This window comes from Lissotriton vulgaris, chromosome 6 (genome assembly GCF_964263255.1).
Source record: "Lissotriton vulgaris chromosome 6, aLisVul1.2, whole genome shotgun sequence".
NCBI lineage: Eukaryota > Metazoa > Chordata > Amphibia > Caudata > Salamandridae > Lissotriton > Lissotriton vulgaris.
Window position 1 is genome coordinate 249,674,149 of NC_141694.1, and position 72,089 is coordinate 249,746,237.

Sequence of the window (72,089 nt, forward strand, 5' to 3'; positions counted from 1 at the left end):
TCTGAATAGGTGTATCATTCAAAAAAGGGGGGAGGGAAGTTAGCAGAGCCTCACGGGAGCAACACCCGGAGAGGAATTCACAGGCTTGTACTCGCCTGTGTACTCACGTTCTCATCATCAGCATCTGCCAATCTTAATATTGAAGCTTTTGATGAGTGTAATCAGAGGTCTGAGATAAAGGTTAAAAAGGATTGGGCTAATTGCTGAGCCCTGGGGAACCCCATCCGAAATCAGAGTAAAAGCTGACTGAAAAGGGGGGATAGACACCGCCTGCTGCCTATCCTGCAGGAATGAGTGGAACCACTGCACCGCCGACCCTCTTACTCCCTCCTCAAACAGCCGCTTTAGCAGAATCTTATGGTTCACCGTATCAAAGGCGGCAGACATGTCAAGCAGGATCAGAAACGCTGCCTGCCTTCTGTCTGCACGTCTCTGAAGCTCGTCCATAGCGGTGATTAGGGCGGTTTCGGTTCCGTGGGCAGGCCGGAAGTCAAATTGATCAACATCTAGTAGTTGATGACATTCCAGATGGTTGGAGAGGGTGTTACTAACCAACCGTTCAACAATCTTGGCTGGGAACGGTAGCAGGGAGATGGGTCGATAGCTTTTAGAACAATCCGGGTCGAGAGAGGGCTTTTTTAGCAAAGGAGATACTAACGCCTGCTTCCATTGAGCTGGGACAGTACCAGTCACAAGAGATTGATTACAAATTAGATGGAGTGAAGGGAAAAGTTCCTTCTCAAATTCCTTCCAAATTTTATGAGGAACAGGGTCTAGGGGAGACCCCGAGGAAATCCCTCTGGCTAGTTTACTGAAGGCCTCGTACGTAAGAGGTGGGAACTCGAGTAGAAGTTCATTCGGAACTGAGGCTGGCCCCGCCAACTGGTCCACTGAGGATCCCAATCTCAGGTCGGAGAGAGGGACAGAATCCGGAGAGATTTCCAGGTCCCTAATGATGTGTTCAATTTTTTCTTTAAAGAATACAGCAAGGTTCTCGCAGAGTTCTTGGGACGGGATGATGACGTTTTTGGCGCATTCAGGGTTAGTAACACTATTCAGTATATTAAAAATGATTCTAGAATTGTTGGTGGAGTTACAAATCATGGAGGAATAATATTCTGCTTTTGATTTCTTAATCAGGTTCTTATATTCACGAACCTTATTTTTCCACAACTCCTTAAAGGTTTCTGTGTAGTCACGTCTCCACCTTCTCTCGGCTTGTTTGCAACCCTGCTTCCGATTTTTTAAGGTATCGTTGAACCAAGGAGCGGAGTCATTACCCTTACAGCTGCGAGTTTTTAGAGGAGCATGTGCATCAAGGATAGCTGTGATACCGGTGCATAGTGAGGTGTAGTTTTCCTCTACTTGCTTTTCCTCATCAAAGAGTTGTTCCACCTGGAACACTTCACCAAGGGAGTGCAAACGTGTAAGGGCTCTCCAGTCTCTGCAACTAAATTTCCTAGTCAACACAGGAGCCTTGTGATGGCCACCGTCCATGTGTATAAAAAATGTGACAAGTGAGTGGTCTGTCCACTCCATAGGTAAGGTTTCCCCTATCGCCACCAAATGAGGAGCCGCGAACAGCAGATCTAAAAGGTGTCCTGCCTTATGGGTTGCCCCAGTAACCAACTGGGAGAGGCCGAAGCTTTCGCAGGATTGAAGTAAATTGCAAAGACCTGAGTCAAGGGCGCCAATTCAACTTTATAATGTAGATTTTCCTAATCAGTTATGAATGAAAGACTTAATTTCATTAAAAACACGGAGGCGAGTAGTATGCTTTGCTGATCTTGCTTTATTTAAATAGCAGCAGTCAAGAAACACATGAAGAACTGCCATTCTCATGAGGCCTGGAGACAACCAGCCTATGTGTCTTGCTTTGCCTTTCAGATAATACAGAATCTGTCACACAGTGGCTCAAACACAACAAAGCAGGAGACATAACAAAGTAACACCTTTAGCAAAGGGTTTTATTTTACAAAATGCAAAGACTATCTTTTTAGAAAAAGGCTTGGGGTTTTATTTTACACAATGCTCTCTAACAGAAAGGCTTTCCCAGATGCCAAATGCACAACATTCAAATACACAAAGTGATATATATGTTTATATGCAAGCAATAATAACACACTTGGTAAATGCAACAGTTAAATGCATGAATAATATGATGAATAAACAAGCAGCAAATAATATGAGATAAGACTCAAGCAAATATTATGGGATGTCCTGCAAGAGATCAGCAAGATATATACACACTAGATACATCAAATTCTTACTTTGGATGTGCACCTCACTCAGTCACACATCACAAAGAAAACACCGAAAATGATCCAAGCCTCTGGCCAAACATCACAATGGCAATAATCAAAACTCACCATTGACCTCAAATGGTCAAAGCCACTGGCCAAAAATCACAATGTAATCAAAACTCAACACTTCACCTGTTGCAAACACTGCATCTTAGCCCACTCCTGACCCGGGGATTAAACATCCGTGGATAAGAGCCTCAGCAACCAGGGTTCTGCTGTACCGAAGTAGACGTGTCCATCCCAATTCGGATTCCAAAATCTCGGTTTCTAGGTCAACAACCCTCAGCTTTATAATCTCAAAACACACTAGAACGTTCGAGAATCTCCTCCCCGCACCAAAGACATTTTACCAAGACTGGCCAGCTTCCAAGCAAGCCTTCCATGGCAGGAAGGAGTTCCCACGTCCCCTCTCCAATCTCGCATGTTCCAGCCTTTATCTTGACGAGGCTCACAAAAGCGTTCCAGGGTACATTAAACAATTTCTCACAAAAACAATCCTTGAACGTGATTAACCCAAACAACTTGAAAGGGTGGCTGTGCACACAGATAAAGCTCAAGCCAAGCAGAGTCAGAATTCAGGATGACATAAGGCCATGTGAAAGCCAATAGTAAGAACTTAGTAATAATTGCAACGTGCAACACAATGCACATTTGTGCACCACTGCTTATATCATCACATGCTTCATCTCTCAATGTACAACACAGAGCACATTTGTGCAGCAGGGCTTATAGCATCGCATACTTCATCTCTCAATGGACAACACAATGCACATTTGTGGACCACTGCTCACAACACTGCACTTCGAGACCAAAAAGTACACCCCACACCTCACTCTCTCTCTCATGCTTTCAAATGCGCATCCCACACGTTCTGTTCTTGGAAAAGCTGTTCTACTCCGTGACAGCTCCCACTGAAAGACAGCAAGATTGCAAGAAATGAACCTTTAAAAGAAGCAAGGCATATGCGGGACGTTGTAGATTCAGGCTAGGATACAATAACACACTTAAGTCAATTAAAATAATGGTAGTCAAAGGTCATCACAGGGTGTCAGACCACAAGAGTGCCTCTAGCACTACACTATGGGAAAACAAGACACAGCAGAACACTCACCAATGGCAGTACAGTCCCACTATAATACTCAGCTTGCCTTCGGACAGTCCTATCTTCTTGTGTGAGAAGTTAATAATGAACATTAAAAAAAAGGAAAAACGGATAACACAATTGAAAAAGACAATACAAATGTAAACAGATCTTGGCAAAAGTCTATAACACTGGGTCCCAGGAAGCGAGTGAATAAGGTGAGGAACCAGGAACATCAGGAAAATCCATAGAAGAGGAAGTCTGAATGGAAGAACCAGCATCAGTTGCAAAGTCCTTAGGTAGCAGAAGATGGAGGTGTCGGAGCTATCAGTGGGAAAAGTAACATGAAAATAAATCAGGTTGCGGTGGGATAATATTCGCCCTCGTGTCTTTCATAACTTACTAGGCAAATCTACATTTTATTGCAAGAGTGGAGGCTAATTTTTTAAAGCATAGTAATTACAACAGAAGATGCAGTATGTTCAGGTTTACAAATAAATGGATGGAAAACATTATGATTAGGCCAATTAACTGATCTCAGAATATCTTCGAGACAAGAGCCTGCCCAGAAAGCTTCAGAGGCCATAGCTCCTCTGCTAGAATGGGCACCGAAAATGGAAGTATCAATACACGGTAGAGACATAACCCACATAGCCCTGTGAATAAGGGTAGGTGGGAGACACAAGTTTGTGGGGTTTTCTGAAGGAAATGAGAAGCTGAGTGTCTGAGGATGTTCTGAGATCAAATGTGTTCTGTTTATATTTTTTGAGACGTTGCCCAGTGCAAAGTTTGGGATGATGAGGAATGTAGGGATAAAAACAGAGATTACATTTGTTTTAGTATGTTCACGAACAGTATAGAGTACACCTGTAGGAGTAAACTGTTGAGAGGAGATATCCAGGGTTCTAACATCAGATGAATGCTTGATGGATATCAGACATAATAACATGGTAAGCTTTGCACACAACAACTTTAGGGAGAGGTTAGCTTCATCGGGCCATGAAATAAACAAATTTAAGACAAATTTTCATCCTATAATGTACTGTACTTAGGAACAAACGGATTGCAAAATTGTACTCCCTTTAACAGTTCACAGATGAGTGGGTGCTCTCCCACTGGTTTTCCTTCGATGTAAGGATGATGAATAGAAATAGCATATCTGTAAAGATTTAGTATACAAAACGTTTTCCCCCCAGAAGCTTCAGGTGTCAGGAAATTAACGAGGTGGGTTATATCAGCTAAAATGGGATTGACACATTTTCCCACATACCAGTTTGTCCATAACACCAAACTGACTGGTAAGTCTAGGTGGTACCTTGAGCCCAGGATTTAATAATGTACTTTGAAGCTTCTGGTGAAATGAGAAGAAAAGACCGGGAACTCCTGATATTTTCCATGCCAACAGAACAGAAAGAGGGAGTTGTCTAACACCAGACAGTGAAGAGGCCACATAGGTCTAGGGGAAGGTCGAGGAACAAAGGTAGAAGAACTGGAAAATCCATTGTTAGCTTCAAGAGAGGAGGGAACCAAACCTGTGATTGCCAGAAGGGAGCTACCAAAACTAAGGTTGCTTTTTGGCCTCTGACCTGAGCCAAGGCCCTGTTGATCATGAGACAAGGTGAAAAAGGTACTTGGTTGGCAGGGATTAAACCTGAAGAAAAGCATCTGAGGCTAAAGCTAAAGGGCCTCATTTATGATGCCCTTGCGCCATCGGAACATCACTTTTTGTGACGTTTTCATGGCGCAGAAGCCTGCGTGATATTTATCAGGCAGCACTAAGCCACTTTTTGTGGCTTAATGCTGCCTGATAAATATCAGCCCCTTTGACACAGTGTTCTGCGTTAAAGGGGCGTGCAATGGGGGTTTCTGGGGACATTCCCAGCAACATCCATGGCCTTTTGACACTGCCCCAGATTTATGAGAAATCGTGAATCTGAGGCAGTGCCAAAAGCTTACGCCTCCCCAGGGGAGGCGTAAGGGAGGCGCAACGGGGTGAAATATCTTTATTCTGCAGCACACGTAGAAAGAGGAAAAGCCTCTTGTGATTATTTTTGTACAGAAAGGTTTCGCTTCCTGTACAAAAATAATCATCCCCGCAACGCAGGCACCCTTGCACCTTTGCAAAGGTGTCTGTGTTGGCGTAAGCAGCCCACTGTGCGCCAGCGCAGGGGAGAATGACAGGAATGTGCTGTATCTTATAGATACGACACATTCCTTTTCTTTTGCCGTGGGAAAGTGCAGCAGGAAGGCCTGCTGCGCTTCCCTATGGCAAAACCTCATAAATGAGGCCCAAAGGATCTGGATGCCAGCTGTAGAAGTGAGGAAGTTGGCAATTCAGTCTGGAAGCGAAAAGATCTATCTGGAAAGGACCCCATTTGTGAAGCAAAGACCTGAATACCGAAATATGAAGCTTCCAAATGGTTAAATCTCGAAGGTGGCGGGAATGCAGTCTGCTACCGAGTTTCGATCTCTTGTCAAGTATTCTGTGCATATAGAAATTTTGTTTATTAGACAGAATTCTCAAAAACATTTTGCTAGTTCCACTAATAGCTTTGATCGGGTTCCGCCAAGGTGATTGATGTAACAACTGATGTATTGTTTAACCCTTCAAAGAAGAATGGAGCAATGAACCCTGTTTTTTGCTAGGCTTTTTCTTGCAAAGAAGCCTGCAAGCATCTCTAAACAGTTGATGTGCAATCTAGACTCCTCATGAGCCTAAGTACCACCATTCGAGATTGGTCCACATCGGGCACCCTACCTCTTCTGACTTCCATCTGATACTAACACAGGATTGGGGCCTGATGCGAAGATGGTTCTGCCATTCCAGGTGTCTAAATCGTCTATCCACCAATACAGTACTAAATGGGATTCTGGATCCAGCGTGAAGGGGTCGGAGTAAGCAAGGCCTCTGTGTAAGTGGTGAATTTTTATTCTTTGGAGAGCCCGTAAATAGTGAGGGCTTGCAAATGGCCTTTATGCAAGACAAGAGAATACCTTCAATTCTTGGTAGAGTCCTGAAAGAGATTACTGAACTCCGAAGGGTCTGGAGGATTTCGGATTTGATGGTTTTGACCTTTGCCGAGGGAATTTGAAGTGTTGCGCTGGAAGAGTTTATTAGGAAACCCAAGAACTCTATTTGTTTGGAAGGGTTGATCATTGATTTTTCTGTGTTGATGAGAAAACCCAAATCTGAAAGGAAAGAACATGTAAGATGAATTTTTGACCTTGCCACTGAAATTGGAGACATTTCCTATGATCTGGAAGAATGCTAATGGTAATATATGTATCCTGAAGTTCTAAACAAACCATCCAGTCATGTTGTAGCAGAGAATCCTTGAGATGGATGACTGGTTGAACTGCCTGAGATTTATTACAGGTCTAATTTTTTGGTTTCTTTAGCACTAGAAAGGGAGCTGAAGAAACATGAAGGATCAGGAAAGGTGATTTGGATGGCCTGTTTGCGTAAGAGACTGTATCTCTAGACACATGAGGCCAGACATCTCAGAAGAGAATTTTGGAGTGGAAGAAAGCACTGTTTGAAAAGGTCTAGGATACAGTTCTACAGCATAACCTTGGACGGTGTTTTACACCCAGGATCTGACGTTATAAATTGCCATTTCAATAGGAAATTCAGAGCTGGACCCCTATGGGAAGGCCAGAAGAGAGACTTACCTGTTCAAGGATTGTATCTGAAACCTTTATGTCCACGCCCTTGAAAGCCTCTGCCTCCCAGAAGATGGAATTGATGCGTGTAGTCTTGAGAAGTTGAGTTGAAGCAGCCTCTGAATCCTTAGTTGTGGTAGCCACAGCTTGTAAAGCAGCTGCCTCTACCAGCCCTCATGAAAACCCGCTCAGAGAAGACCTTCATAGGAGACTGTTGGGCATATCAAGGAATACAAAAGTCTGCACATATTTACTGCGCTCTTTTATGAAAGAATCTCCAAACAAGAGATCTTCTGCTTTTCTTCCAGGATCCAAGGACGTAAGATTTACAAGCTCAATAAATCAATCAATCAGTGGGTTTAAAGCACGCTACTCACCCATGAGGGTCTCAAGTCACTGGGGGTTGGGAGGTACAGCTCCGGATCAGATGAAGAGCCAGGTCTGGAGGCCCTCCCTGAAGGCGTGCAGAGTAGGGGATAGTTTGATGCTGACTGCAAGCTCGTTCCAAGCTTTGGCTGCAGTGTATGAGAAGGCTCTTTCAACCATTCTGGTTCTGCGGATGCGCGGGGTTTCTGCCAGGGTGAGGTTGGCGAAGCAGAGGTTCCTTTTGGGTACGTTGATGGAGACTCTTTCATTGAGGTATTTGGGTTTGATACTGTAGAGGGATCTGTGGGTGTGGGTGAGTAGTTTGAAGGTTACTCTTTTTTGACTGGGAGCCATTGGAGTTCTCGCAGGTGGTGGGTGATGTGCTCTTGCCGTGGGATGTCGAGGGCGAGTCTGATCATGGTGTTCTGGATGGTCTGGAGTTTGCGTAGCAGGGATTTGTTGATTCCAGCATAGAGGGCGTTGCCATATCCCAGTCTGCTAGTTATGAGTACTTGGTTGGCGGTCTTCAGGCTTCTGGGGGGATCCATTTGAAGTTCTTGCGGAGGGTGTTGAAACAGGTGGGTGTGACGGCTTTGATCTGTCAGGTCATGGTGAGGGAGGAGTTGAGTATGATGCTGAGGTTCCGAGCGTGGTATGTGGGGGTAGTGCCGATGGTGAAGGGCCACCAGGAGTTGTCCAAAGCAGAGGGGGAGGGTCCGAGGACTCAGACTTCTGTCTTCTCTGAGTTGATTTTCAAACACCTGCTACTCATCCAGGATGCAACGTCGTTCATTCCTTCTTGGAAGCTGAGTCTGGTGGTTTCAGGGTCCTTCATGAGGGAGGGGATGAGCTGGGTGTTGTCAGCATAGGATACAATGCTGAATCTCTGCTGTCGGACGACGGGGGCCATGTAGACGTTGAATAGCATGGGACTGAGCAAAGATCCTTGTGGCACTCTGCAGTTGAGCTCTGTGGGTTGGGAGAGGAATGATGGGAGTCTTATCCTTTGGGTTCTGCCAGTGAGGAAGGAGTGGAGCCTGTTGTGGGCGGTTCTCTGTTTTCCGGGGTTTGAACGCTGCTGAGAGGTCGATATGGATGAGGGTTGCGGTGTGGCCTTGGCCAAGGAGCGTGCGGATATCGTCTGTGACAGTGGTGGTCTGTCCAGAGGGGCTAAGGTGTGGCTGAAGTGGATGTTGTTCCTCTTTTGAAGATGGGGTCGAGGGTGTATACTGCCTTGTGGGTGGGAGTGGTGACGAGCTTCTTCAGTCCGATGTTGGCAAGGTTGTCTTGGAGGGCGATGGAGTTGAGGTCACTGAGGTTGTCGGGGTGGAAGTTCAGGTCACCGATGAGTATGTAGTCCATGGAGGCGATGGTGTGGGGTACAATGAGGTCAGCAATAGTAGTGTGAACACCATGCAGGGCCCTGGGGTCTGTGGGAAAGGGTGCCACGAAGAGTGATTCTAGGGCTGGTCTATATCTGAAAGTGAAGGTGTTCGCTGGTGGCGGGCGAATCGCTTGTTGTGGAGGTGGACAGTCGAAATGGGCTCTTGTGTTCGATGGCGAGTCCTCCTCCTGGGCGGTCGGGGTGGTCCTTCCTCTGTACCTTTTAGCCATCAGGAATGGCAGTGGCGATGTCGGGCGGAGAAGACGTTGGTCCAGGTTTCGGTGAAGAAGGCGATGTCTGGCAAGAAGGTGTCAAGAAGGTCCCAGATGTCTATGGCATGTCTGTGCAGGGGGCACACGTTGAGGAGGATGCACTTCAGGGCTTCAGAGGTGTTGGCATCCGGTGTGGGGGTGGCGTCTGTGGCAGTGCAGGGGATAGTGAAGGTTTGCAGCAGTGGCAGTAAGAGAACTGGCTGTGGGTGGTGTTCAGTGTGGACAGATGGCAGTAGTTGCTGCTTCCAGGGTTGAGTGTGAGGCAGGCAGCTAAACCGTAGTGGAGGGTGATGGGAGAACCAGGGTTCCTGGCAATTGTCACGGTCAGGTCGTGGAAGAGCGTAGACGGGCTTTCCTTTGGTGCGCTTTTGGTGCGCTACCGGCGTGGCCGCACAGCGGCCGGCATTAAATAGGGAAGGCTGGGAGGTGGGAGCTGGAATGGCAGAGGGAAGGGACGCAAGGAAGCAGCAGCGGGATAAAAGGGCGGCGAGTAAACAGGGACGGAAACAGGCACAGAAATTAAAGTGAATATAGGCACAGAAAGGACAAAGAATACAGGCACAGTATATTAAAGTAAATTGAAGTAAATACAGGCACAGAAAGGACAAACAATACAGGCACAGTGCAATAAATACAGTGAAGACTGGGAGAAGACAACAAGTCAGAGTGGACACAACAAGGCCGGCAGGCAACAGAGGACACGGCAAGGCAGGCTCAAACACCTATAGACCCCTGTCAGTGCACAACAGCTGAGCTGCTGGGGGAGAGGGCAGGTCCCTGACCAGCTGGCGGTCCAATGTTAATAATATTTCTTTCCGACGTGCATGAGTAATGGCAGAGTTAGTATTGCCTAGTAAACAGAAGGCTCCGTGAACCCGGAAAGAGAGATCTCCAGGGTCAGTGGAGGAGTTATCATGTCTTGCAGCTCCCACCAGGTCAAAAATACATGCCTGGCGACCAAATTGTATAAAATGAAGGAGGAAGATAAGCAAGGCTGAACCCCACCTGATTGGTATGGCAACCCTGATGAAGCTGAGGAAAGTTTTAGAGGAAACAAGGGGAAGCTGTCGAGGAACTTAGGCCACACCTCTTGAAGGGGCAAGAGTCCGAGCTGGAGAGAGACACTGACTGGAGCGAAGCAGAAGCCAGGAGGAGAATATTGAAGCAAAAGTGCTACTAATATTACCAACACTAAGTCAGTAAGGCTAAGGAGATATGAGCATCTTGTACTGCAGACAAAATGGCGGACACAATGTGAGACGCGTAGGAGCGTGAGGAACAGGCGCTCGGGGAAAAATGCAACAACATGCTGACAGGGACTTGAAAAACAACAAATCAGTATGTATATGGTCAGAAATATCAGTAGAATACCATAAACCCATTTATAATTGCAATGCATGAAAATAAAATAAATAATAATTAACTTGACTGCAAGGAGCAAGAAAAGAGGACTGTTCGCAGTCAAGCTGATTATTATAGATGTTACTGTACTGCCATTGGTTACTGTTCTGCTGTGTTTGGTTTTCCCCTTGGCCAGTTGTCTCATGGGATTTGTAGGTCTTTATGTGTTTCTTGACTGCTGCTATTTAAATAAAGCAATATCAGAGAAGCATAATGGAACCCCGGTCTTGCAGTAAATTTGTGCTTTCCTAAAAGAGGATCCAGACTCCTAGAGAGGAGCAGTTAACCACCCAATATTTAAAGGGAGAGCATAAAATATACATTGAATTATGAGCTGATAACCCTTTTAGATATTGAAGCCAAATATTATGCACGCCTCCTACTACAAAATCTCTCCTGGTCATCAGGATATAAAATAATCATGGGGCACCAAGCTGACTTTCGGCAAGGCATGGGCACGATCTCAAATTTTATGGCCCTATCTTCAATTATGGACAGACCTTTTTGAAGTGATCTTTATTATACCTTAGTTTTTTGGGGGATTTTAAGGCCACGTTCAATTGAGTATCTAGAAACAATTGATGGCTAAAACTCTCTCACTGGGGGATCCAACCAAATATATTGAACGGTATTCTAATACACGGGTGTGAATAAAAATCTGTGATGGCAAGTGGCTCTTACAGAGAGAATCCAAATATAAGTATCTAGGAGTGATTGTTGATAACAGAACTCCATGTAATCCTCTTCTGTCCTGCATACCATAGGTCTAGATCGAAGTGGGTTCTCCAGCTGTGCAGAAATTTAGGCCTTAGAAATTATCTCGAGGTTTTTAGGCTACTTAAATACAAAACGCTACCATTATTTGTAGTCGCCACCTCGAAATTCCTTTTTGCAATGTGGTGTACTCGTAGAGGTATTTTAAAGGGGAAAGAGACGGGAAACAGTTGATGTAGCCCTTTATATTACCTCTCCATTGCTTGCCCTTTGCTGCTATATAGTATTGTTCAGAAAATATGATAACAATAATTGTTTTTACTTTGTTTGTATAGGAATGTCAATTTTTTATCTTATTACTTTTAACTTATTTTTTTTAACAAACAGTTTAATTATTTTTGTATGTGACTTGATATTGCCTTCTAATAGTTTTAAAACTTTTTAACTATGAGATCTGGGACTTCTTGACATCCTTCTCGCCACTAATTAGGGGCCTGGGTAGTTAATCGTAGTTTGTTAAGGCTGTGGTATAGACTTAATTTATTTTTGTCTACAAACAAATGGCTGTTTTTGATCATCCACTTTTAATTGTCCTTTTTCGTCTAATGCTTTGTTTTATTCTATTCAATGTAAAATGTGTTGTGCTTTTATGGCTGTATAGCCAAAATAAAGTATTTTTTACTTGACTTGACTTGATTGTTGATAACTGTGGAACTCTGCAAACTCAAAAGCAGGCTAATGAATTCAAAGCAAACAATCTCTGGATGGCCTTTCTCTCTATTAGTAGGAGCTTGAGGGAAATGACAATGGAGACATTTTGTCAAAACAATAACTACAAATCCGTTGCTAAACATCACCTACAGTTTCAAAGCTTTCTGCGGCAAAGTTTCCAATTTATTGGATACCATCATCTCAAATACATAGAGACAATTATTTTGCCCCCCAATAAATCCTTCTTTGCTTGAAATGTGGCTTCTACGGCCTATCCAAGTGCATTAATAAAGATGTGCTTTAAATTAAGAGCTGCTAATCCAGAGCAGATGAGATAACGCAATCTGGAGGGAAGTAACCAGCGTGAACAATACTACGGGGCTCATCTATGAAAAGTGGCGCATCTCTGCGAGAAAACAGCGATGCATCACTTCTCATTGCGCCCTCCATGCGACACTAATGATGCGTCATATTTACAGTATGACGCATTATGTCAGAAGGAGTGACAGATATGTCAGTATTTCTGACATATCTGTAGGCGCAAAAATGACACATTGCTGAAGTGTGTCACAAAAGTGACGCAACTCTAGCAATGGGTAAATACCCATGGCAAGTCCCATGTGAAATGTGCCTGCGTCAGTCTTACACCTGCCATGAAGCAGGCGTAAGATATGGACGCATTTGCGTCCTAGAAGTGGCGCAGTGAAGTCTTATACATTTCACTGCGTCACTTCTATGACCCTTACTTGCGTCGGACCATCCCCCCTGCATACATTACACCTGGCGCAGGTATAATGTAGCGCAGGGGTTTACAAAGTGACGCATCTACATAGATGTGTCACGTTATAAATATGGTGCAACAAGGCACATTTTTACGCAGCTGGTGCGTCACAAAAAGTGACGCACTGGCGGCGCAAAAGTGATGCAAGGGCTCATAAATAAGCCCCTACAAATTTTGGTAAATACTCCGAAACTACCTTAGACACTTTAAAAATGAGGAGCCTGGGGGCTCCGCTCTACCTGTTTCCTTCCCGAAATTTAAAAGACATGTAAATAAAGTTAAGCAACGGTTATTAAGGATGTATTATCAAAGGGCCCACCTGCATGGATGATTTTAAATAAATATGCAGCTCCACACAGACAACCTTATTTGGGATCATGTTATTTATTTATTTTTTAAATTACATTTATGTTTTACAGATTGGGGCAAGATGGCGGCCGCACGGATGGCAAAGTGAGCTGCTCTCCCTGCCCTCCACCGCTGACCTGACTGCTCGAACAATGAAGGACGCTGCCACATGAAGCGCTCGGTCCATGAGAAGTCGTGAGGGGTGACGGTGCACACTTATCCAGATGAGCTGGCGCCTGTGGTTTTCACTGTGGCACACCCTGCTCCCTTGTCATTTGGTGTCCTGGTCTCGACCTAACCCCCTACTCGCAACAGTATCCAGTCAGCTATGCCGCCAAACACTGCGGGCTTCGGGAGCTGTAGGGAAGATTTCCACTACTGTAAACAGTTCTGAGGGTCAGTAAGCCGCCGTCTTACAGCCTAAGACTGCGGTCTCGGCCAGTAAGAGTAACATTGCTGACCACAGCAAACAAACAGTACCTGCATAATTCTAAGCTCAGTCTGGTAAAATTAAAGCATCAGTTAGCGCTCCTGCTGCGACAAAGGGCGCTGGCTCCACAAAATCTGTGCTTCTACTATGGCACTGTCAGCTTGTACGAACTGGGGGGCTTCTCCGGCTCCCTCCATCTTGGTACTTTCACCAGTGCCTTTATCAGTAGCTGAGGCAGCACTTCGAGATGCACCGCTTGTTGCTTCCATTTCTGGGGAGCTTGTTTAAGACCTGCCTGAAAGCTGTAAAATGGGTGCTGCTCAGCAGCCCAGCTGCATTCTCGGTAATGGAGTCTCTTTAGCAAAGAAAGAGGATTTAAAGGGCGCAGGGCTATGTGAAACTGCATTTTCAACTGAAACGCAGGACCTGGAGCTTAATAAAGAGGACTACCCAGCAGATACATTTATCTCTCTATCAGATGTGTCTAATTTCTCCAAAGAGGATGTCCAGGGCAAGGACTGGGCCGGCTATGACAGTGATACCAGCAGTTTTCACTGGGATGGTGAAGGCGACCAATCTCAGTTGAGGACAGAGACGGTCAAGAAATTTAGTGCAATCTCAGCTGGCCCTATCCAGAACGGGACGACCCCAGGAGGTATGTCTTGGGATTCCTCGTATTCATCCGGCTTGGTGGATAAAGTTGAATTTGTGGACAGCGTAGCATCTGGCAGTAATAGTGCAGCCATTGCCTCTCCTGAACAAATCACAATTTCCACCATCTATCAGGTCATGATGGCACACAGAGAGGAGTCAAGGATTGAAAGCTCCCGGACACAAGGGGCTTGTAGGAAACTACAAAATTCCATCCACAGGATTGCAGAGACATGTTCAGACTTCTCCTCCAGAATTACAGAGGCACAAACTAGGATCTCCTAACTTGAGGACGATCTTGCTGCGCAGCAGTCTAAGGTGGAAAGCGTACAGTCAATCAGGGATGACACTGTGTTCAAGCTAACTGATTTTGAGAATCGGGCTAGGCGTAATAACCTGAGGATTCTAGGTATTCCAGAGGGTTAAGAGGGTGCCAACGTTCGCCAATTTGTAATCGACCTATTTGAGGAGGCCTTCCCGGATCTCTCGCAATGAGACTGGAAGATACAAATCCAGAGGGCTCATCGCTTTCCTTTTAACCAACGGAGCTCGGGTGCTCAGTCTAATAATCACCCTTGTGTCATTCTGAACTCTTTGAATAACTTTTTAGCCCGGGAATCCTTGTATGATTTGTCGAGACCGAACCGCAAAAGAACTGGGAAAGGCCACCGTTTTTTCGTGCCCCCTGACTTTTGTCAGAAGACAGCCGAATTGCGCTGGCACCTTAGCCAATTGATTTCAAAATTTCAGGCAAAGGGGACTCAGGCTTTTCTTTTGAATCCTGCCAAGCTAAAAGTGATCTGTAAGGGGCAAACCCAATTTTTTCATACAGAGGTTCTGGCCAAGGAATATCTACTTACTTTGAAGACAGGCTAAAGGATCACAGTTGTTACCGGTAGATCTCCTTGGTCTATAATTATTATGTAGGATCAGACTGATTTTGTTCTAATGCTTGTTCTAATCCATGTCTAATTAATTTTCAGCTCCCTGCCCCTCATATTTGCTCTGTGTCAGATTTTGGCTGTTTTCCTGTTTTTTTTTTCTCGTCTCTGTCTTTCTATATAAATAAGCTCTTCATTGTTTCTATAGACTGTTTTGAGTATATTCTGGGCGCAGGTTTGGTCTGAGCGGGGGGTTTGCTACTCAACATCACAAGGGACAGTAGGTCCCCATACTTTGAAGGTGGGGTGAGGCATGGTGGGGCTCAGGGGTGGGAAGGGGTCAAAGGGTGGGGGTAAGGGGATTGTTGGGGGTGGGGCTGGCGGGGTGTGTTGGAGGGGGGTTCAATCTACTCTTTTACAAGATGGTTATGGCAATGTACATAAAAGATTTTTCAAGTTCTCTTCTTTTCATTTCATGTCAGGTGTTCTCTTAAGTAGGGACACAGGATTACTGGGTCCGGGTAATGCCAGGGTGATTAGGATTCCTATTTTTAAAGATGGCGGGTCGGCACAACTTTATTTGTATCTGTTCTCTAAACTGTTGTGGCTTAAATGATAGGAGGAAGAGGGGGGTGCTAGCAAAACTTGTTAGACATTGGGATTTAGACTTATTGTGTTTGCAAGAGACACACGTCCCTTGGAATAACCGTGCTTGGCTGAGGGAAGTGGGCCTTGATTTGATTGCCTGCTCCCGGCAAGCTACTACTACTAGGGGTGTAGCTATAATGGCCAGGCGAGGTGTCACTGCCATTAAGCAAGTGAAGGTGGACAACTTTGGACGATGGGCTCTTGTCGATCTAACGGTTAGGGGATCTCCATATAACGTCTGCTCAGTGTACGGGTCTAATTTGAATGATCCCTCTGTCTTGCATTTTTTTAGTATCGAACTCGCCCAATGGCCCTCCCCAAAAATCTTTTATGGTGATCTGAATATTCATTTGAATTCAAACTTAGACTTGAATAGCAATAACCTGTACCCCGGGAGGAAAAGCAAGACATTTAAGGCTGTTCAGGGGGTTTGCCTGGAACATGCTCTGGTCGATGTCTGGCAGAAGTTATACTCCGGCGACCCCGGCTACACCTTTTACTCAGCCCCCCACAGCAAGTTTGTTCACTTAAATTATTTTTTGGTTTCAGATTTGATTCTCGAAGGTGGCAGGTGTGAGCTGCAATGCTAGAGTAATTTCGGATCACAACCCACTGACCTTGCAACTTCCGACTAGGGGGATAAAACCACCTCGGTCAGCTTGGACTTTCAAGCGGAAATTATTGCTTGACCAGCAGTACTGTAGTCATCTGTCTGAATGGATAAAACATTCTTTCAGCGAAATAAGGGTTCAGCCCCTGTGGTAATTGTTTGGGATGCCTTTAAGGCAGCAGTCAGGGGGGAGACTCTCAGCTTTTCACTATACCGCCAAAAGGCTATTAAAGAGAGGGTCAAATGTTGGAATGACCAGTTGCGAAAGGCCGAGGAAGCTTTAATAAGAGTTATTACTGATCAGGCAAAGTAAGAGGAATGTCTTAGGCAGATAGCTATTTGCAGGAATAGAATTTACCAGCATTTTGGGGAGGAGCTTGCCGCTAATTTTATGCAGTATAAAACAGATATTTATGAATTTGGCGAGAATTCCCACAGACTGCTGGCTAAAAGGTTAGAGAACAAGGGGGTTCTGAATCGGATATGTCGCATTAAAAACAGTACAGATCAGGTTCAAGACCAACCGGATAAAATCCTTGAAGAATTCTGGGAATTTTATAAGGCCCTTTATTCCTCTAAAGAGGAGGATGAAGTTGATTTGGGGGAGGAGTATCTGGGTATCTATGTAGCTGCAAAGGTGACACTGGTGAAAAATCGGTTGTCCTTTCTTCCCTGATTTCTAGGGAGGCACTAGAATTAGCTCTAATGTCATTGGCAGCTGGTAAAGCTGCAGGCCCTGACTCATTGCCCCTTGAGTTTTATCGTACATTTCGGAATATTTTACTCTGGGAGTTAGAATCACTATTTACACTTGCCCAGAATGGTCAGACCCCTGATTCTTGGCATAAGACCACTATTGTGGTTTATGACCATGGTAAGGTCCATTCGTAAGATAGAAATTCCAATATTATGAGACCCAAGGATTGTTCCTCCTGATTCAGTTGTCATATGATAAGTTTATGACCATGGTAAGGTCCATTCGTAAGGTTCCCGGCATACGTTGCCCTCCATAGTCATACCAGTCCTCCGGTTGCACGAACGAGGACCTCAGTGCAGGTATTATCTGAAGGCTGACGAGAACATTGGTGGTATAATTATAGTCAAGCCCTGAAGAAGTCCCAAGAGGGATGAAACGCATTGGCTACAAGCAATCCTGTAATGTTTTAAAGAATTTTGAATAATAAAGAATGAAATAACCTTCAGTCAAGTTTCTAAAATTGATATTTCTTGGGAAGCCATTTACTGTTGCATTGTGTTGTTCGTTGAGATCTATTACACAAGTATATTGATATATAGCATATGTATGTACTCTGGTGCGGGGTCATTTATTGTTTTTAGGTTACAAGTGATTTTCAATCACTATTTGGGGATGTATATGGGTCATATCCCAGACACCACGCACAGAGAATAGAGAGAAAAAAACAGACTAACATTAGTAGTGAAATTTAGTGCTGGTCTTGCATAGCCATGACCCTTTGTAGCATATTGTTTCTAATGTTTTGTTTTATTTTTGTTGTTTTAATGAATTATTTTACTGTGTACCTTCTTATGTTAGTTAGCTATATAATTTCTGAATTATGTAATGCCATAACTTTCTGTTGATGTTTGAAGACAAAATAAAAAATATTTAAAAGGAAAATATATATATATGTTTTACAGATTTGGAGGCCTACTGACAAATGATTTTGTTCTGGTGACTACATCGAAGCTCAGAGATTTCAGCAGACAATCCAATGAAGCGGCAGACGCTACAATCCATATTGTCTGCATTTGCCCTGAATTTGCCCTGAATTATTAGTCGAGCAGTTGAGAACATCCCTAGATGGAGGGGGCATCTGCACCTATAGGCAGTCAGCTACTGTGTGCTAGGATCCGAATAATTTGTACTTAAATATTTATTTTACCAAATGGGAAATAGATTACTTAAAAATATTCATAGGTGCATTCCGTTTGGTTTACATAGATGGCTGTATGATTCACTAACATTAGTAAATCATAGGTTTCAATACTTCCAGACGTTTTAAATATTGCAATTGTTCATTATGTATTCGGATTTCTGCCATTGTTGGGCTCTTTAGTTAATTTTTGTGGAAAATGCCTTCTATTGCCATAGAAATGTAAACAACAAACTTCTGAAGGTAATAAATATCTATTGTAAATTACCCATTTTTATTGTGATGTTTGTTTTAATCTGATGATTTTAAAGTGGGCTTCAACTTCTTGTCATTTGTTTTGCCTTTTTTCTGCTGTAGCTATACAGTCACAAAAAGCCTTTAAATTCAAAGTATATTTTTTTGTTTGGTATAATAAATGTAAATGTGAGATGCTTGAAGACTGCTACAGTTTAAATGCAGAATAGCAAGGAACAACCACACATTTTTATGAAAGATGAAGGAAAACTATAATTTATGAATACATACTGTCTTTAATATAAGGTGAACTCCTTGAGATGGGCAAAATAGGACCCCCGCACTCCGGTATGGGCAATATATGTACATTTACCCAGCCAGACAGGGTGATACATTGCAATGTAAAGGTCCTTATCAGGGATTGCTAATATTATACAGAATGATCAAAGTGTTGAGATAACTGCTCGAAAGGCAGCACTACATTTCATCTAAGGTAAGGTCTAGTTCGTAGGTACATACACAACATTCCCTGAGGCTCGACCTATACAATGTTTACTGACAGAGTTCGTTTAGAATTGTCAACATTGTCCAGAGCCTTATAGGACTTGATAGACCTCCTTCTTATCATAAACCTATGTCAAGAAAACAACATCTTAATACCTAAGTGCATAAAATCATATATTGAAATTACGAAGCTATATTTTCAAATGTGACTAATAGATATGCTAACGTTTTATTTTCTTTATGATGTAAATGGCTAATCCTTATTCATTAATTTCAATGGAATTATTTGCAATGCATTTTGCAAAGTTCTGTGGTCCAAGAAAATGACAAAATAACTTCTTGTTCCAGTTTTATAATGTGCTCTTTGTTTAGCTTGCAAAGATAAGGCGCACACCGCATCCTGTGGAAGTATACAATATCTGAACAGTAGGCGTCTACAGTAAATGTGACTAGCCTTTAGCTACCATTGACGGGAAGCATTACACCTTCAAATATTAAAATCTCATGGACAAGACATGCTTACTCTTGTTATTTATAGCCTTTGCTACGGGAATGGGGGTTCTTTCGAAAAGGCAGAACATTTTGACTGCGCTGACTGTATCTTGTTAGTCAAACAATTTTTTACACAAACCATGAAACAATGTTTTACATTGAACATAATACATGTTCTTGACTAGCAGCTAATCATTTGTTCTAAAGATGTTGAGAAAAGCACCTCCTCATTCCATCAGGTCACGAGGCGGGTGATCACGGTGCGTAAACATCCCTACAGATACTCCAAAACTGCCAAGGTTTTCAGATTGCTATGTGCTACATTTTCATAATTTCAATGGATTATGAGTGACACTTTCTCGCGCACAAAATCAAGCAACGGCGAAGAGGGAAACATAAATATCAGAAATTTAACCCATTTGAGCAACAAGAAACTCTAAAAAGGTCTTTCCCAAAATTAAATTGTCCTATATATAATCTGGAAACCCCAGTGCTCTCATTGGGGTCTCTCCACTTATCATTGTGTGATCCTTGTCAAATCACCCCAAGTCTCTGATTCTATCACACAACCTGAGTCGGATGATGTCTCGGTAGTAGCCCTTGGGCATCACCTCGACATGACATCAGTCAAAGCTGCGCTTCAGCGGGAATCTCCTTATATATTGATACATTGTAGCAACCAGCTGCAACTAGCTCAGCCAGATGGCCCCCAAGCCTGTGGAAGCAGCGCGAGCATGCAGGGCCGGACTGGGAACAGAAACCGGCCCTGGCAAACTGCTCAGCTGGCCCCCCTCAGTGCAGCTGAGCAGTTTGTGAGGGTCGGTTTCGGCCTATTTTGTTACAGGGGGCTAATATTGCCGACCCCTGGTAACAAAAATGGCCCCATAGGGGCCTAAAACTGGCCCCCATCCTAGCAACCTACAGGGGAAATGCCTGGTGCCCGCAATGGCCAGTCCGGCCCTGCGAGCATGCCACGGTGCACTCCAGCATTAGTTTAGCATAGTAGGCAGCGCTAACGGCTTGACAGCTGAGGTGCTATGCTTATAATTCATGACCATGCATTTCAATTCGGTGATGCCGAGCATCACACAAAAATGTGTTAGTCTAAAGCCTGATGTGTGATACACTTGGGAGGACTGGTACTCATAATTAGCTATCAAGACGTAGTGAATGATGTGGTGAACCGGAATATGAGAAGCTGTGCCTTGGTGACAACTCTATGCCCCGGAAGCACATGCTGTATCTCCATAAAACAGAGAGCAAGTTCTCAGAAGACACCTATTTTGATGTCCTAATATTCTCTGGCCAACAGAAGGCTTACAGTCATCGCAGTATCTATGTTGCCAGGAAATCCTTCTGCTTAAACAAGGCACTGTTTTGATGATGTAAGTCTGTGAGATGATTTGATCGATCATGCAGTCACTGAATACTCAGTTTAAGCAACGAGACAGCCTGATTACCCCATCAGATGACATTTGTATCCTAATGTACAGAGGAAAATCAGTCATCCTGATCCTGCTAGATCTCTCTGCAGCCTTTGACACGGTTTACCACCACACTGTTAAGGGCCTACTACAGATCGGCATCACAGATGATGCTCTCAAATGGATGGAATATTTTCTCAGGGGACAAACTCAGATAGTCTGACTCCCCCTTTTACATAACCCCTTCCATGCTCATGTCGAGCTCAGCTCGTCATGCAGTACACTGGTCGTGTGCTTATGACGAGCTGAGCTCGTCATGAAACATGGAAATCTGAAAAGTGCAGCACCGAGCGGGAATTGCTGCAGCAGTCAAGGTGATAACAGGCAAAACACAACATCTGTTAATGTTAATGTTAATGTTAAGAGACATTTATTTAGCGCACTGTCACCATGAGTTTCCTGGCGCTGATGGGATACTGCGATTGAACAGTAGGAGTTTAGTGAGGATGAGGGAAGAGCAAAGTTTTTAAGGATTTCCTAAAAGAGAGAAGGGAACAAGAAGTCTTGAGTGAAAGTGGGAGAGAGTTCCACAGCTTAGGGGCCAGGTGAGAGAAGCTGCGACCACCAGATTTGGTGAGTTTAAAACGGGGGACGACTAAGAGCTGGAGGTGGGTGGACCTCAGGGTACGAGGGGGACAGTAAGAAGTGATCAGGGACTTCAGGAATGCAGGTGAGGGGCCGGTGAGAGCCTTGAACACCAGGCAGTGGACCTTAAAAGCAATTCTTTCATTGACTGGTAACCAGTGGAGTTGATGTAATAAAGGTTGGGACGACTGCCATCTGGGGATTTTGAATGCAAGTCTGGCGACCTGGTTCTGAACAATCTGTAGCCTGGACAGCTGGGATTTGGGGAGGCCATGATATATAGAATTGGAGAAGTCCAGGCGGGACATCACCAGGGCTATTAAGACTTGTAACAAGGCTTCGGGAGTCAGGAGGTGGGCAACTTTCCGTATCCTGTATAGCTGGAACATACAGGAGGATGTTACCGCACTCACCTGGGCCTTGAGAGTGAGCCCAGAGTCAATGATGACCCCGAGACTCTTTACACAGCCAGCAGGAGAGGGAGGTGTACCAAGCTCAATAGGCCAATACTGGGGGCCCCAATAGGGGGCGCTTCTCCCAGGAAGGAGAAGCTCAGTTTTGCCAGGATTGAGCTTTAATTGATTTTGGTTCATCCAGTGCTAGATGTGTGTCATGGCCGCCTGAAAGTTGATAACAGCGTCAGGGGAGGTGAGGGGGAAAATAATTTGCAAATCATCCGCGTAATTAAACACGGTAGTATCCCACCTACCTAAAGAGTGAAGGAGGGGTTGAAGGTACAAATTAAAAAGAAGGGGGGACAAGGAAGATCCCTGAGGGACCCCGCAGGATAACAAAACGAAGGTGGCGCTGAAATGACCCAAACTAACTGCCTGAGATCTCCCCTCTAAAAAAGACTTGACCCAGGACAAGGCAGGCCCACAGACTCCAGCGGACTCGACACGGTGGAGTAAGATGTTATGGTCCACCGTGTCGAATGCCGCCGATAAGTCAAGTAGGACTAATGCCTGCCTGAGGTTATCCAACACTGCCAGAATCACAGCCTCTGTAGAATGGGCTGGTCTGAAGCCGGCCTGGTTGGTTTCCAGGAAGTTGGACTCCTCGATGAATTGCGAGAGGCAAGTAGTAACATGTGCCTCCAAGATCTTAGACAGGTAAGGCAAGAGGGAGATGGGCCGATAGTTAGCGAGGACCGCTGGGTCCGCGCCGGGTTTCTTTAACAGGGGCACCAGTACGGCCTCCTTAAATGACCTGGGAACTGTGCCAGAATTGAGGGAAGTATTAAGTAGAGGTAGGATGCAATGTGGAAGGGTGTGACAAATGTCACGGAGCACAGAGGGGGGTAACAGTCCTTAGGGGAACCAGATTTCACACGGGTGGACAGCTTGGCAAGGGAATCCGGATCAAGTGTAGGGAACCAAGACAAGGTAGAAGTATTGGCGAGGGGGGTTACTGCTGTGGCTGAAGAGGAGGAGTGGGGGATGGAATTTTTAATTGTGGTGATCTTGTCAATAAAGAAGGAATTTAAAGCATTGCATGACTCTGCAGAGGGAGGCAAGTTCGGGAGTGTCCTGGCGTCCGATGTTAATTCGCCAAGGACTTTGAAAATCTCTTTGGATTTATTAGGAGCTGTTAAGATTCTCTCAGAAACGAAAGCAGACTTGGTTGTAATGATGGCTTTTTTATAAGCTTTCCGTGCGGACACGTACGCCTCCCTATCGGCGCTAAGATAATTACGCCTCCATCTTCGCTCCAGTTGGCGCAGCTCGAGATGTTGTTGTTTCAAGGCTGAATTGTACCATTTGTGAGAGTTACTATGGCGTGTTCGAGGAAAGCAGGACAGGGGTGCAAATTGGTCGCTAGCCGTTGTGAGCCAATGGGTGATATTGGCGTCCATGATGTTAACATCTGGGATGTCAGTAATTGGAGGCTGGGTCTCAGCAAGGGAGGAGAGGAAGGCAGATGAATCAAGAGCCTTCCATTTCCGAGCAGTCCCTCCCTCCAAAGGGGGAGTCCTAACCAGAACCCTTTACAGAGATGGAAGACTCGATCAGTGAATGATCGGACCAGACACAGGGGGAGATAATCGGACAAGAAAGCGACACCCCCTGTGTCCAGATGTGGTCCAGGATATGACCCCCGATGTGAGTAGGGGAGGTGACGTGCTGAGTCAGGTTGAGGCTAAGGAGCGCCTCGAACAATTCAGTGGCATGAGGGCCAGCGTCAGCGTGATTGAACCAATAGTTAAAGTCTCCGAACACAGCAATGAGGGCTGAGGAAGTCATCAAGGCAGAGAGCTGCTCACAAAGAGCGGCAGGAAACAGGGGCATGGGGGTAGGGGGGTGGTATAGGACAATGAGGGTCAGAGCACCAGCTTCGGTTGCCAGGCTGATGACGTGATTCTCGGCATCGGGGAGACATAGTGAGGAGGACGTGATGAAAGGCAAGTCTTTGCGTATGACTGCCGCCACCCCACCGCCACGGCGGCCTGTAGGCCGATTGGCGTTCAGCATGTGATAATTAGGGGGTAGAGCAGCCAAGATGTCGGGAAGGGAGAGATCAGACAGCCAGGTCTCAGTGAGCAGCAGAATATCAGGATTCTCAGCTGTCAACAGAAGAAAGATATCGGCATGATGTTGAGGGAGAGACTGTGTGTTGAGATATAATATACGGATGCAGGTCTCGGACGGGGTGGGGACAGACACGGATGCCCGGGTGAGTCTGGGAGAGGGCAAGTCGGCCGAGATGCCAAGAGACAACAGACGATCCCAGGTTGTGGATAGAAGAGCACAAGGGGGATGCTGGAGGCTTCTGAGCGAAGCAGAGGAGTAAGTGATGGAAGGGGCGGCATCCCAGGGCCCTGGGCCCGTCTGGCCGCAGACGGGCGCAGACGGGCTGGACTTTGGCGCGACTTCGGCGCACTGACGGCGTGCCCGCTGCGCCCGTCCGCTGCGCTCCCTGTAAAGGGGCGCCATTTTATACGGCTGAGGTCGTGAAGGGCCGAGCGCTGGACCGCTCACCTACTCACCCTCCTCACCCAAGATGGCGGCCAACTGCGAGTCCCGGCAGGAATTAATCTCCTGCGAGGGACGAGCAGTGGCGAGAGGGCAGCGGACAGCAAATGCGGCGATTAGTACTGCCCAGCGAGCAGTAGGGGTAATACCTGCACAACAAAAAAATTAATGACACAACACAAGCATTAAAATGTTGATAAAATGCGTGGAAGGCGCAGAGCACAGCGCGAGTGAGGCGAGTGGCTAAGATCCCACTGAGCAGCTCGAAATATCCAATCAATTGGGGGCTAAGGCACAATGATTTTTATAGGGCTGAGGTCGTGAGGGGCCGAGCGCTGGACCGCTCACCTACTCACCCTCCTCACCCAAGATGGCGGCCAACTGCGAGTCCCGGCAGGAATTAATCTCCTGCGAGGGACGAGTAGTGGCGAGAGGACAGCAGACAGCAAATGCGGCGATTAGTACTGCCCAGCGCGCAGTAGGGTTAATACCTGCACAACAAAAAAATTAATGACACAACACAAGCATTAAAATGTTGATAAAATGCGCGGAAGGCGCAGAGCACAGCGCAAGTCAGGCGAGTGACTAAGATCCCACTGAGTAGCTCGAAATATCCAATCAATTGGGGGCTAAGGCACAATGATTTTTATAGGGCTGAGGTCGTGAGGGGCCGAGCGCTGGACCGCTCACCTACTCACCCTCCTCACCCAAGATGGCGGCCAACTGCGAGTCCCGGCAGGAATTAATCTCCTGCGAGGGACGAGTAGTGGCGAGAAGACAGCGGACAGCAAATGCGGTGATTAGTACTGCCCAGCGCGCAGTAGGGGTAATACCTGCACAACAAAAAAATTAATGACACAACACAAGCATTAAAATGTTGATAAAATGCGCGGAAGGCGCAGAGCACAGCGCGAGTCAGGCGAGTGGCTAAAATCCCACTGAGCAGCTCGAAATATCCAATCCATCTGAAGCGTACCACAAGATTCACCCCTCAGCCCTACCCTCTTCAACAGCTACATGGCACCACTCATGGACATTGTCAGATCTCACTACATCAACATCATCTCCTATGCTGACGACACCCAGCTCGTTCTATCACTCTTAGCCAACCTCACCTCTTCATAAAACAACTTTCACAACTGTATGAAGAACGTCTCAACCTGGATGCGGTACAACTGCCTCAAACTCAAGACAGACAAGATGAAAGTCCTCATCTTTGGCAAGCATACCACCGTATGGAACGACTCCTGGTAGCCATCAAAACTCGGACCCAACCCCACTCCAAATGACCACACCCACAACCTCAACAGCTGAAACATCAAGTCAACACCCTCTCCTCAGCCTGCTTCTACTCGCTGCGCATGTGCCACAAAATCTTCAAGTGACTCCCCAGGCCCTCATCACCAGCCTTCTGGAGTATGACAGCGCACACTATGCCGGCACCACCAACGAATGCATGAAAAGACTACATTCAATCCAGAACGCGGTGGCCAGACTTATCATCCACCTGCCCAAAGGAACCCACATTACCCAAAACCTGAAGGATCTCCGCTGGCTCCCTCTTTAGAACAGATGCCAGTTCAAGCTCCTTACCCACACCTACAAAACCATCCATAACCAAGGACGTGCCTAATTGAACCACTGCCTACACTTCCACTAGCCACACAAGAACCCATGCTCAGCACACCTTGCCCTCACAGAGATTCCATGCTTTCATCACAGCCATAACGGAGGACACTCCTTCTTCCACCTCGCTGCCAAAACATGGAACACACTACCCCTCCACCTCCACTCTGCACCATCACTGACCAAGTTCAGGAAGGGACTCAAGACCTGGCTGTTCGACTGAGACCAGCAGCAAGTGCCTGGAGACCCTCCGGGGTGACAAGTAGCACTCCACAAATACGACCTGATTGATTGATTGACCTCAAATTTTAAATTCTACTATATGGACATTTGATTAGGCAGCAGATGTTTAAGCCCAAGTTTCCTTTCTCATAACTGATAGAGGGACCGTTATTGAAGATCCCATGTAAATATAGTTTTAAAGGGCATTGGATGGTGTAACCTCATGACAAGTTACGTAGAGAGGAGCTTTACCTTAGGAATTCTGAAAAATGCAATGCAAATAGGCCTGGCCAGGACAAACAACATAGGGACAGTCTTTACAATGTTTAACGATGTGAGATTTTCTTACACAGATATCTGATTTTAATTGAGTACATTGGTAATTTTAGTTTACGTTTTAAGTTACATTTTAATCAAAGTAAAGTCACTGGCTGGACATTGATTTAGAAGATGTTAATGTGTGATTTATGGAGTTCTGGGTTTCAAACCTACACCACTTCCCTGAGTAAGCATTGACTTTACTGCCTGCTACACTAAGGGTGAAGTGTGAAAGGGCTTTACTTGGTGCTCAGTGGGGTTCCAACATATGTATGTATGTATGTATGTATGTATGTATGTATGTATGTATGTATGTATGTATGTATGTATGTATGTATGTATATATATGTGTATGTATGCAGGATCTGTAAAATGCAAACATAGCTTAAAGGCAGTTTCCTCCAAGTACAGCACCCTTCCTAATATACATGAGTCAGAACTCTCTTTTTTGGCTTTTAGAAAAAAATTGAAGACTTTCTTTCCCACCGCAGTAGGAAGATCGGCATACATACTCATCTATCCATTTACACTTTTTTGAAAATTGCAGTCTTTTTATAAAATAAGGCTAAACAAGCACTGGCACAGACAACGGGACTGGCCTTGGCATGCTGATTTGTTGATATTTTTTTGGGGAAGCATATGCTACAAGAATGAAAATAAGAAAAAAACATAATACCCAGGGGCGGCTCCCCCGCCTTAGTAGAGGATCGTCACCCCACTACTCTGTGAGCAGGGGAAAAGAAAACATAAAATGACAATAATGCATTATTATCGTTTTATTTTTCTGGTTAGGGGTGTGATGTGGCTGGGCAGGGCTGTGTCAGAGGAGCAGGGCGAGGAGTGGTGGCACTCTGTATGTGTGCATGACAGTTTGGCCTGCGGCCTTGAGCCAGCCAAACAGTCATGTGCATTTAGCATGTTCTCCACCGGGCTGTGTTGCATAGCCTGTGTGGAGAACATGCCCGGCTCCCAAACCTCTCTGAGTGCCAAACCTCGGTGCTCAAACCAATCACATTGCTGCTATCAGCAGCGTCGTAATTGGCTAGGGGAGTCTGGAAGCCAGGATACTTCCTGTTCCTGCCCCTGGAGTCCTGGAAGTGTGCGAAGAGGACCAAGAGGTGGCATCACACAAGCAAGTGATTGTTTTTTCTCACCCCTGCGACCATCCCCACCTGGTGCCATTAAGTAGCAGCCGCTATTGATGCTTCCACCTAAACATGGCCAATGCATAAGATTTTAACAGAAACGCAAGTGGTGTAGTTTTGATGCACATCACAGGAAAGTAAGGTTTTTATCGACACAAAGCACAGGCAATATAGGTTTTGAATTGCTGAAGTTGAAAGACATAATCTAAGCACACAAGTATGACAAAAATAAGAAAAATAGGCAATCAAAAGGAAAAAATGGCAATTTATAACATTATCCAATCAGCCAGGGCTCTTAAGTGCATTTCTTTTACTATGACTGTGCACAGGTAATCGGGCAAAAAACTGTCACTCATAGTGCAACACGGGTGAAGCGGGCTGAACCAATGTCCCATACTGTATGGTATGATCCAAGGGAGCAAAATGTGAGTGACATTTAAACAGGCCAACATATTAAGAGTGCTGATTCAAAGCCCTTGCATATGCATGTTGTTTTTTTTAAATTAATATTTTTGATGCTACACGGTTTGCAAGATATTTAAAGCTGTCTCTAGGCGACATCTAAAATCAAATGCATGCATTTTAAATTAGGAGACAACCGCCAGATTAATTACAAAAACCGATCGAAACAATGCTTTTTCCACATCTCTTACTTTTAAGGTGGGTGCCGAACTTCTCTTGTTAAAAAGTGTAGATTTTAATAGTTACGTCTCTTTATATGTTTTTGCAACGCAATATTAACAAGCATTTGCAATGCAATAGGTCTCGATTATTAAAGTTTGAGCTATTGGCATTGCTAAATATTGCAACACTAATAGATCAAACTTTAATAATGCGCAACCTATTGCAGTGTAAATGCGTGTTGCTAATACTATAGTAAAAAACATTCAAAGATGGATATTTTTTGCCCACATGTGTGTACATACACATGGGGCCATCTTTGTGTTTTGTTGACTTGTAACATGTATACAGCGCTTATTACTCCTATGTAGGACGTAGGAGAGCTTACCTAAAGGAGTAGCACGCTACAATGAGAAGGATGTGTGATTGTAAGGCTCTTGTGTTTGTTTTGATCCTATGTGGGAAGTGTTTCAATGTCATGCGTGATGACCACTGAGGTGCAGTCATTGTGTTCTGGGATGCAGCACTTAGCAGTGTGATGGATGAAGAGGTGTGAGACACATCGGTTGCTAGCATTGAGTGGCTCTGATGGTCCCTTTGATGGTATTTCCTATTTTATAGTCCACTTAGCTGGTTAGTGCACTGGGATGTCCATTCTCAGATATCTTCTTTCAAGTTTATGGTCATCAACAGGCCATAGGCTGGAGGGAGACATGGACCACAGATCTTCATTCGAAGATGTCAATAGAGGTCATAGCTTGTAGCTAGTTGGGGCTTGAAACAGGGGACAAATTATAGTCCTCCATTGGCCAGCGATATGTGGCAGATGTCCAAGACAGTGGTGTCGCTGGAACAGCGTCTATGCAGGCCTATAAAATGGCAGTTACAGAAAATGCAAATCATTAAAAAAAAGAGCAGCAAGAACGTGCCATAAACTCAAAAATACCAACCACACCTGCACTGCTGAATTTCGATTAGTTCCCAATGCGACACAAGATCAAATTTATTAGGCCATATGCATAAAGTACCTTCGATCACTGGCTTTGCCAGGCCAGCCAACAAGTAATTAGGGATCACCCAACACAGTCAACATGCCAAAGAAATGAAATTCAGAGGAAAGTCATTAACACTCATAACACTCAGGATGAGGTATCAAGAGTACTTTCGCCAATTAGGGAAAGATATGAAGATCTTCTTGTTCACAGATGCATTTGTTTCTTCCCCTGCTGACACCCCCACGGTTAAAACTATGGGCCATATTATCAAGAAAGGGCGATACATTATCGCTGCTTTTAACGGCAGGAAACTGCAGCTAAAGCGGCGATAATGGGCTTGATAATATGCCCTTGTGAATTCCCATAGAAGCCCAGGTTCACACCAGAACCTGGGCTTCTATGGGAATTTACAAGGGCATATTATCAAGCCCATTATCGCCGCTTTAGCGGCAGTTTCCTGCCGATAAAACGGCGATAATATATTGATAATATGGCCCTATGCTTTATTTGTTTGTCTTTTTTCCGGTTTGCAGAACTGCAATTCTTTGAAACCTTAGTTCTTGGAAGATAGAATCAAAGCACAAGCAGCAACTGTTTTCATTTCTGCGCAAAAGAACAATGTATGTTTAGAGTCAAGGTTAATTTGGGGAGGGGGTATGCGTCAGGCATATCACACTTCATTGCTCTGTCAAATTGGTACCATTTGCACAATGTTTTTTAAAAAAAAGAATTATTGGAGAACTGTTTGTATAAATGTACTTTCATGACCTCTGCAGAAGTCTGCGATGTTGATATCTTTGATTAATGAATAATAGAGTGATAATTAAAAGGAACAAAAAGAGACATAACAAGGAGGAAAGAGAAAGAATAACTACATTCCCAGTGGGGGGGGGATTTGGCAAGTAGGTCATTTACACAAATGGAGTAATGAGACGATTTATAAAGAGCAACAGGAGTAAGGAGGAGATTTAAAAAGGGAACAGTGGGTTAGGGTAATGAGGGAATATACAGGTTCAATTTGGGTAGTCAGGCGCTGCACCCAGTGAATAATACTAAGATAAGATTCCCACAAATTAAGGGGTCGATTAGGATGGCGATGAATCTGCATCCTCCGGCTGGCGGAAGCCACCGCCAGCCCGGAGGATGCCGATTCACCACTGCGGACCTCCAAAACACCACCAGCCACATTAGGATGGCGGCGGGATCAGCGGCGGACAGCAAGTCTGTCTGCCGCTGATCCGTGGGATGTTGTCCGCAATTTGGTGGCAGTGTCTGCAAGACACCACAAGCCAAATTACGAAGGGTGAGGAAACATGCTTTTCCGCTGCAGATTTTCCGCTGTGGAAAAGCATGTGGACCAATGCCTCTTGGTGCCCGTTGCGGGCCCCGAGGGTGTTGTGAGGTGGGGGGTGCACATGGGGGGTACCTATGGTACCCCCCTGCATATGCATGCACAAAGCAACAGGCACCGAGCGGTGCCTGCGGCTTTGTGCATGCATATGCAAAGCATGCAATTTTAACCTTGCGGCGGTGCTGCTTCAAGCAGCACCCACCGCAAGGTTACAGATACGGGATGTGACCGCCAGGGTGGCGGTCACATCCTAATTTGCACAGAGGGACCGCCGCTGCCCCTAGGGATGGTCACTCCACTTCGAGGGTGGCGGACGGACGCAGGTCTGTCCGCCATCCTAATGATGCCCTAAATTAGGAGAATCATAAAGAATAAATAAGGAGGTTAGCATAGGGTGAATGTGGTAATGAGGATATCCACACAAAGTGGATGGCACAATAAGGGTGTTCACAGGATGAATGCGCTAATGATTAGATGCGCACTGAGTGGCTGCGCAAACGAGGAGACACATGAGGCAAATTGTGATCATAAATAAACTCACACATTGGGAATGGTATAGAGGGTAAACAAATAATAATAAACATTTGGGTAATGTGGTTATGTATAGATTTAGGTTTCAATGTATTTCCTCTCAGATTGAAGGGGGGGGTTAAGGGGGGGGGGGGGGCACTCTGAGCTAGTTCAGAAGCCCCAGAGCCCGTGCTCCTATGGGTAGATCAAAGACTCACAAAATTAGGCTTCTGTTCCTGAGAAGGGAGAAAGGGTATTCTTTTGAAAACTTTTTTTATTGGCATTTTGAATCATCATACGCATAATTGGCACATCACAGTTAATTTTCCACCCCACCAAGCACCCCCCCGCCCCTCCCCCTCATCCATCTCAATGGAGTTGCAAACATCAATTCAACATTGTCCATTTCCGGCCCATCAAACACCAGGTAACCACATGTTTCATCTTTCAAAGGGGGCCCGCAAGTCCCAGTTTCTTGAACCACAGACCATGGACCAGGGGCAACACCCTAGCCAGTGTGCCCAGGAGCTTGTCAGGCAGTCTCCAGTTCCACATCAAATCCATGGTACTTCCTCCACTTCCCCCAGACCTTGTGAAACGTTCGAGGGCAGCCCCTAGCTTTATATGTCACTCTCTCTGCCGCCATGTACATGTCCATTCCCCTCTGCCAGTCACCCACCTTTGGAGGTAACGGTGCTCCCCACTCTCATGCCAAATCTCTCTTTGCAACCACTAGGGCCAGCATGGCAAAGATCAGGTCCGGGCGAGTCAGATCTATCTCCGTAGTTATTCCCAGTAACACAAACTTAGGGTCCATCGGAAGCGTCACCTCCAAGATTTTACTCAGCTCACCCAGGATATGTGTCCAGTAAGTGTTTATGGTGGTGCAGTCCCATAGGGTGTGGAAGAATGTTCCCTGTGGGTGTCCACATCTGAAGCAGCAAGGATCACTAGCTCTGCCCATGCCGTGCATTCTGAACCTGTCATAATAGACCCTGTGCAGTATTTTATATTGGATAAGGCGTAGAATGGTTTTGATCCCAACCTCCCTGTGGTGCATCAGGGCCACCTTCCAGTCTATGGTGTCCATGTCGCCCACGTCCCGCTCCCAGATCGTCCTCAATTTCCCTAACCCATCCGGTGCATTATTATTCAGTGTTTTATATGTCAAGTATACCAGTTTATTGGAAACCTGTTCCTGTAACTGGCGACCCTCCAGCGGGGCATACTCTGGTAGTGGGGATGCTAGCTCCGCCTCAACCTTCCAGGCATGACACAATCGTGCATCGTGTATAACTGCGCTGGGGTCAGCCCCATATTCCACGCTTAGGGACTCATATGTCTTACGCTCTCCTCTTGCCACTAAATCCCCAAGCGTTGAAATCCCTATGGCGTCCCACCCACCAAAGCCGGCAAGCTTGTGCAATTCTTTCAGCCACGTACAGGTCCAGATCGGTGTCTGTTTGGTCGGTTTGTGTGTTCACCCCGTCATCTTCCTCGCCCTGTCCCATACATCTATGGTAATCTGTGTGGCCGGTAGTTGCCGTCGCCTCCCAGTTCCCCCATATAAATAGTGCAGACAAGTGCGGTGCATCATGGTGGCCCTCTCCAGCCTATAGGTCGGGTGATCCGCCGGTGAATTTATCGGTGCGAGATGCTCGGCCCAGTAATAGGCCTCTACATCCGGCAGGGAGATCCCCCCATTATACTGATTTTGTTGGAGTGTACCTAGGGCTATTCTAGGTTGCTTCCCTAACCATAGAAGGGTGCGCAGTTTGGCTTTTATTGTCTGGAATGTTTGTCGAGGTAGGGGAAAATATTCATTCTGTAGAGCATACAGAAATCATGGCAATGTAATCATTTTGAACATTGCCGCTCGATATAGGATCGTCAGAGGTAGAAACTTCCACCGGAGGGCATCTTCTGCAAAGTTCTTAATCACCCTACGTATATTTTTTTGATAGGAGACTTGTTTGTCGGTTGCCAGGTAAACCCCTAGGTATTTAAACCAAGACTGGGTGACCTGTAAAGCTCCCAGTAGTGGGGGCCAATCTTCTTCCGGGCACGGGCTATATAAAATTGATTTGTGCCAGTTTATCTTGTTGCCTGAGAAGAAGCCATACTTGTCTAAAAGTTTGAACAACTCTGGGATCATAATCGTTGGCTGTGTCACGTACAGGAGGATATCGTCTGCATATAACAAAATCTTCTCCTTCTGTAGGTCCACCTGTGTGATACGGAAACTGTGCACCCCTTCCGCTTGACGGATAGCACACGCTACTATTTCGACCATGAGGGCAAACAGCAGCGGGGACAGGGGGCATCCCTGGCGGGTCCCCCTCCAAACAGGGAAATCCTCAGACAGCACACCATTTATTTTAACTCGGGCCCTAGGATCCGTATATAACAGACCCACCCATCTTCAAAAATTGGGGCCAACCCCAAACTTGATCAGTGTCACCTCCAAAAAGGGCCAATGAACTGTATCAAACGCTTTCTCAGCTTCTAAGGAGAGGAACATATGTGGGTCTTCCCTCTGCTTCACCTCCATGAGCCAGTTATGGGCCTGCCGGAGGTTTTGCCTTGCCGCCCAATCCGGTAGGAATCCCGTCTGGGTTGGTGCACCAATCCGGAAATCACCTGACGTAATCGGAGGGCCAGAACCGTAGCCAACAGCTTAGCCTCCACATTGAATGAATGAATGAATGAAGCAGTACTTGTATAGCGCTATCTACCCGGAGGCCTCGTAGCGCTAGTGACAGAAATTCAATTAGCAAGGGCTCAGGGCAGGTCAACAGAATGTGGTATACAAGTGTGTTTTTAAAGTTTTCCTAAAGGAGAGATGGTTTAAAGTTTCCCGCAGAGGCAGGGGGAGGGTGTTCCATAGCCTTGCCGCAGTGTGTGAGAAGGAGCGGCCACCCCATCGAGCCTTCTTGACTCTGATGGGAGTAGCCAACTGAGAAGAGCTGGACCGAAGAGAACGAGATGGAGCATAGGGAGTGACCAGGGACTGAAGAATTGCAGGGCCGGTGCGATGAAAGGCCTTGTGTAAAATACACATGGCCTTAAATTGTATTCTTCCAGCTATAGGAAGCCAGTGAAGTTCCCTCAAAGCATTCCTCGCTGACTGCCAACGGGGAAGGTTGTAAAGTAGACGGGCTGCACTGTTTTGGGCGACTTGGAGCCTGTGGATGGTATAGGCAGGAGCTCCCATATAGAGGACATTCCCATAATCCAGGCGGGATAGTATAAGGGCCTGGATCAGGATCCTCCTTGCCTGAAAAGGGAGCAGAGGGAGCACCCTCCGTAGCATCCTCATCAACATTGAGGAGGGAGATCGGTCTATACGACTCGCCAACGTCAGGCGGTCTACCCTGTTTATATATCGGCACAATCATGGCCATTCTCAGGTCCAGCGGGAGCTGACCGTCTTGGGTTGTGTCTCCATACAGCGCCAGAAGGTAGGGTATTAAAAGGTCTGCTCCTTTCTTAAAGAATTCCCCTGGAAGCCCATTTGGGCCTGGGGCCTTCCCCAGTCGAAGCTCAGCTGTCGCCTGCCTTATTTCCATGGCAGTGATGTTGGCCTCGAGGGTCTCATTGTCTTCCTCAGTTAAGACTGGGGTGTGTATCTCAGCCAAATAGGCCGCTATGTCATCAGTATCTCCCAAGTCCCTGGCAGCATAAAGATCTCGGAAATAGAGGGCAAACGCCTGGGCGATCTGTGGGTCTCCCCTATGCAATTGTCCCTGCCATTCAGTCACGCCCTCTACCCACCATGTGTCTCTCGCCCTGCAACTCAGCCAAGCCAGGAGCTTCCCAGATTAGTCCCCAACATCATACAACCTGTGCAGAGTTGCAAGTGCCTGTGCCTTTGCTTCGTTAGCGGCCAGGTCTCTGTACTGTTGCTGGCTGTCAAGCAGGCGCCGATGCGCCTGTGGATCTCTGTCTATCAAGTGCTGTCTTTCAAGGCCTAGAATTTTGGTTTCCAGTGCGCACAATTCCTCTTGAGCTTTCCGTTTCTCCCAGGATATCCTACTCTGCTCCCTATCCCGAAGCACCACTTTGTAGGCTTCCCATAAGTTTACCCCTGACTGCAAGAAGCCAATATTTTTGGCAAAATAAACCTTCATGTCTGCCCAAAGGCCCTGTAGTATCGTACGGTTTTGTAGGTCCCATGGCGTTAGTCTCCAGCCCCCGTCCGCGGTCGCGGCCTCCCTCCCATCGGGACCAGCAGAGGCGAGTGGTCCAAAATACCCCGCGCCAGGTATTCAGCTTCGTCGTCAGTCCCTAGGGCATGTCGGGGAAGGAAGATATAATCTAGGCTGGAATGTACGTCGTGTACCCCCGAGTAGTAGGAATAACTTCTCGTGTCTAAATGCAACCATCTCCAGACATCTGTCAACCCCAGCGTTTCCATGGTCCTGCCTAGAGGTGTCGTATGGGAGCTGTCAAGTCGCATCCCAGACCGTTCCAGGGGGGTTGACATAACGTCAATGATATGTAGCGGATCTGGCGTGTCTAGCAATATTTCTGCCAACCCGGTCAGCATCCTGGCCTGTAGTTTCGGGGGGCATAGACCGAGACTAAAGTAACCCGTTGTCTCCCCATGTTCTCGTCACCCCCACATAGGTCCTCTGTAGGTCTATCCAGGTCCGATTCACAGTTAAAGGTGGGCATTTTTTATCAGGATAGCCACCCCCCGTGACCCCGATGTGTACCTTCATAGGAATCTACACTTCGTGCCCTTAAGGTGAGTCTCCTGGAGGCAGACTATGTCTGGGTGCAACCGTTTATTGTGTGCTGTCACCAGCCCTAGTTTTATCTTGTCCCCATGACCAATAACGTTCGAAGTGAGTATCCGACAGGGTCCCGACGCCCATCTACACCCAGTGGCACTGTGTGTATCTACAGCAGTCATATCGTAATAGCAGGTAGGTGTAAGCCAAGGGTGGGTGTGACGGCGTGTGCGCCCGGCAGCGTGGAACTTTATGTCATATGCCAATCAAACAAAAAACAGAACACAAAGCAACTTTCTCGTAACCCAGAGCCCATTGTAACTCCCTCCCTCTCCCAACCCCCCCCATCCCCCTCCCCAATGACCCCCTCCCGGCAACATGACGTGGAGGTAAACTCTAGGGTAGGTGGAGGTCTGTCCCCCTCCCTCATCAAACATAGTCCACAAGTTCCAACTCCTGTGGGTACCCCTGAACCATCAGGGTCGAGCCCTGAAGAACGTGAACTTAGGAGTTAAAACACTAAGGAAAGAAAGTAAAGAGCTAGAAAGGGAAGAAAAAAGCAAGCACAATCAGATAGTTAGAACAAAGAAACAGAACAAGCAAGGGGGGGGGGTGTCCAACATGCATGCTCCAGGCATGGTCTATCACTGCTTGGTCAGCCAGATCGGTCCCAGCTTCATGAATTAGAGTCCAGGGGGTCCCCCTGAGATGCAACAGCGTCCGGCGTCTGTCCTTGTTCCAGTTCATTTATTTCAATTGCTAAAGTGTGCAGAGACTTCTCGTCTGCTTCCTCTCCTTCTGATGAGGTACCCTGCCGATCTTCTTCCCCCCGGAGTGTGTTTTCCCCGCCAGACACTGAAAGCGAACCCCGAGGGTCGGTGGGGGTCCAGGGAGGCAGTGCTCCGACATCTCCACCTTGCATATCCGGCCGTGTAGTATGGAGTTGCAGCCAAGGAGCGGGCTCCCCGTCCCTGTCGAGAGCTCTGTGGCATCGGCGCCCCACTGCGGGCCTCTCCGTCGTATCAGTCTTTGTAGCCCCAGACTCCCGCCGCGTCAACATTGGGCGCTCTTCCAGCCATTGCCACGCCTCCTCTGGGGTTTGAAAGAAGAGAGTCTTGTCCTTATAGATCACTTTTAGTTTTGCTGGAAACAGTAACATGTATTGGATTTGGAGGTCTCTCAGTTTGGGTTTTATCGAGTCATAGGAGCGTCTCTGCCTCTGTACTTCCTGAGTGAAGTCTGGGCAAATCATTATGTGGGCATTATCGAGATGGATTTCCCCAAGTTTTCTCGCTTCCCGTAGTATAATGTCTCTGTCTAAAAAATTCAGGAAACGGGCTATGACTCGCTCCCACTGGTGGTTTAGCCAGTAGCGCACGATGAGCCTTTTCAATGATGAAACAAGTCGAGAATGTATCCTTGGGGAAAGTGCGCAGTAGCCAGAAGTGTAGGAATTCCACCATATTTATACCCTCGATTCCTTCTCTAAATCCCACAAAGCGGAGGTTGTTGCATCTGTCCCTATTTTCGGCATCGTCCACCTTCCGCTGTAGTTGCTTATGAGACAATTGGAGCTCCGTCATCCCTTTTCTCAAGTCTTGTAGTGTATCCTCCGCATCACCTAATCTCGTTTCTGATTCTGTCACTCTTGCCGCCAGATTTCGGAGATCCTGTCGCAGGAGAGTTACTTCTGATCCCACCACTCCAATCTAGTTCTCCAGGGCTTCTCAGGAGGCCTGTATTGCGTTCATCAGCAGGGCTGTATCCGATCGGGTGGCCGTAGAGTCATCCTCCGTTGGGGGGGCCATCTTAGTATAACGATCTAATGTCCCCTGCTTGGGAGGTTTGGGGTCCTTATCCCTTGGATTGCCCATGCTGCCTCGCTGCACAGCACGCACCCCCAGGAACCTCTGTGGTTCAGTGCCGTCCAAGCCTGTTCCGCAAGCCACCACTCCCAGGCGTCTCAGTTGGAAAGTCTTCCTGTGCACTTATTCGGGCTTCCAGCACACAATCGCCACGGGAGAGAGGAGGGAGAGGGAGGGGGGAAAAGCGGGCAACCGAGTAGGGGGCAAACAGGTATCTCCGCAACCCCAATTGGCAGGGTCTAGTGGGGCCCGGGGCCAGCTCCACCACAGCAGTCTGGTCGCGCCCAAGCAGGCCACTCACAGCTTGCGTAGCTCGGGGGAATCATGCAGTAAAGCACTGGAGACCAAGCCTGCACGTACCCCGGTGCGGCTCGTCAACCGCCTTTTTAGGACTGCTGGCGGTTGCCAGGGGATGGATCTAGGGAGGAGCCCTTCGCAGTCCGAGCAATCCTTCACACAATCAGGGCCTCAGGGGCTATTCCTACCTCTGGCCGCCGCGAGGGTCGTCACTGTCCCCCGTCGTCCAGGGGCTTTGTGGCCAGCAGAGGGCACCTCACTGCCTCCCCCTGGACACAGGGCCTTCTTGCCTGTCCCTTCGGGTGCCATGCTCCCTGCTGCCCGCCACCCCTGGGCCGTAGTCATCACCAGCCGCTCCTTCACGTACCTCCAGGCCGGCCGCCAGAGGCAGATTCAGGGCCTCGCGGGCGCGACCCCTCCCGATTCAGCCTCGGGGATAGGGTCTCAATATGGCGCCGAGCTCTCACCGCTGCAGGCAGCCTCTTCTTTCGGCATTTAGTCACAGACCGCGGCTGCCGCTCGTCGGCGTCCCCCAGTGTACCGCCTCCCCGCTGCTCACATCAGGCACTTCGCCCGTCTTTGCTTGCCCCTGCCGCCCGGCCCGGCGCCCGCAGCCCGGCCGGCGGTTGCTCCTCCACTCGGTGTCGGGTCGGGTGTCTGGAGCAGAGTCAGAGCTTCTTAGGCACTCCCCAACTTTCTGTGGCTTTTCTGGCGGAGCGGCAATGCAGCGCCAGGCACACACCACTGCAGACCGCCCCCACAATCCTCGTCCGCCTCACCGCTCCTCACAGTTCTATGGCGCCGCCATCTTGAAGGCCGCTCCGGGGCCCACGCACCGGTCTCTGCTGCAGCGGATTACCGACGGTACGTGTCTCTCCCTCGTCACCTGGTGCCGTTGGAATGTGTACGGAACCCCCGGGATGCGTTTGTGTCGATTTTAGGGACCTCGGGCCGCCAGTATTTAAGTCGGATTACTTAAGCTTGCCGGAGCAGAGCTGGAACACGTCTCACTCGGCCATGTTGCTGGCCACGCCCCGAGAAAAAGTATTCTTAACAGGTGAGTCTAGACACAGAATTGATGGGGCACTGAGGCCGTCAGACAGTATATTACAACAATGCAGAGGCTCCTAGCAGTTGAATGGAGCTGTGGTGGTATTATCAGACAGGATGGGTCATGTAAGGAGCCTCCAAAGAATCCAACCCCCTGGGGAAATGCCGGGTGGGATAGATGCCCATTCCGGCCCTGAGAATATCTGAAGTTTCCACCATATTAAGGAAATTATTGGGACCAGCGAAAAGCCAGAAAAGGTTTTCCTACTTTCAAAGTAAACATTGTTGTTGACTCATAATGGAGAGCTTTAAGCACTTCCACCGATTTGGTTTACCATTTGCAGGAACCACCATATGACCCACTCACGACCCTGGAAACTGATGACCACACAGATCCAGATCACAAACACATCAACTTCAAAACCTCATGGAGTCCATCAGCCATTCTGGCATAAGAGGCACATCACGAGCATCAATCCTGGATGAACCTCAATGGCGATAAAACGCAAAAGACAACCTTTAGCTTCAAAAAACAATATGAGAGGTATCTGTGGCCTACTTCTATGGACTACAAACTAAGAATGTACATATTATTATACATAAAAGAAACAGCAAAACTTCTCAAACAGGATAATAGGACGCTTGGGTTGGGTCCGGTAGCTTAGTAGACTAATGCATCTGCTTTAGAAGCCTGTGTTCGATCTCTTGTCACAGGTTCAAATCCTGGCGGGTCCACTCATCCTTTCATTCCTCTGTGATCGATAAAATGAGTACAATTGGGTCACAATAAACATCTGGTAGTATTATGTGAAGGTACGCTTTACAAATGCACGTTATGTTATTACTGTGGGTTGCCCAACCATGGGCCTTGCACAAGCCTAGTTTTCTGCACAGTCTCCTGAGATATATTTTCTAAAGTTTCCCTACAGTAATTGGTTATCCTGAAGACCTGGAATGGATCATCGATCCATGCACCAATATTGAACATAGAAGCGCATATTTAAATACTGTCCAGCTACAAAAAAAACCCTTAACACCTTGGCTGCTAATGGTTTTCCCCTCCTGTGCTGATCCTGATTGAACCCCATTGTTCATGACGAGCTCAGTTCATCATAAGCACAGCTCCACTGTACCTCATGACGAGCTGAACTCGTCATGAGCATGGAAGGGGTTAATTCACAGGATATTCGTCATCTCAAAATGAGCTCTCCTGAGCCCTTTAGGCAAGGAACAATAGTGCCTGAAATCTGATACAAGGATGAAGTTCAAAGGTTACTTGACCTTGCCCAAAGAACTGCAGAATCCAAACCTCTAGCTTGCATTTCCCCACCAAATGCAGGGTCCACAATGATTGCCATAAAACAAAGCCCTTCCCTCAAAGAAGGAGGCAAAGCAAGGAGCGTTTTTTTCTTTTTTCTTAATAAAACATCGGTTTATAGAAAAGTAATACTCAGAGACACAAGACCGTCACATATATGAATATGCCTCAAAGATTCATACTGGTGGTACGGTACTCTAATCTCTTGTCTTTTTTAGGTCTCGCGCCAAGCGTTGCAGTGCGCAGCATTGCGCGCGCAGCACGAGACCTATTATATGGGCTTCAGAAAGCTGACCACACGTATGTGCATGTGGTATTGCTTTTCCAGTCCGCAATTGGTTATAGCGTGCTTTTTTAAAAAACATACAGCACGCAATTGGGCAAAGGCGGGCGCATGTCCCGCCTTTGCTCCGCCCATTCCCACCGGTGTCAGCACGCGCAGCACTGTGTGCTCGCGTCGCTGCTGCGCTCCCTAGCCCACACTCCTCTGTATTAAACATTTCAACAGCTGATTATTACCATTACTAGTTTCTATAAAAGTTGTTCATTAGCTGCCTATGACAGGTGCTTACTCGGCCTTGACAAAGAAGGTGAGGGTCCTATATTTATGGTTGTGCTATACATTGGATTGACCATTCCCTGTGATCCTTTGCACGAATGAGCCGCCGTGAAACTACGACAAGTGAAACTCCTTAATCACCTGTAATGAGAGTCCACAGCGGATTGGCCCATCAAGTTTTGCGGACATATAGCGAATAGCTGGCATTGGCTGTTGCTTAGAGATTCCACTTTGCGTCGTGAGCCTTAGAGGGCTGGAGTACGGAAGCTGAACGTGTTCAGAAATGTGTGGCCATCAATCGGCACGGGGGGTTCGGGTCCTGGTGCGGAGCGTACAGATTTGACTAGCCCTTCTTTGGCTGCAACAACATGGCGAAGGAGGCGAGTGGAAAGGAGGCGTCCCCAGAGTGTCAGGTCAAATACTTTACTCTTGAAGAGGTTAATAAACGCAGCACATCAAAGGAGGCCTGGCTGGTCAGTCACGATCGGGTGTACGACGTGACACGCTTTGTGGAGGAGGTGAGCTTGACAGAATGAGAAGGTGAGACAACAGGTGATGCGGACACTGCTAGGCTGGTAGTGGGTTGGACCTTAGACCTGAAGAGGAAGGATGTGGGCAGGACCTTAGGCAGGAGTTTAGGTTTTAAAGGCAACCAATTTAGGAGAGGTCTAAGAGTTAACTTTGTCAAATAAAAGACGGAACTTATTATTTATTTATGTGCGATTTTAAGTAGGCTGGGCTTCATCCAAGGGAATTCCGGTTGCTGGACGTAGTCGAATGTGAAAACATCATACAGAAATCAATTGCGATGAATGGCTTCATAATTAGGTTAACCAGATATTCAAAATGAAAAACCGGGATGGCCATAGGCATAAAAATAGGACTATGTCATGACAGAGGCTGTATATTGGCCACAGAAGGACTGCAATTAAAATGCTATATATATATATTCTTTCCTCCATGTGTACTGTGACCCAGGAGCACTCGTTGGGGTGATGGGACATGGGTTCATCCCTCATTTAATCATGCTGGGCTACATAAGTGAGGCGAGGCAGAACAGCAGGCAGCTCTTTTGAACAAGTATTTGCAAAGCAATAGGTCTTGCATTTTCGGAACTTTGACCTATTGGTATTGTAAATGTCAATGCCTTTTATTATTGCAGGTTTTTTAAACACGTAAAAAAATGCTTTTTCATTTACAATGCCCATAGCTCGAAATCTCGCAAATGCGAGACCTATTGCATTGCAAATGCTTTTTATGTATATTATGATTCATATGGAAACTTAAGCTCAATGCCAGCCCACCCAAGAAAGATTGCTAGCTGTGCTTTATGAGTCAGGCTGTCCCCGGCCCCTAAGGGCCAGCGCTCAAAGGAATTGTTCCTTTTGCAGCTTATACTCCCTTAATACTGTGCCAAAAACTCATAGGCAAAGAACCAGTGCTTGCTTTTCGTTTTATTTCTCTCTGTTGCTCCTCTATTTCTCTCTCACGCTTTCTTTTTGTTTTCCCCAAACCTCCTTCCTCTGAATTTATGTTGTCCTCAGTTCACCTTCCTTTCACTTAGTTTGCCCTCTCACCTCTTTGCATTGAATTGCTGCATGTTCTTTTCCCTTTTCTTGCGCGTGCTCTCCCTTCTCCACATGTATCTCACTCTCTCTCCACCTTTGATACCCCATTCGTCTTGATGGGCACTAAAAGTCACTGTAGCTTGCCATCTCCCTCTAGCTCACTGATGCGCCTTCTTCTTCACACAGCATCCTTGCTGCGCTAATGGAACCCTCTTAGCCTTGTGAAGCCCCTTCCCGCCTCCTGCAGTGAGTCTCCACAGGACACAAATAAGAGACACAATGTAAATGAGTGCGTACTACTTACCGAAGACCCCCCAGAGCCCCAGGAGGGTCCAGAGGCGCAGCATGGCTCCTAGAAGCTGAGCAGATGCTGGTTTCCAGCGTTGCGCGTTGCTCCTTGGCTAGGGCCCGATATGCGACTATACCCTCAACTGAGGTTAAGGGCTCCGCTCCTGAGCTGAACCGAGGTTTAGGGTTCTGCTCCCAAATGGGGGGTTCAGTGATTAGCTCCTAAGCCTGAGGTGTAGCGCTGGATGTTCCTGAGGGCTGTGCCGCTGAAATGTGAGGTGGCTGCTCGGATCCTGAGCTTATGGGTAGAGAGGCTGTATCCCCCGAGCTGCGGGCCCCTGAACTGGGTGGAGGTTCTCCTGGCATTGAGTGTTTCTCCCGTGTAGGGTTTCCGAGTTCTGCTCCTCAGCTGGAGGTGTTACACCCGAGCTGTGGTGCTGCTGAGCTGGAAAGGGAAGCTCCGCTCCTGGGGAGGAGGCTCTGCTCCTGAGGTGGGGGTGTCTCCCCTAAGCTGGAGCCGTGGCTCTAAGATGCAGGAAGGAAGCTCTGCTCCTGAGCTAGAGGTTTTTCTCCTGAGCGGGGGCTGCAGAGCTCCGGAGTTCGAGGTAGGCTCTGACTGCTCCTGAGGTGGACGGAGGCTCTGCTCCTGAGGCGGAGTTGTCTCTCTTGAGCTTGGGCTGCAGCACTCCTGAGTTGGATGGAGTCCCTGCTCCTAAGGCGGAGGTGTCTCTCTTGAGCAGGGGCTGAAGCGCTCTGAGTTGGATGTAGGGTCTCCTCTTGAGGCGGAGGTGTTTCTCCGGAGCTAGGACTTCAGTGCTCCGCTCCCGAGCCTCGGTCAGCATAGACTGCTGCACTCAGCTGCTCTCATCGCTTTAAGAGCCGCTGCTTCCCATCCTGTAGCAGTCAGTCGTGTGTGAGTCACAGCACCCTGCCCCCTCCACCCCTGAGTCAGGCCCACAGCGCCCCATGCACCGGAAGGCACAGGGGAAAGGAGATGGTGAATGGACAGTCCCTCCTATCACAAACGATGGGGCGAAGAGCGAGGACTGGCAGGGCAGGGGTGTCTTGGAGGACCGGATACATTAAAAGAGAACGGGACAGGGTTTAGTACTCATGATGAGACAGGCTAACTATGTGTGTGTATGTGTGTGTAGGGGTTTCCCAGGGGACATATAGTTTTGAGGGTGTATAGGGTGAAGAAGGACCAACGTGCATGCTGTGAGTGTAAGCCAAACCAGCGGTGCGCGCGTACCACAGAGGAGCAGGGGCGAGGGAGCGCTGCAGCGAAGCGAACACGCGCTGCTGCGCGTGCTAGCCACGGACAGGAATGGACGAAGCAAAGGCGGGACATTTGCCCACCTTTGCCCAATTGCATGCCGTATTTTTGTAAAAAAAAGGGCTAAAACCAATGGCAGCCGGCGAAAGCCTGATCACACGCACAAGCGTGTGGTCAGCTTTCAGCACCTAATACAAGAGGTCCCACGTTGCGCGAGCAATGCTGTGCACTGAAACGCTAGGTGCGAGACATAAAAAGGAAATCTCTAAACTTCAGCATAAAATATTATCTAATTTAATGTTTACAGGGATTGGATAACTAACAATGACAGTAAATAATGTCCAGCACATGCAATTTCTGCTGGAGGGATATTGTTTACAAGGATGAATTAATTTGAAAAACAAATCCATCATTTCCTGCTAGTCATCTTTGTTTAACAAAAACATCACTTATCTAAATTAAACATAAAAAAGAACTGGCTCATCTGTGCTTGCAGCTAAACAATTAATATCTGAAAAATACAAATCAGCTGGTATTGAGAAATGCTATCAGTCGTGCATTCTGGTATTGTCATTGGTGATATAAACCATTACCTCTCCTGTTTTAAAAAAAAGAAAATCTCATGAGTTATGCATGATTCTCTTTCAGGAGGTTATTATGACTCAGATAAGCTGAAGGCATTTGAGAATGTAAAATGTTATTGTCATTTGAACAGAAGCCACAATATGACAACATGAATATTGCAGAGCACTTTTCCAAAATAAACGCATTTTTTGACATAAGATTGTCTGCTCCAGACACAACTTAAAGTAATGTTGTTTATCACTCATGAATTCAGCATGTTAGGTGAAATGATTTGCATTTTACTGGTGAGGTCTGGGACTATCTCGGACTACAAAAGACATTGAAGGCCATATACACTTTTATTGTATGCAATGCAGTGCAACAAGGGAACTTGCTATGATGCACGAAAGGAAGGGAGTCAAAATACTACATGTTTACAAAGATATGGAGCATTTCTGCTCTCTTCCAGTGCTGGCGTACTGTGTGCTGACACCCTTGGTTAACAACCGTAGTGGCTGTCGTTTGTCTGGTGGGAGACTTTTTGGAGAAAAAATGTAAATGGGGACTTGCGCCCAGAGACGGAGCCCCAGCCGGTTGGTGAAAGCATAATCTTTCAGCAAGTACTTTAAAGTGTAAAATAGATAGATAGATAGATAGATAGATAGATAGATAGATAGATAGATAGATAGATAGATAGATAGATAGATAGATAGATAGATAGATAGATAGATAGATAGATAGATAGATAGATAGATAGATAGATAGATAACGGATAATAACTTTGGCGCTGTTTGCCAAATCTTCGCGAAACCTTTCAAAAAAGTGAAGCTTTTTTACTAGTTTGTATTTGGAAGGATTTGGGTTGATCCGTGAAGCGGGCAGTGAGAAAAAACAGGGGTCCCAAAACGTATTTTCCCCATTCATTTTCCCATAGAAACTTTAGACACAGCTACGGCTAAACCGCAGAACAGATTTACACAAAAATTGGCAGAAACCTAGATCTTGGTCCAGATAGAGTGGTTTTTGTGTGTTGGTGTAAATGTGTTCAGTACTTTGTTTGAGCAATAAATGCTCAAAAACGGTATATCTAGGGACACAGATCCAGACAGATCTCAAGTGAGATATGATTGGGATCTGTGTGCCTAGATACCTCAACCAGAAAGTGGTGGCAGCCATCTTATGACTATTCCAACAACTGTTTTTAAAAAAAACATAGGGGCCATGGTAGGGATACTCTGACCCCATAAGCAGGGTCGTGGAGTCCCAGAGAGACCCCGCCTGGGGTCAAAAAAGATTTTTGTAAAATAAAATGCTGCCACGAATTGCAGAGGATCCCCGAATCTGCCGCAAAATGTTTAAAAAGCGCCGCTGTTATTTTTAAATCCTCCTGAGGTGGGCCAGGGCCCTGGGAGAAGGAGTTTATTTTTTGGGTAGGGACGTTCCTGGCCCTCTGCCCCTGGCTGATTTTGGTCCTGGGGACCCCATTCCTCGGGTGTCTGATGCCTTTTTCAAGGGGATGGGGTATGTGGGCCTTCTACCCGAGCCCTTTTCGGCCTCAGGTAGCCCATCTCCAGGGGCCTGACATCTTTTTTTGGAGGAGGGCGGAACATGGACCCACCCCCTGCCCATTTTTCAGCCCCAGAGACACCCTCCAGCATTTTCAGCACACATAGAAAGTGGAAAATACCTCAGGGTGCTTACAATGCAGGCACCCTTTCACTACAGTGCATGGGTGACTGTGTTGGCTCTAGGCAGCACATTGTGTACTAGCGCTGGGAAATGATAGGAATGCACTGTATATTGTTACGTATGGTGTATTCCTGCCCTTTCCCTATCACCTAAAGCAGCACATCAAGGTGACTTGCTGAGTGGCATGATCATTTCATAAATATACCCCCATACGCTCAAAAGTTGCACTCTAATCTGCTGGGCCTTGGAAAGTCATCAGAGCGCAGTTTGGCCGCACAAGACAGACACTAGCCTTCATCAAAGGGAACTGCTGGTTTCTTTGTAACTGGAGACTACCAGGCCAGTGGTGCCTGGACTTCTGCTGGACCAAAGTGGACTTCGAGGGACATTGACCCCTGTGTCAAAGGTCAACCCACCTAGACTGAGGAGAAGCCACAGGAAGACCCCACAGACTGCACAGCATCCTCAGCATTTTACAGCATCATCAGCATCTGGTAATGCTTTAATGAGACCCAGTCATTAAAGTCTATGGTGGTTCAAACATAGAGCCTGGAACTGAGCATGGGACTGCTTTAGTGACAAATTAACTGTCCTGCTACTCTTCATAGACCCTCTGACCTTCCCTCTTTTGGAGTTGATCGCGCACAGCGGGCTGGAGTAAACAAACACAAAACCACACCTTATAATACACCAGATTTCCTTACAGTCCCAGACTATACACCCCATGTTGAGAGCTCAAAAATGTCTCTCCAATTGAATAATTGACCTTACGTCAGAGGACCATTGTGTTCACGTATTTGTACTTTAGCATTGCACTTTTACATGTGTTGCTCGTTGTCAGTAGTAACCCACTTCTTAGCAAAAGTGGCCATATCTCTGATGCATGTGCACGGTATGGGGAGTGAAAATGTGTAATGCATCATGAAAACGTCAGTAATCAGTTAGAATGTATTGAACTTTACATCGCAATTTACAGTGACTTCATTTCTACTTTACATTTATTTTGTCTCATTTGTTTTTTCTTGATTAACGCTGATCTTTGTTTGTCCTTATTTTGGTTCTGGGAGAAATTTGTGGCTTTGGTTGCTCACACTTCATATGTTAATTGTTATGTGCAATAGTCTCAGCGTCCACATCATCGTTCTATCATTCCAAAGATATACTACCTCCACTAAAATAATCAATAATTACAAAAAATGCAAAGCAAATTTAATCACATACAAATCTACTAGTATCAAACGTACCTGGGCAGCACAGTACTATTTATGTAACAAGCAATACTGTGAAAGATTTGTAGGAGACAAAGAAACAATAATGAAGAATATAACAGGAAGGGAATACATGCAACTCTAAGGCTCTCTTGGGAAAGTGTAGTCTTTCAGATAGGGTCTGATTAGGTGGGTCTTCAGGTGTCTTCTGAGTGGCAGTAAGTTGTTATTAGGTCTGAGATCCTCAGGCAGATAGTTCTGAAGCCTTGTAACCAGGGATGAGGAGATTGATTCATCTTGATTTGATTCAGGCGGGTTGGGCCAAAGAGGTAGCTGGCATTATTTCTACTGGAAAACTGCCTGTTTTTAAAATACTGTATGCCAAATATGTCTCCATTGACTTTGATGGCAAACTGATTTGAAAGCTGAAACTGACCGCAAGCTATCAAAAGAGACTATTGAGTTTTCGTCACCGCAATTTTTGAATTCGCACAGATTGTTTTTTAACTCTCACAAGTGTTATTAAAATTTGTATTTAAAAAGAAAAAAACTACGATTCACAAGAGTACCATTAGACTGTGGCTGATTATTAATATGCACTTGGATGAAGCACCATCACTTGCGCTCTGTGGAGCAGTGAGGTAATGTCCAAGGGAGGGGCACTGAACTCAGAGGCAGCACAATAGTGTTAAGGAGCCCACACTAATGAGGGGCTTAAAAGCCTGGTTGTGGCGCAGACATGCTAGGCAAGTTTGGCCAAGGAGGTAACTGGCATAATTTCAGAGGGTGGGGGGACTTTGCCTGTTTTTAAAATACTGACTGCCAAATATGTCTGAAGTGAATTTGATGCCAAACTAAGTTGAAAGCAGAAACTGACCACAAACTACCGAAAGAGATCATTGTGTTTTCATCTCCTTCGCAAATCTTTTTAAATTTGCACCGATTTTCTTTTAAACTGTCACAAGCATCGTTAAAATTTGCATTTTTAAAAAAAAATAACTATGATTCACAAGAATACCATGTTTCTACGCCGGATTATGAACATGCACCTGCACTTGGGTTCAGCACCATCATTCACACTCTGAAGCTCAGTGAAGTCATATCCAAGGGCGGGGCACTGAACTCAGAAGCAGCGCTCTAGTGTTCAGGAGCCCACACTAATTAGGAGCAATAAAGCATGCCTGTGGCGCTGACGCGCTGCTGACACGCCAAAGGTGAGCCTAAAGCAAGCCTTTCTGCACCCGACTGTGTCCCGACGGTGGCCAGTGGCAGCCACACTGAAAATGCCAATTCAGAGGGCAACTTTAGCATCACCTACAGAGCTACTACACCTTAAGCCCCACATTAAATTGTGTATTAACACTATCCGCGTAGATAGTTTGGGTCCGGTCTGCTGTGGCACTTGCAAAATTCTCCTGCACCCACTGATCCTAGGAAATTGAGTCTACAAAGAGCGGTTTAATACCCTTAGTAGATTCAAATCAGTTTTAATGTACATGCGTTCACTCCCAAAACATGCTTTAGATCAGGGGTCCCCAAACCGGTCCTGGAGGGCAGGATCCATGCCAGATTTTTTGGATATCCCCATTGAGATACATGTAGTAATTTAAAAAATCTGGCATGGATCCGGCCCTCCAGGACCGGTTTGGAGACCCCTACTTTAGATATTTATAATTTGGTGTTTGTTATCTACCCCTCCACACAATGCTCCTTTGTGGGAGTCTTGATAAACCCCACCCCGCAAGTTATGCTAGTGATTTCCTTAATTCAATTTCCCAAGCTCTAGACCACAAAGCTTTCATCTATACACACTTCACCATTTTAGAGGAGTTTAACACACTGCTGGATAAATCTGCAGACAGCCTAGTACCAAAATTGTGTGGCTCCTTTGCGGACATTGATATGTCTACATCCCTAATGGATCCCACTCATAAGGCAAATCAGGACGATCTGTGGTCGGATCACTTCCTACTACCATTCACATGGTCTTGGTCTGCTCCTAAAATCGTAGGTAGAATGGATGCCCTCATATGAACTGTGCCGGGAATAAGGTAGATATTACCCTACTGAAGGATATCCTCGATACCACCAAGTCTAATCTTATGGGAAATATATTTGCTAACAAAGTCAAGGTTAACAACTGGCTTACCAAAGCCGCCTCTACAGCTGCTCCAGTAGCCAAGATAGGAACATCCAAACATTTACAGTCGGGCCCTAGATGGCTTAGTGAAAGAAAGAAAGCACTGTAAAAAATTGGAACACCTTTGGAGGAAATAATATGATGACTCGGACAAAAGCCAATACAGAGCGGCCTTTAGTATATACCATATGCACCTGAAATAAGAATGTCACACTTTTTACACAAACACAATTGATAAAGCTAACAACAACTCTAAAGAAATGTTTATAATTGTGTCTGATTTTACTGGCCCCTTGGGCTCCACACCACCTTTGCAAACTAGTGTTTCCCTCCGTTTTCAACTGAGCTTCTTCTTTAAAAAGAAAATACCAAAAATCCAAGGCAACCTGGTAGAATCACCAAATACTGCTCCCACCAGGAGCAAGAATTTACCAACGCATAGAGCACAGAACAAACTGCTGAATGATTTGGAAAGTTATTTTCCAAAAGTAAATCTGGCTCCCTGCTGGATCCCCTCCCCCTTAAATTACGAGAGTAGTAGGGAACAACCTAGCACCTATCTACCAGGAACCTCTTTCTACTTCCCTGCTTTCAGGGATTGCACCCGCTTAGAAAAGGGCCAATGTCATTCCTTTGTTGAAAAAACCTAACGCTGCCCCAAAAACACTCTCAAACTTCAGACCAATCTTCTTGCTCCTCGGGATTTCCAAGATTTTGGAAAGAAATGTTAATACACAATTGACATCTTTCCTGGAAATATCTAAACCCCTCCACCCGTCTCAGTACGGCTTTAGGGTCTTACACAGTACTGAGACAGCACTTATGGAGATCACAGACTCCATTAACTTCAAGTTGGAAGCAGTCCAGAATGCTGCATTAATCTTGTTAGACCTCGCGACAGCATTTGAAATGTTCTCTCATGAGATCCTGTTACATTGCCTTGCAGACATCGGGTTGGAGGGGAAAGCGCTTGCCTGGCTAGTTTCCTTTTTAAAACTCCGGGAAAAGGCTATGACCTGAGCCCCACACTCTTCAACATATACCTGACCCCCGTGGCTTATTTAATTGAATCCTTTGACATCCAGGTTGTCTCATACTCAGAGGATACCCAACTGATGCTAACCTATAATAACAAAGAACCTGAGGCTAAGGCTAAATTTGCAGCCAGCATGACAGCAGTTTTATTTATCTATTTTATAATCTTAAATTGCACAGTTACCCAAAAAGGGGTTTCATGGCACTAAGCATGACAAGAACCAGATTGTCAACTTAAAATAGCCATGTCTTCAAGCCTTTTTGGAACGAGTTATCTCTAGCGCTGGTGCACTGTGCCTGTGTTGAGCGAATTCTATTTTATGTAGAGGAAGGTGTCCAGAAACAGCAAAAACGAGGAGAAATTAGTAATTTCTCCTCGTTTCACCATGTTAAGACTAGGCTTGTTTTGTCTTAATTTTGGTGCTACCCCATATTTACGCCACCCTTGTAAAAAGAGGGCAGCGTCAAAAGCAATGGGTGTTGCGGCGGAACGCCCACCTCAACACCCATTACAGGCCCCATTTCACTCTAAGTGCTGCGTCAGAGGGGGCCTTATTCACAAGGAGGTTAAGAGTTTATCGCCACAAGGACGTCATGAAAAGTAAAGTTCCTTTGGCGATAAACTCTGAATATGTCCCTAATTTTCTTTAGGCTGGACATATACAATGTTTACTGAATCAGAGTTATTTCAATATTGCCAACTTTCACCAGAGTCCTACAGAACTTGTTGGAACTCCTTACTATAAATGTATGTAAATAAAAAACCTTAATACATAACTGCATCAAATCATATTGAAATTAAAAGGCATTCCTTTCAAATGTGATGTGTAGATATTTACATTTTTTTATGTTCTTTATAAAGTAATAAATGTAATATTTAAATGTTGATTTCGGAGGAGTTAATTGAAATTCATTTTACAAGAAAATGACAAAGTAACAACTTGTTCCAGTTTTATATCGGGCTCTTTGTTTAGCTTGTAAAGATAAGACGCAACCTGCATCCTTTGGGAGAATAAAATATATGAAAAGTAGTTGTCAACAGTTAAATGTGACCACACTTTAACTACCAGTGACTGGAAGCAGTGTATATTAAAATATGAAAAAAATCATGGACAAGAGGTGTTTACTCTGATTCTTAACAGCCTTTGCTACGGGAATGGGAATTCTTTGAAAATGACAGAACATTCTGCAAAACTGTGACTGTATCTGGTTAGTCAAGCAATTTTTTACACAAATCATGAAACAATGTTTTTCTTTTGACATAGAACATGAACTTGTCTAGCAGCTACTCATAACACCTATCAAGACTCTATGAGTGATGTGTTGAACCAGAATGTGAGAAGCCCTGTCCTGGTGACAGCTCCATGCCCCAGGATCACATACTGTATCGCCATAAAACAGAGAGGCTTTCCCATTAGACACCCACTTCTATGTCCTAATAGTCTTTGTACAGCCGAAGGCTTACAGTAATCACAGTATCTCTGTTGCCAAGGTATCCTTCGGCTTAAACAGCCACTGTTTTGATGCTGGCAGTCTGTGGGCTGATTTGATGGATCACGAAGCAGCTGAATACTAAGTTTAATCACTTATTATAGGTCTGGCTAGAGTCATCTTTCTCTGTTTCCCCGAATTCAAGGACTCACAAAAAAAATGAACAAGCATTTGCAATGCAATAGATCTCGCATTTACGAGACTTTGAGCTATTGGCACTGTAAATGTCAATAGCTTAAATTCTTACAAATGCGAGACCTATTGAATTGCATATATTGTTAATGTTAATGTTATGGTGTGTTTTATATAGCGCTCGGCTACTCCGAGGAGTGTCCCGGTGCTTTAAACCCAAAATGAACAGGGAGCAGAAACAAGAGGGAGAAAAAAAACTACTGAGCGAACAACCATGATTTCAGATCCTTCCTGAAAGCCAACAGGAAAGGATTCCTTCGGAGACTGACCGGCAGAGTATTCCACAGTTAGGGTGCTAAGCGCCTGAAAGACCGGCCGCCAACCCTCCCTCTTCTTATGACCGGGACCGAGGCCAGAGCCAACGACTCTGACCTCAATGATCTAGTAGGTTGATAAAAGACCATCCGCTTTTGGATGTACTTGACCCCGGACAAATGAAGAGCTTCGAAGGCCAGAGTGAGCGCCTTGAAAAACAATACATTTTCGAATGGGCAGCCAGTGCAAAGTCTGCAGCAGATCAGAAACCCTGGTGTGCCGATGGAATCCAAAGATGGCACGTGCCGCAGAGTTCTGAACTATATGCAGGCGCTGAAGAAGATATTCTGGCAGACCCAAGTACAGAATGTTCACGTAATCAAGATGCGATCCAATGAGCGCCTGAACCGTGGATTTTCTGTGAGCCAGCGAGAGAAGAGGAAGAAATTTACGAAGCATCTTGAGAATGCCGAAGCATCTCCCTGTGAGGCCAAGGATCTGGGGCTTCATAGACAGAGCATTATCAATCTTTATCCCCAGGTTCTTGGCCGATGTAGAGGCAGCTGAAGGCGGAAACATATTCTCAGGCCACCAGGCCTGCCAGATGGGATCCGACTGGCAGCCAAAGAAAAGCACTTCGGATTTGTCAGAATTGCACTTGAGGTTGTGTTGCTGGAACCATTTAAACACAGCCCCAAGGCAGCCTCTAATACTCTCCCCATCGAAATCAGCTCCCTTTCCACACGTGAAAAGGAGCTGCGTATCGTCGGCATATGACAAGATCTGGGCCCCAAAGGACTCCGACAGCACTGCCAGAGGGGTCATAAAGATATTAAAAAGGGTCGGACTGCTAGAAAAGATCTGAACCAGTTGTACACCGTCCCCCGTAGACCGATCTCATTAAGTCTGACAAGGAGACCCTCATGGGGGGACGGTGTCAAATGGCGCCGATAGGTCGAGCATTACCAGCATAGCCTTGCCACCTGTATCCAGTACCTCCTTGATGGCTTCTGTAACTTCCAGCAGCGCAGTCTTAGTGCTCAAGTTGGTACGAAAGCCTGACTGCGTTCTGTGAAGGAGGTTGTTGGTCTCAAGGAAACTGGAAATGGAAACCTGAACATGTTTCTCAACTACTTTGGCAAGGGCTGGCAGAAGGGAGATAGGCCTATAGTTAGAATACACCCCCGGGTCCAGATTGGGCTTCTTTAATAATGGTATAACTACCGCCTGCCTCCAGGCAGGAGGGACCACTCCGGAGCTGAGCGACAGATTCAGCACGGGGTTAATACTGGGATTCACTACTCCCGCCATTCTCGCCAAAAATTTTGCTGGACACGGATCCCGCAGGGACCCTGACTTTAGTTTAGATATAATATCTAAAGATGTAGCAACCGTCAAGGGGGGAAATTCCGATAGAATGGGCTATTTCACCCAGGAAAGACCGAGCAGCAAAGGCTCGATTTCTCCTAAGAGAAAGCAGCCCAGAAGTCGTATAAGTCAACATGGTACAGCCACCTACCACCAAAAAATCCAGGTCCTGCCGTCCGCACCCGCCCGCAACCGGGACGCTGATGGGCGCAGACGGGCTTTCCTTCGGCGCTCCTTAGGCACGAAGGAGGCGCGCCCGCAAGCGCGACCGCTGCGCGGTGGAAAGAGGCTCTAAATTTATGCCGTCTCTTCCCCGAGCAAGCGCACCACTAGTCTGCCGACCAGCGTGCCTAGCTTCCCCCAAGATGGCCACTCCCCAGACACTCCTCCTACATGTACCACAAACCCCCACGGTGCCTAATAGGTTGAGAGGATGAGGGACAGTAAAGATTTTAACCAGCACGGCGCCACCCGTGCAAGCCAACAGCAAAGGAGGACTGCGGAGGGTTAGCAAAGGACAAAGCTAGGGCGAGATGTTACCCGGCACCGCTTCAGGTAACGAAATGGAAAATAGATTAGGGCAGAGTGCACAGTACACAATAAAACACAATACTACTAAAAGCGGAGCGCTAGCAATCAGCGCACCAAGGCAAGCAGAGTAGGGTCAGGGTTCAACCAGGGCTGTCTCTCACCTCAGATTTATGCTGTCTCCTCCCCGAGCAAGCGCACCACTAGTCCGCCGACCAGCGTGCCTAGCATATATTGTTTGTTTACAAGCGTCCCATGACGGGCTTGCTCCTAATAGAGACCACGTCCCTTTCTATAAACAAGCTGCGTCTAAAGAAAGGGGCGTTGCTTCTAAGTGCAAGTGCAAGCGCGGCATGGGGGCTTGGACAGAACTCACAAAACAAAAATTTGTAAAGCAATAGGTGTCGCATTTACAAGCGTTTAAGCTATCGTCATTTACGATGTGAATAGCTCAAACTCTCCTAAATGCGAGACCTATATAGCATTCCAAAGTAGCACCCGCCATTGTCCCGGCTGCTTGGAAAGTGAAAGCATGCATGGCGCTGAATGTTGCTGCACAGCACGTCATGCCTGCAGTAAGACCAAACTCACCAAAGAAATAGTGCTTACAGACTAAATAACACAGATGTTGAAACACAGAAGTAAAAGGGCCAGTCCTCATGGGAGGTTACCAATAAAGACAAGGCGGTACTAAGGAGGGACTAACAAGCCGATTACCAAATCAGATGCCATCATTTACAAAGGACAAATACACAAGCCAATGAAAAATATAGGCATAGAGTAGGCGGGGCTCCATGTCATATTTTAATACAGCATGCCGCAGAGCAGCACGTGCGCTTCCAAGGCTCGACATCAAAAGCAATAGAGCGAGAGAGTATTAGACTTATCCACTTGAATGATCTCATTTATGGGCATTTTAGTGAGCAATGGTTGAGCCCAAGATATAACCTCTTGACAGACTAGTAAGGAGTTTTTACATTTTGAACTCTGACAAATACAATTGAAAGACATTTTAAATGTTGAAACTCTCATTAATACCATAGGGCTGGTTTTTACATTGATACAACCTTACCTATGTTGCAAAGCCTCTTTGTGCATTACAAATCTCTACAATGTTAGGTGTTACAGAAGGAAGAACTACTGCCAAAGCCATGACAATGGTAGTGTCAGCTGGTAATCTTTGAAAATATGTGGCATAATACTTGCCCTACATTCCAGCAAGTGAGTGAAGTGAGTAAGACTGATTTCTTCGAGAAAGGTTTAGGAGGATTGACCCAGGGAAAATTCTGAATAAATGTGGTGAAATAGTATATTTCAAAGCAGTATTTTCACAAACATGTGCTAAAAAACATAGGCTCTGAAAGGACATTGATTAAATATTCAGGTCCTATCATGGGGTAGCAAGCTAATGAAGTCACCGAAGTTGGGCCCATTTTTCAAAATGTGCTGTGGGTGCCCTATATATCATAAAATACATTCATTGCGCCAAGGCCAGCATTTTGTCGTGGATGCACCCTATGTGCCATAAGAGTCCCTTTATGGAAGAATCAGATCTGACTTATGTGATTTGTCAATATTTTTTAACATGTTGCACAGCAGTACAAGCTGTTGTGCAGCATGGGTTAACGTTTTTAAAAAGCACCATCACATGGCCCTCATAGACCACATCATAGCTCCTTTTTTATTTAAAATCCATGTTGCACCGCAATCCGCGCTGCTTTCCAATATGTTAGAAAAAGACAGGGGTGAAGCAACACGGGGTAGGGAGCAGCAATAATGGGTGGGAGAAGAGGGGTTGAAAGCAAAAAGTGGGCGGTACGAGGAGAAGTGAGGGAGCACCAGATGGGGTATGGGGAATGGTAGGTGGAAAGAAGAAATAGAACCTCAGTCATAGTGCTAGCAGTAGACCGGCACTAATTAAGTTGAACCAATCTGTGCTTGGTCCATGCTCCACTGAAAGGAATCGAAGTGACACTTGCCTGCACTGCCTAATTAGGAGATAGCAAAGAAGAGTGACACTGAAGCCAAAAAATAGTAAGCAATGAGTCGGATCCAAGCCCTTTAATGCAAACAATACACATGCTCTTCATGGGTAAAACATAACAGCCACAGCTATAGTGCTCCTACCACAAATTACATAATATGTGTAATAGTACCCCCACCGCTGCTTGATTTTTGTCACTTAAATGTCAGCCTTAAATTTATTTAAGAAATTCAACAATTTTTCTCCAAACATAAGCTTATGAATTCTGAAAATACACAAATTTTTGTTTCCAATCTGTGCTTTTCAATTTTGATATTCATACATTAATTCAGCCGCAAAAACTTTCAAATTTAGTTCACTGGGCTACACATAGGAGAGCTACAGCTAGGTATCATAATAGGTACCAATTACTCGGTGGAGAGGCCTGATCTGGAATCTCCTCCTACAAGCTTGCAAGTCTGCTTCAACTGACAAGTCACATACCATTTTAGGTGTTTTTTTTCTCTGGACTGCTTGTTATTTTTCAAGTTTCTGGTTACCCCTAACAACTGCCTAGGGCTCTGGAACTTTTAAAATTGGCCCCACATGGCTGTGAATTTTTTTATTCACAATGCAAATCTCACACGTAGAGCCAATATGCATGTCTCAAAATGATGGAAAGAAATGTTAGCCCTAATCCAGCCAACCTCATTTTGTAAAAAATTAAAAATGTGATTAAGAGGATTCATGAGTTATGATTCAGAAAAGTGTTAACTCTTAAACTTTGAGGTTTTGTGTAAATCGGTCTGCCATTATGGCTATATTTTTCTTATAAATTTCCTATGGAAGCTAAAACCTTCTTAATTTTTTCTGTCACCAAACCTACACAAAACTTGGCCTGTTGAAACTTGGTGGATGGACTAAATAAGCAGATTGCTAAATCTCATGCAAATCCCACAACATGGTTTAAAGTTCTAGGCGAATCAATGTAATTCAATGGAAATTGTGGCTGAACTACAACTACACAGTGATGACTACCACTACCACTGTTTAATATGTATATATGCACACACACACACACACATTACCTGCTGGCAGTTGTGAGTGGGTAGTTATAGTTAGGACCTACTTTCCAGAGGAAAAGCATTTTTTGATTTGGAGATATTTTTTTTTATTTTATTTTTTTTAGTCCTCATCTGCCCGACCCTCGTTCCATAGATGCAAAGAAAACACACCAACCACCTCACTGCCTTCGGGAGCAAGGCCCTGATAATTGAGCCACTTCATGAACTAGGCAGAACTTATTACGGATTGGCGGGAGATATGGTGCACCTTGTTAACACTCCTCTAGGCAACTTCATGCCAGTTAGGCCAGTAAATAGATATTGGAGTCGGGGCAAACCACTAGACTGAGCCATGGAGTAAGTGGGCATAATCTTCGGACCTTTGGGGGGGGGGGGGAAAAAAACCCCAAGGAGCCGAAAAAGTAACAAAAAATTCACTTCCAATCTATCAGGAGTTTCCAAAAGGTGAGGCACTGGGTACTACAGGATCTAGCCAAATCTATCTTGGATGTTTCATAGAGTGACATTAGCCAGGCGGAGTGTGCAGGAGGGATGGTATCTACCCAGTGTATACATATTAGCCGTCTTGCCAAAAGGATAGCATAGAATAGGAAAGACCGCGCCACCCCGAAGATGTTCTGATCAAAGCCAAAAATGACTAATGAAAGCGTAAGAGGAATGTTGGTCTTGAGAATTGAATCCAGGGTGACTTTAACCTCTTTCCAATAAGCAATTATGTAGGGGCATTCCCAAAACATGTGGGTATCTGAGGCTGCTGGAAGTTGACATTTATTACAGCATTTCCCTTCCTGATATTTAGATAGACGTAAAGGGGAGAGATATGCCCGGTGTAAAGTGAACAAATGGTTTCGTCTCAGCCAGGCGGGTTTGACAAGTCTATACAAGAGAGAAAAGGATTGTATCCACATATCCTCGTCCACTAACACAATTTCACTTCCCCATAGCTCCATTGGGAGGTTGAAATCTCCATCTATCTCCTCCAAGATGGACCAATACGAAAAAGCAACCTCCTTACCTCCTGACTGTTTTTCAACTAAGTGCTGTTCTAGGGGGCTGGGTCTCCCAATATTAGAATTTTTCCTAATTAGTTCCCTGGCCCAACTGCTGATTTGGATGTACTTAAATCTTGACAAAATTGGCCCTACTTTCTCCTTAAGCTCCTCCCACTCTATCAAGACACCTCCAGATACCAGTTCACCCCATCTTGAGAGCCCAGCTTCAATTAGGGGGGCTGCCAGGGAGTCTTGCAAACACAGTGGGAGCCCAGGAGAGTCCCATATGTGAGCATAGTTGGAGAAATATGCCAGCCCCGCTCTAAGTTTAATTTGCACCCAGGACTTCAATATCATTAGAAGAGTCTTAAGCCTCACCTTTTAAAAAAACTTACGGTCCCCGAACTTAAATAGAAACCCGTCTAACGGAAGGTTTGCCCCCACCAGCATTGCCTTAAACAATCTCCCATTTGAAGAATTATCTGGTGACTTCAAGAGCATTCTTGTGTGGGAAAGCTGGAATGCCCACGCATAATACTGCAAGTCTGGCAGAGCAAGCCCTCCCTTTCCCCTCCTCCTCCTCAATTTTTTCCAGGCCAGCCTTGTAGCCTTATTGCCCCAAATAAAAGAATTAATTTCCTGCTGACATTTATGAAGTTGCTTAGGATCGAAAGCCAAAGGGATGGTATTAAAAATAAAAGTCAGTGATTTGGAGATATTAACAATAATCCAAATTTAGATATCTAGAGTCACAGACCAATCTCAGCGCCTACCCGGAGCTTTGCGACCTCTCGCGTCAGCAAAAGTTCTGTATTTGGCTGTGAAAAGAGTTGTGACCACCATTTTCTTAACAGGGACTGTGTCTTGGGGGATGAGTTCTAAAGGCTAAATAGTAAGAAATGGTCAGGCTAGAGGTATCCTGACCCTACGGGTGCAGTGTAGGGGTGTCTGAGGGACCCCTTATGAGTTTAAAAATGTGTCGATCCTAATTTTTTTCCACATGGATGAAGCCTCAGATCTGTCGCAATGCTCAGTGTGGCCCCGTGTGGCATTGTGGCAGAGTCGTGAATCTTGCCGAAATTTAAAAAATATATAAATTTCAAATTTATTTATTATGTTTTGGCTCTCAAAGAGGGCCACATAAGCATATACAAACAAAGCAACACAATCACAAAAAGTACAAGAATTTAAAAACACAATATTCGAACCGCAATAGCTACACTGCAAACCATCAGTCCAACAAGGCTGGGCAGACACAGTTTTCCAGAGAAATTAATAAATAGCTAAAAATCCTTTAAAAAAGTTAAAAACATAAGCACAAAACATTTCATTTGGTGGGCAGTAAAGTGCATGAAGAAAATCTTGTAAAGTGACAATGCTGAGGCGGAGACAGATTACTTTGAGCCATCGGTTGCGCAACTTACGTAACATAGGACAAATCAATAATACATGCATACAGTCTTGGTTATTCAATTTACATAAATTGCACAAAGCAGAAGTGCCATGCCATTTGGACAGCAACACGTTAAGTGGGATTAAATCATAACGTAATAAAAACCAAAACCTACGTATCCCATGTGGTAAATTCCATAGGACGTAGGGTTGAGGCTGTTTCAGCCTATAGGAGGAAATGAGCGGCTCCACGTTCCTTTTATCTCCAACTGTTTTTTTGTCAGAAAGAAAACAATACTCCCACGAGGCCTCCTTAAGGACATGCTTTAACTGCGTGGGAGAGTAGGAGAAAAGAGCACTTTCATCCAGTTTAAGGATTTTCACAGCCCCTCTGAAATTACTTACGAGTTTAGAGAACTCCTTAAAATTGCCCAAAAGTTCATTTTTGAGTAAAACTCGCAGGGTTCCTTCTCTCGCTCTGGCCAAGCTGGCCACCCACCTTATTAGGGCGCACAGCCCCTGAACCCAGGCACTCCTGAGTCCAAAATCCAGCCTGCAGGCAGCCAGTGGACAGGCATTGTTAAGAGTCGAGAGGGATCTTAGGAGTTTTCCCTCAGTCTTGTGGCAAAAGTCCCAATGTTTTATCTCTATTATTTCTATACCGTACAAGATAGTTGCGGGGATTTTAGCTCTAAATACTTCTAGAAGGCTAGCAAAGTGTCTTTTCCCCGTTGCCAGGTATAGGGACTTTAACCCATTGCCGTGGGCAAGAGCTTTGCGAGAGCAGTGCTCTATATGGAGTTTCTCGCTCATATTGGCCGAGAATATTTTCCCTAAAAAGGTATAACAAGTTACGACCTCCAATCTATGCCCTCCAATAGCCCAACCGAAATTTGTCGAGCGGCACTTCTTCCTACCAGCTATACACATCACTTTACTTTTGTTAATATTGATCTTCATATGATGCTCCCCGGCAAAGTCCTGAAGGGCCTGAAGCCGGTTTGCCAGACCCGTGGGGGTTAAGTCGAGCAACAACACATCGTCGGCATACATCAGACAGGCTATTGGCACCCCTCCTATCAACGGTGCGATCCCCTCACTGGCAGACACAGCAGCAGGGAGGTCAGTTGTATATAGGGAAAACAAAAGGGGTGCCAGTAAGCAGCCTTGTTTAAGGCCATTCTGAGATGGAATTTTGGCCGAAAGCCCCCTTTCGCCCCCCATTAGGACCCTGCACCAGGTCTCAGTGTGCAGAGCCCGCACCAATTCCAACAGGGGAGTAGGGACACCCAGCGTCGCCAATTTTCTCCACAGCGTTCCACGATCTACTTTATCGAACGCTGTGGAGAAATCAATAAAGGCGGCGTACACAACACCCCCTCTCACCTGGACATATTTATCAGTAATCACCTGAAGGGCAGTCAGGTTGTCCAGCGTGCCATGCTCCCTTCGGAAACCAATCTGTTCCAACGGCAGAATGTTGCGCTCCTCGACCCAATCAGAAAGAGAACTGAGGAGACATTTCGCAAAGACCTTTCCGATGGAGTCGAGGAGCGCAATCAAGCGATAATTACTGGGGCTGTACCTTGTACCCTTTTTAAAGATAGGGACCAGAATGCTTCCTCTCCAAGAAGCAGGAACACATTTGGAAAGATGGCATGCCCTAAACAAGGGGTACAAGATTTTGCTCCAGCTTAAGGGATCTTGTTTTAGGACCGTCATCGGAAGCTCATCCGGTCCCATGGCCCCAGAGGATCGCATATTTTTTATAGCCGTCTCGATTTCTTTCTCAGAGGGAAAGAAAACCAGGTCATCAGGGGCAGCATACAGGAAGTTATCCATACCTGTGGTCCCGTTCCCTGCATATAGTTCTCGGATATGGGAGGACCATAGATCTTCTGGTATAGGAATGGGAATAGGGGAGTGGCGTGTACCACATCCTTTCCCAATTATTGCCCAAAAATCTTTAATGTTACCATGTGCAGCAGATTCCCTTAGTTTAATCCATACTTCATCCTCCCTGTCCCTTTTAATTTTTAGCTTAAGTCTGCTTCTCTTTCTTTTTAACCTAGCGATATCTTTCCCACGTTCCAGTACCCTTTCAACATACTGTTCGCGGATTAGTTTATTTAATTCCCTATTCAGATTACGCAGTATCATAGGGACTACCTCTCCTTTCCTAGGGGGGACAGTTTTATTAGCATTCAATAAAATCTTTAACATAAATTCCTCAAAACAAACTAATTCATTGCCGTTCCACTCATTTATTTCCCTAAGGGTATCGGTCAATAGGTCCTGCACCCCATTAATGGCAGCACTACTCCAGAAGCATCTTCCAGATGTAATATGGAAGGTAGCCTCCTTGCCATTTAGCGACCAGGACGCCGTATTCGAAGAGTTTAAAGACACTGATAATAACAATATACTATGGTCGCTCAGAGTCGTGGGTATAATCTTTAAGTCAAGAATCTGGGGAAACAGGCCATAGTCGGCGATAGCGTAGTCCAAAATTGATGACCCAAAGGGGGATTTGTGAGTATAATTAGCGGGGACGTCAGATGGAAATCTTCCATTTAAGATAATACCATCCCCGATCGCTAGTTCTTTTAACAGAATCTTCCCCCTTTTATTTGTCATTAAGTTTTCCAAAAAAGCGTCTGGGGGATACAATGTACTTCCTCCTTAGCTTTATTCCTGAAGAGTTTTAGACTAGCGTTTGAAATTTTACAATTCAAATCGCCTATAAGCAGAATTACAGGAAAAGGAGGGGAATTTTTTATCTTTTCCATATACTGGAGAACCCGCTGCAAATTATCATTAAAACACTCCTCTGGGGGTATATACACATTAAAAATTACCATGGAATATTTTGTATTATCATAAAACAAATTTTCTAGTGTTATTGTGTGGAAAAGTCTACTGGAATCAATATAATGGGAAAATCTCCATTGAAACTTATTTGACAATAAACAGGCGAGCCCCCCCCTAGCATGCCCTTTCTTAGAGGGCGCAGCCGGAACTTCCAGAACATAAAAATCTTTTAAAGGCGTTAACCTATCAATGCACCATGTTTCCTGAATGCACAATATATCAGCCTCCAGAGTAGATAAAAATGCAAGTTTCTCCGGGCTGCTGTGGAATCCGGCCGCGTTCCAGGAGATTATATTTAATGCTGGGTTAAAGATGGTGGAACAATTTGGGGTTATCCTTGGTTTTTGTTGATAATGCACTATGGAGCCAATTCCACCGGTTATTATCATCTTTGAGTGAGGAATTCTCAATTAGTGGAAGTGGCTTCACGTGCGACACTGAGCGTTTTCCCCTGGAAACCCAAATTTTCAGGTCTTTCAGGGGAGAGGTTACCCCGTTTTGCTCACCACCCCCTAACCCCTGCTTACCTAAAGAGTTTGGCTTGCCTGGGTTGGAGATAGGGAGAATATCAATACCTAAACGTTGAAAATTTTCAGCTTGTTCTAATATCAAGTTTGTTATGATAGGGGAATAAAATTTCACCCGTATACTCAAAACCCGACTTCCACCCAACAGAGACACCAATTCTATGTCTCTAGACTGAATATGATAGAGACTTTCAACCTCACTGAAACGCTTGAGAAGCCAAGCTCTATTTAACAAAAGGTCAGTATCAAATAATGGAACAAAATCTAATACACGCACATCCACAGGGGCCTTTAACATATTTACAGGCCGGGCCAGAGGAAAAGAATTTTCAGAATCAAGTGTTACCACAAAGGGGGGGGCCAAAGTGTTTAAAGTCCCGGATGGATAAGAAATTGGTCCTCCTAGTGCACTCCGTGAAGGAGAGCCTGGGAGAGAGCCCCCTATTTGTGGTAAATCTTCCTGGGTAAGCAGGCTACATTGTTCATTTTCCTCCTCCACTGAGGTTGAAGCGGTTAAGTTCACATCCATGTCCACTTTTAAGGAAGTAGATAAGGATTCCCCATTCCTTATAACATTCTCCCTTGCCTCTGTGCATTTTTGGAAAATGATCCTCCGTTGCTTCTTCTTTCTGTATTTTCGGATTGGTTTCCTCTTACTGGCTTTGGTAATTTTTTGTTTGCCATATTTTCCCTTTTCTTCATTGACCTCTGGTTTGTCGGCCAGGGGTTCTTTTCCGCACTCAGGTACAAAGATCGGAAATAACTCCTGGACCGTTTTGGGGCCAGGCAAAACTTTATCCTCCTCCTCTATCTCCAGGACTATATTTTTGATACAGTTAGATGCTGCAGTACAGGGCACCTCCCTATGAGGGTCCATAGAAGGCACTTCATTTTTCCTATCTAGTTCCCTTCTAGTGTCTATGGATTTCCCCTCAGATACAAATTGTTCAGGCTTAGGGGGAGAGGTCTTACTCATATCCGGCGCTTTCTGCAGCAATGTCTTAAGAATTTGAGTAACTGATTCAAGAATACAGTCCGAGCTGCCTACGAATTTCCCTAGAAGCAGTAAAATTGAAGCAAGAAGTTGTTCCAGCGCGATCATGGACTCAGATATCGGCTTTTCTCGCGCTTCCGCAGTGCCAATATTATCCAGGAGATTAAGGTCGGGGCTCTTGGAGGAGTTTAACAAGTCAGATATTTCATGTCTGTTTAACGAAGGGGTGCTACTATACAGCATTAACCCAGAAGGGGTGGCACCCCCCGGAACTTTAAACTGCTCCAGAGATTCCACTTTATCAGGGCTTACGTAGCGTCCCCATAGTTCCAGATCCATGGATAGTGCAGACAGGTCATCCCCTGGCCTGTCATTCATGGGTGACTGAGGAATCGATGGTATGTGCACTGGATCACTTACAATCATCAGCTTCCCGTCTGTGGGGACCCGCAAGGGAGACCCCCCTACCATAGTTTGGGCGGCCCCCTGCTGTACCTGGGGTGGTTGGGGATCTATAGTAGCTGGTACATGTACTTCCAGGGCTTTAATATCTGGTTTATCTAGAGTCGCACATTTGGTTTTTTTTATACCAGATAAATCCCAGAGTTCAGATAACTGACATTGGCCTTTCAGCGGTGGGTTGTTTACTGATTTGTTTCTTGTGCGAGTGGTAGTTAATTTTCGGCCAGGTTTTTCTCCCACTACCCTTCCTGATCGTAGAGTTTTTGACATTTTCCACAGTAATGAGTTTAATTAGGAAATGTAGAAATATAAAACGGATAAAAGTCTGGAATAACGTCAGCCCTTGTCGGGCCAAGTAGGACCAGGATGCAGTATAGCTATCACAGTACTTGAATCAACTCACCTTCCTACTCAAGTAGACTCAAGTTCAAAGAGGTGATAACAAGAAAAATAAAATAAAAGAGCCTGGGCCCAGCCCGGCCTACCTCGGTCACTGAGGGCCACAGAGGGCCCGCCCTTTGCCCGGGCTTAGCCCGGCGTCCCGCTCGCGTCCCGCGAGACGGGGGTGACTCCGCTTTTCTGCGCCTCCTGGCGCAAAACTGACGCGGCCGGTGCCGCTAGGGCTGCTGGGAGTTGTAGTCTCCTTCGCCCAGCACCGCGCTCCGCTCGCCGTCTTCTGGAGCTGGTTTAGGAGCGGGAGGCGGGCGGGTTAAGGCGCCAGTCAGATGCAGGTATGTAGCGCTTGGCGGTTAAACAGCAGCAGCAATCCTCAAAGAGTCAGTGCAGGGGCTACCCCCTCGACCGGGGTGACTCCGCTTTTCTGCGCCTCCTGGCGCGAAACTGATGCGGCCGGTGCCGCTAGGGCTGCTGGGAGTTGTAGTCTCCTTCGCCCAGCACCGCGCTCCGCTCGCCGTCTTCTGGAGCTGGTTTAGGAGCGGGAGGCGGGCGGGTTAAGGCGCCAGTCAGATGCAGGTATGTAGCGCTTGGCGGTTAAACAGCAGCAGCAATCCTCAAAGAGTCAGTGCAGGGGCTACCCCCTCGACCGGGGTGACTCCGCTTTTCTGCGCCTCCTGGCGCGAAACTGACGCGGCCGGTGCCGCTAGGGCTGCTGGGAGTTGTAGTCTCCTTCGCCCAGCACCGCGCTCCGCTCGCCGTCTTCTGGAGCTGGTTTAGGAGCGGGAGGCGGGCGGGTTAAGGCGCCAGTCAGATGCAGGTATGTAGCGCTTGGCGGTTAAACAGCAGCAGCAATCCTCAAAGAGTCAGTGCAGGGGCTACCCCCTCGACCGGGGTGACTCCGCTTTTCTGCGCCTCCTGGCGCGAAACTGATGCGGCCGGTGCCGCTAGGGCTGCTGGGAGTTGTAGTCTCCTTCGCCCAGCACCGCGCTCCGCTCGCCGTCTTCTGGAGCTGGTTTAGGAGCGGGAGGCAGGCGGGTTAAGGCTCCAGTCAGATGCAGGTATGTAGCGCTTGGCGGTTAAACAGCAGCAGCAATCCTCAAAGAGTCAGTGCAGGGGCTACCCCCTCGACCGGGGTGACTCCGCTTTTCTGCGCCTCCTGGCGCGAAACTGACGCGGCCGGTGCCGCTAGGGCTGCTGGGAGTTGTAGTCTCCTTCGCCCAGCACCGCGCTCCGCTCGCCGTCTTCTGGAGCTGGTTTAGGAGCGGGAGGCGGGCGGGTTAAGGCGCCAGTCAGATGCAGGTATGTAGCGCTTGGCGGTTAAACAGCAGCAGCAATCCTCAAAGAGTCAGTGCAGGGGCTATAAAAAATATATACAATCAGACACACACTAATGCATGAACTCTCTGATTCCAACTCAGACAGTTACGCACCCACTCAGACACTTATGCATGCACTCACACACCCACTCATAGACTCATGCACTCCCTTAAAGACTCACTCAGAGAGGCATGCTCTCACTCACAGACCCACTCACGTACCCACTCACAGACCCACTGACAGACTGATACACCCACTCATGAACCCACTGAGACTCATGCACCCACTCACACTCAGAGATTCACACACCCACTCACAGATCCACTGAGAGACTCCCGCACCCACTTATTGAACCACTCAGAGGCCCACACACCAACTTACAGATCTACTCAGAGACTCTTGCACCCTGTCACAGACCCACTTAGACACTCATGCACCCACTCACAGACCCACTCAGAAACTTATGCACCCACTTACAGATATATTGAGACACTCACGCGCCCACTCACAGACCTACTCAGACACTCACTCACCCATTACAGACCCACTCAGAGACTCCCACACCCACTCAGAGACTCCCACACCCACTCACAGATCCACCAAGATACTCTTCCACCCAGTCAAAGGCCCACTGAGACACTCATGTCCCCACTTACAGATGCACTGAGACACTTATGCACCCACTCACAGATCAACTCAGACACTTTACACCCACTTACAGACCCACTCGAAGACTTCCACACCCACTCACAGACTAACTCAGAGACTCACGCACCCATTCACAGATCCAGTCAGAGACTCTTGCACCCAGTCACAGACCCATTTAGGTACCCATGCATTCACTCACAGACTCACTCAGACACACACAGATGCACTGAGACACTCAAGCACCCACTCACAGACCTACTCAGACACTCACACAACCACTTACAGACCCACTCAGAGACTCCCACACCCACTCACAGATCCACTTATATACTCTTGCACCCAGTCACAGACCCACAAAGACACTCCTGCATCTACTCACAGACCCACTGAGACACTCATGTGCCCACTCACAGATGCACTGAAACACTTATGCATCCACTCAGAGATCAACTCAGACTCTCCACACCCACTTAGACCCACTCAGACTCCCACACCCACTCATGGACCAACTCTGAGACTCACGCACCCATTCACAGATCCGCTCAGAGACTCTGGCACCCAGTCAGAGACCCATTTAGATACTCATGCATGCACTCACAGACTCACTCAGACACTCATGCACTCACTAGTAGATGCCCTGAGACACTCATGCACCCAGTCATTGGCCTACTCAGACACCCACGGATGTATGTCATTACATCGCATACTAATACCACGCATGCCATTACAAGGCGTGTATTACTAAGCGATGTCAATGACAACTACATGCCATTACATCGCATACTTTTACCACAAGTATGCCTTTACCACACATGCCATTACAACGCAAAGGCATGCGTGGTAAAGCTATACTCGTGGTTAAAGTTTGCAAGGTAAGCGACAACCCTACCCCTACACTCACACAGCACACTACTCCCACCCCTACACTACCCCTAACCCTAAAACACTACTACACTACAACACTACCCACACTACACCCACCCCTACATTACCCTAAACCCTAAAACACTACTACACTACAACACTACCCACACTACTCCCACCCCTACACTATCCTAAACCCTAAAACACTACTACACTACAACACTACCCACACTACTCCCACCCTTCACTACCCCTAACCCTAAAACACTACTACACTACAATACTACCCACACTACTCCCATCCCATCCCTACACTACCCTAAACCCTAAAACACTACTACACTAACCACACTACTCCCACCCCTACACTACCCTAAACCCTAAAACACTACTACACTACAACACTACCACACTACTCCCACCCCTACACTACCCTAAACCCTAAAACACTACTACACTACAACACTACCCACACTACTCCCAACCCTACACTATCCTAAACCCTAAAACACTACTACACTACAACACTACCCACACTACTCCCACCCCTACACTATCCTAAACCCTAAAACACTACTACACTACAACACTACCCACACTACTCCCACCCCTACACTACCCCTAACCCTAAAACACTACTACACTACAATACTACCCACACTACTCCCACCCCTACACTACCCTAAACCCTAAAACACTAATACACTACAACACTGCCCACATTACACTCACCCCTACCCTACCCTAAACCCTAAAACACTACTACACTACCCTACCCTAAACCACTACCCCCACTTCAAGCACAATCAGCCTAACCTCTTTCCTCGTGGTTCCAGCGTTGCCGTCACTGCTCCTGGTTCCTGCTTCCTGCGTCAGAGGTCTACGTTGTTATGAGGAAACAGCCTCAGTTTCCTCACAACGACGTGGATAGCCATTACATTGCATGCATTGTAAAAGCGCATGCGATATAATGGTACGCGTGGTTTTTACCACGCATTGTAACATTGCATGCGTTGTAACATTGCATGCATTGTAACGCATGTGATGTAATAGCATGGCTGTTCCCCGACACCCAGGCACCCACTCAGAGACCCATTTAGAGACTCATGAATGCACTCACAGACCCACTCAGACAATCATGCACCCACTCACAAACCCACATAGAGACTCATGCACACACTCACAGCCCCTTCAGAGAATCACACACCCACTCACAGGTGCACTCAACGGCTCACATACTGACTCACTCAGACTCTTGCACTCAGTCAGAGACCCACCTAGGCAATCATACATCCACTCACAGCCCCACTCAGACACTCATGTACCCACTCACAGATCTAATCAGACACTCACACACCTACTCACAGATCTACTCAGACACTCATGCATCCACTATGAGGCCCACTCAGACATTCGCACACTCATTGAGACACTCACCCACTCACCCACTCACCCACTGAGACACTCATGGACTCACACACACACACACACACACCCTCAAAGGTTAAAGTTAGGAAATAAAATTAAAAAATCTTAGAAGTTCACTTAAAAAACAAAGGTTACAGGGACGTTATAGTTAGGAAATAGAATTTCTAAAAAACAGAGAAATTTAATGAAAAAAACAAAGGTTATAGAGACGTTATAGTTAGAAAATAGAAACGGTCTTCCCCTGAGATTATGTCTAATTTGTTGATTCCCTATGTACCTACACGCCAGCTGCGCTCGGCCGAGCACTTCCTTGCTGTGGTCCCTCGGGTGAAGCGGCTTAGTGCAGGGAGTCGGTCCTTTCGGTATCTTGATGCCAAATTATGGAACTCCCTCCCTGTGCACATTTGCCGTCTTGATTGCCTTCTGTCTTTCCGTAAAGCGATTAAAACGTTTCTATTCTCTAGTGTCTAGCTTTTTCTTCTAGGGCCTAGCTTCTGCACTCTGTTGGCATGTCTACTAGCGCCTGGACGCCTCTTCAATGAAGCATCTGTTGCACGGTATAAATGTTCCAAATATATAAATAAATAAAGAAATAAATAAATTTAAAAACCTTGGAACTCCATGGGAAAAAAACGTTTACAAGGACTTTATAGATAGGCTCAGATTTCACTGATACAAAACCATAGAAATTCTGCAGTTACAGTTACCTGAGCTAACTATAACCTATGCCCCTGCAATGCACTGCTGATGACCTCACATCACTGATGACATGATCAGTGACATCACTGATGACATCTCAAATGACATAACTGATGACATCACTGATGACCACCCACAGAAGCACTCACACCCTCATTGAACTCCTCATATACCCACTCGCACACAACCCCTCACATGCCCATTCCCAGACTGATACCACACAACAAATCACTCATCCATATAGCCACTCACATATCTACTCATACCTCTGCTCACACACCCACTGACTCACCCACACAGCCACCCCTGCACCCTCTACCTCACAAATGTAGCCACTCACACATCCATTTATACAGACATACAGTCACTTACAAACCTACTCATACACTCTTACAGCCACTCACTTGCCCACTCAATCCCCTATACAGAAAATCACACAGCCACTCACCCATACAGGTACTCACACACACCTATACAGTCACTCGAACTGCCACTCACTCACCAATAAAGCTACTCACACACCTACTCATTTAAACATACATCCAATGACACAGCCACTAACTCACCCAGACAACCACTAACACACACACTCAGACACCCACATAACCACTTACATAACCATCCATACAATTGATATAGAGAGACTGATTGTGTGCAATGCAGACATTTTAAATATTTAATCAAAGAAGCGGCTAAGTGGTTGAGTGAAGTGCGTGACAAGCTTGAAGAACTAGCAGAATTATATGATAATGATATACACAAAAAGAAGGGTTTGCATAGAAGTTTTAGAATGGATTTAAATGAAGCTGCAGTGAAGATAATGGGTCTACTGACTCTGCTAGCACATATTAGTTGACTGCATTAAGGACAGGAGGTATTTGAGGAAATATAGAGATAAGTGAAATAAAAAGGCTGGCTCTAAAAAGAAATACATTGACACTAAAAGAAAAGTAATTTTGGTCACAAGTTAGTCTGAAATGGAGAGTTCCTCTTGCGAGAAGTACCTGATAAAGCAAATGTACATGTGTCTTGGGCCTGGTCTGGTCGCTATGCAGTTACAATGTATTTTCCAAAATTAAGGAAGGAACCGGACCAGTGGTAGACAGAAGTTAAAAGGCTAGTTACTATTTCAAAGCTGCGTTGGGGGGATTTGACCACATTTTCTGAAATTTCTGTTCCCAAAGATTTATGAGCTGAATGGAAAACAGCTCTTACTTCGCCAACAGAGGAGCCTCCAAAAGTGCAGCCTGGTAATGGTTCTATTTCTCTTTTGATGGAGGGATATAAAGCAGTGACAAAGCATAAGGTGTCAGAGTAAGATATGAATTGGGCATACATCATCTACACAGGAGCGGGAAGAGTCAGTGCATAAATACTATGTACTATGAGAGGCTTGTGTAGATCTGTAGAAACTACAGTAGAGTTGAAGAGTTGAACATCCAGTGAAAGAAGGTGTTAGCAGATTTGTATTACCTTTTGTTTTGGTTTTGTGTCAGGAGCTTAGATCTCATATTTAGCAGGATGTGGTGTGCTGCTGGCCAACAGTATCAATGAGACACTAATATATGCAAAGTTTTGCACTTTGCAGTGATTGCTTCTATGCTAAACAGAGAAAGAACAAGGAAAAGTTGATGATCGTTCAAAACTAAGGGGGCGATAATGATAGCGGATAATCTGCATCCTCCGGGCCGGCAGAAGCCACCGCCGGCCCGGAAGATTCGGATTAACCACTGTGGACTGAGAAAAGACCCCCGCCAGATTAGGATGGCTGGGGCATCTTTTTTCCGTCTGCCGCTTTTCCGCCACGGTCGCCTTCCGACTGCGGC